This window comes from Prinia subflava, chromosome 1 (assembly GCF_021018805.1).
Source record: "Prinia subflava isolate CZ2003 ecotype Zambia chromosome 1, Cam_Psub_1.2, whole genome shotgun sequence".
NCBI classification, from domain to species: Eukaryota; Metazoa; Chordata; class Aves; order Passeriformes; family Cisticolidae; genus Prinia; species Prinia subflava.
Genome location: NC_086247.1, coordinates 101124371 through 101196459, shown reverse-complemented (window position 1 = coordinate 101196459; position 72089 = coordinate 101124371). Strand labels below are relative to the sequence as shown.

The 72089-nt window shown below is 42.2% G+C and overlaps 1 long non-coding RNA gene across 2 annotated transcripts; it reads right to left on the bottom strand.

The window, feature by feature from the left end:
* Nucleotides 1–12312: 12312 nt before the first annotated feature.
* Nucleotides 12313–22216, bottom strand: LOC134554650 (uncharacterized). 2 transcript variants are annotated; one of them, XR_010081301.1, is made up of 4 exons: nt 20587–22216; nt 20332–20457; nt 18460–18788; nt 12313–18298 (listed from the first exon to the last, which is right to left on the bottom strand). It is a non-coding gene; the product is annotated as an uncharacterized LOC134554650 (long non-coding RNA). The 2 variants fall into 2 exon arrangements; XR_010081300.1 differs by having other exon boundaries at nt 12313–18788; nt 20587–22210.
* Nucleotides 22217–72089: the final 49873 nt, after the last annotated feature.

The following is a 72089-nucleotide window of genomic DNA, read 5'->3' as shown; positions in this document are numbered from 1 at the left end:
CACTCACACTCCCATCACAACATTGTCACAGAGGCATGGACACTGCATGAGCAACACGGCATTCTTAGAAAGAAGTTCGCCCTATTTTGTCAGTTCTCACTTCAACATTGTTGAAAGTTCCTGTTTTAGCAGCTATTATCTATATAAAGGTTCAAAAAAAAAATTGTGGTTGTACTGTAGTTTGTGTTTCTGCCACTGCCTTGCTGGGTCACATTGACTGTGTCACACCATCTGGTTCTGAGGCCATGTCCTTTCCCATCCATGCTAATACAGAAAGGAATTACTCTCAACTTCACACACTTTTCTAGGTGAAGGTTTGGCTCATAAGGTGAAATCACTCGTGGATGTATTTTGATCAGAGTTTCAGTCAGTTTGGTCTCTGTTTCACAGCAAGTGCAAAGAGTGTCTCATATCAGTCACAAGATGTGAAGCAATGTTTGACACAAGGGTACTATTTATTATTTGACACTCTCTTGCATCTTGCTATTTTTGAGAAAAACATTTGCAATGACGTCCCCAGCAGAGTCAAATGCAAACCTAGGTACCCTGGAAGATTCAATGTTTTTAAATATTTAATGTAATTTAGCATTTATAATTTTTTTAGCTTGTTATGTTGCAATGATAGAGCTCTAGCTGCCTATGTAAGAAAACTTGAACTCTCACAGTTTGATGATTCAGCTGAACCTTTAACCCTTTCAAATTATTTTTGAAAACCTTGTTTTCATCTCTTGTTCTGTAAAACCATTGTATGTAATGGAATTCTTGCTTGTTTTTACTGGTATAAGGCAAGGGTAGGATTAGAAATAGGTTTGGTGATGTATTTATTTATTTTTTTTTTAGCAAGACCAAATTACAATTTGACCACTTTCATTACAGATGATCAAACAGAACTGCAAACACAATTTTCAGATTACCATCCATTACAGCATAAAGTATTCAGTGGCAGCCTTTGCCAAGAGCTGTCCAAAACCTAATTATTCATCATTAAACTGCAGCCTGAAGACACAAAACCAGACCAGAGGTCTGCTGTATAACATTGCAGCACATGCACATAATAAAACAGAGGGCTGGATCCACAGGGGACTTGGGTCGCTGTTTCTGCTTCCTGCTCTTCACGCTACACGCCCAGCAGTTAAAAAACATACTGTGTTCACAGGGAGGGGGTTTGAACCACTGCTGGATACCTGCTTCCCCTCCAGGTGTCTGCCCTGACTGCCAGGCTGCAGTCATGCTCCCTGCCTTGCCCTCCTTAGCCCCACCACTTGGGATATTGTGTAAGGGCTAACAGCTGTAGTGGGACAGATGGAAAACGTTCCTGCAGGCCCTCCTTAATGCCCGGAGAAGTGGGATTAAGATGCCCTTAAAGGGGCAAATTTAATGCCAGTCCTTTCACAGGTTTGGGACGTTACAAATTCTCTACTCTGGGATGTCATTGCTTCAGCCAGGCACTGCAGGAATTCCTTGGTGGAAACTTGAGAGCCTGAAGGTTGGATGCGGGATGTACCACTTGGAGAAGGATCTCTTTTCTGCTTTTGTAGTACCCCTCTGGTTACAAACCCCAGCAGTGGACAGCATGAAAGGCCAGGACAGACAAATAGTGGAGAGTGGAGAAAGGAGGAGCACAGAGGCAGCAAGCACCCTGCCTAGGTTTATGCAGCAGGATGAGGCAGAAGCAAACAGCTTGTGCAGGATTCCCCACCCTGCTGTGAAATCCCAAATCCCGGAAGATATTGCTCCTCTTACAGCCTGGCGTCATGTGATAATTGTATTTGGCATTTGAGATTCCACAGTACAGAAGTGAGCCACAACACTCCAAGGCTTGCTTCTGTTTTCATGTTGGAGAATACTCTGGGTGGTGGTGGAGGGAGCACATGGGCAGCTCAGGAGCTGACTCAGTGCACTGGTTTACATTTGGACATCTCTCCATGACAAAAAGTGTTCATAACTTACTATCAGTCTTCTAAATAGGTCCGAGCATCTGCAAACTCAACATGACAAAGCAGAGCTTGAAAAACTTATCTGAAAACCAGAGCCTGAAAACTAGATCCTCATCAGTTCCAGGTTTCCACATAGTATTGCAAGTAATTATGTACAAATGAATGCTTCTGCTACTTGACTTGACCAAAGACAGCTTCCCACTTCCATTTATACCCTCCACTTGCATATTTTACTGGAACTTATACCTTCTAATGAGAAACATGAAAATGTGTTGGGCTGCTTTTCCTTTTAAGGATGGTATATGATGAATTGGAAATAAACATGGAAATTAAAACACTTAATGTCTCCATAAAATCACATTCAGTAAGCCCTTAAACTAATCACAGTTTGAAACTGTAATGCCTGCAGCTAATACAATTGTGTTTAAAGCAACAAGGCAGACCCACAGTATAAACTTCTATCAAGATGTTGAGCCTGTACTTGTTTTCTGTTTGCTTTCTCTTTTCTTTCAAGCCTTAATCTTCAATAAAAGCCATGGAACAGGGCCAAGTAACTTGGAAAAGCCTATGTGCTGCTGCAACAGTGAAATCCATGGCAGAAGGAAAAATCCCCTTGACAAACTGTTCAACTGCCTGTGCTAGATGGTGATGGTTCCTGCTGTTATTATGGGGGTTGTAGGTTGCAAAATTTCATGTCTCACTTTTTTTTCCCCTCCTGGCATTAAAGACTCAAATTCAACTGTTCCTTTCTTCTCTTGTCTTTTCTTTTTGGGTAGAACAGGCAAAAAATATGAACTCTCTCTCACCTTTCTATATCCTCTGCTTTTTTTCTTTAGGGTATTGTACTGCCTTTATCAGAATTATCTCCTTTTCTTTAAATCTTAAAAGTTTGATTATTACAACCCAACAAGATTCTTCAATAAATGGACCTGGAACTGGAGACCTATATGCCCTTTCCATTTCAAAAGTGTCAATATCTTCACAATACAAAATGGCTTTCAACTTTTCTTTCTTCCTTTTTTTTTTAATCAATGAAGTGATTTCAGTAAAAGTAAGCTCCAGAAATTTCTTCCACATTCTCTTCTGCCAAATATACATAGAAAATTTATATGACTGTCAGTTTTCAACTAAATGCAGCCCCCTTGAAATGTTAGTAATTTGTTGCTTAGAAACCAAATCTGTAATAAAAATGGATTTGAAATGCTGTTTTCTGTATTTTCTGTGCTTTCACCAAAATTATTGTATGATGACAGAGGTGCTTATGCTCTGGAAATCATCATAAAAATGTAAGTGATACAGATACCTGACCTCATTCTCTTTCACCTCAAAATATATTTATGGCAGGACTGAATGCTTTATCTGCTATTCCTTCTTTTGGGTCAAGACTTCTTTTTGGAGGAAGCTACTTCAGAACTAGAAAACCATTACTGTTCAGCTGTATCTCTCCCGCCAATCATATGTTTTTCAAAAATCCCACATCTTTCTCTTTGTCCATAGAAACTTGGATTGTCTCCTCACCATCTTGTTCTGTTCTACACTAGTGGATCATGACTGGTGTCTCTTTCAGAGTTGATTTTTGGAAACCCAGCTGAAAAATACTTGTGAAGGTCTGTATTTTAAAGGGAAGGCCTTCACCCTTGCTTAAACCTCCCATGTGTTGAGTGGCTGATCTATGTCTCTCATTAGATCTAGTGATAGAACTGTCTTGTGGATCTTCCCCAGGCTAAAGATAAATTTGGCCCCACTGGGATCAAATGCTACATCCTTGAAGCACTCTTGAGTGATACGTATTTATGGGGACTGGTGGTGTAGTACTCCCTCATGATAAAACTACCATTCACTTCTTACCACTTCTTCACTCCAAGAAGGGAGTGGAGGATTAAGAACACAATTCCTGCTAGCAGCAATAAAACCCAGCAGACTGGGGAGCAAAGAGGCTCCTTTAACGCTCAAGATGAAAATCTAGGGGCTTGTTTTCTTACTGAATATTAGTTTTTGGTCTGTTTCATAAAGATTGGCTCATATTTCTGTCTCCCTCTGGATATGGTCAAGGGTAGAAGATGAAGATTCAATTCTCAAAATCATTATTTCTCTCTGGTTTAAAGGCAAGCCTTATTTTTTGTTATTAACAATGGTGTATCTACTTCCCCCCTTTTTAAACATAAACTCACCAAATTGAGGGCAAAATCAAGCTAAACAAAATAGCACACATGTTTGTTGCTTATCTGAATTGAGCATGAAATTGGTGCAATACATGGAAAGGTCTTTATTTAGGAGTGAAAACATTTTTCTGAAAGTTATTTTTCCTGCTTTCCAGTACTCTTTGAAGAATTTGAAGTTTCTTTCTCTCTCTTTTTTTTTTTTTTTTTTCTGAAAGTGAAGAGAGCTTTGGCTTAATTACATTGAGCTGATTACATTTTGAGATGAACTGGAGTAATTCCAGTGATGTTATGTGGCTTGCATCCATCAAAAAGCTTGGGTGTGGCCTGGTTAGAAACAGTTCATGCAGAGGTAATGAAATCAAGTCGGGTACATAGCAATAGCTGTAATTTTTACCTTGCATGGTAGTCTGAAATTTATCTACATGCATAAGTTGCATTGCTTTAATCACAGTGATACAAGTAGAATGATACAATAACTCCTATTTTTTCTCCTGTGCCAATATGACCATTTCAAACCAAAGTGCAATATTGCTTTATGTATTTTATCAATAGTTGTATTTCAGTGAAAAAGAACTAGTTGTGAGTGATCAGTCTTTAAACTGGCATTGTTGCATCTGGAAAAACAGTTGTACTAGGTGCCTTGTATACATTTATCTTTTTGGAGGGTATAAGGCCACAGTCAGGAGTGCCTTGGGGAGGAGAATTGGAAAAGCTAGCTGTCTACCTTTTTGCTCCTGGCTCTTCACTGCTGCCTCCCTAGCTGGCAAATGGTTACTGGCTCTGTGAGTGTTCCCAGTTTGTTTCAAAGCCATTAAACTTGGTTAGATTAGATCGCCATCATAAGAGCCTGGTAAATTAGCCCATGCTGGGCCCGGGACTTTTATATCTGGCCTGTGTCCAGGTCCACAACTGCCTTGTTAAAAGCTGAGCTTGAACGGCTCCACATTCCAGGCACTTCTGCAACTGGTGTGCACACATCCCGCATTACCAATTGGACAACACTCATTTTTGTATTTAATCACCTAGAAAGCTTTTTCTGCTAGGGTTCTTGCTGAGTACGCACTTTTCCATATCTTTCTCAGTTTTTATTTTGTTTTTTGGATTGTATGTAAAAGACTGACCTTCCACTCTCCTAAACATTCTTGCCATCAGATATAAAGCACATGTATTGGCATAAAAACTACTGTATATGGAATGAAAATTACTGGCAGTTCTTTAAACACATTCTGCACATGAAAGCCTAATTGTATGTTGGACAGTGGCGATCGTAAAAAAGTAATCTTGAATACTTGTGGTTTAAATCAATGACCTTTACTTCTGTGAGTGGCTGCATTGATACTGAGGATGTCAAGTGCTAAGCCAAGGTGAAATTATATTCTGTGAAAACAAAGACTCGTGCCAATACTCCCTGCCAACAAACAGCATGCCCTAAGCAAGGGTGAATGAGGAGACTGGTGAGGGGATTTGCAGGTTAAGGTGCAAGGCAAGGCCTTGTTCATGTGAGTAAGGAGTGATTCCCACAACCTTGGACAAAATAGTTTGCTAAGATAAATTTGATTCATCTGAAAGGCTAGAGGAACTGCCTTGATAACTAGAGTATCGGAAAATTTCTCCATCCACTGTCCATAATCTGGAAATGCTTTTAGGATGCGAATGTTAGAAACTGCACCAAATTCAGTTTCCAAGATTTTGTTGATGTAGCCATTAGTCTAAATGGAGTTTCCTTGGGGTTTTTGTAATGCTTCAATGAACAGAACTGAACCCTGAGATACTAAGTGTTAAATGAAGATCCTTTGTCTTTCCTATTTTGGGATCAGAGCCAAGTCAGAGTGGTTCACTAGAAGAGCATAAAATCACATTATCTGCCCTGTAAACATTTTCTGTCTGTCTATTCCTGGTCACATTGCATCAAGAGCAACCTGAAAGGGAGACCTAGTCAGGGTGGTGTGGGCAGTGTGGAAGCAAAGTGCATTAAATACCTGTTGTGCTCACTTTACCTCTGCAGGGAAACCTTTATGCAAATGCAGATGAGGAGTTAATTTAATCTAGTTATTTTAGATATGACCCAAGTGTGGGAAGAGGATCAGACTGGCATTGTTTTGCAGATGAGTGTTGTTTTTCCTACCTTGTGTTGTTTGTCCAGAAAACAGAGTAACCAACCTATCACCACGGGGCCTGACCAGTAAGAGTGAGACTCGAGACACATTTCTGGGTTCCGAGCAGAGCAGGGCAGGGCAGAGCAGGGCAGGAAGCCCTGACGTTTATTTTCAAAACTACTTTTATACCTTTCCTATGATGCCCATGGATTGGAGGATGGAATTCCCACCTCCCAATCCACACTGGTCAAGCAAACTGTCAATCACCTTTCTCCTCCCAACTAGACCTATGTAAACAATGAAAGACAGTTAGCAAAACATGGCCAGTGTTTACATTAACGAGCGGGAGAGACTGCACGTCTCTCCTTCAACATGAACGCTCAGCAAACTAGGAAAAACCTCATGGCAACACCAACCCAGTGCAATAAAGCCTGGCTCACTCCTGTAGTTTTTGTGTTCCCTAGTACTAATGAGAGTTTGTTTGCTGGTGTTAGTAAAAGGTATTAAGAGATAGGTGTGAAAACTGAAGCCACACGTTTGTCTCCTGCCTGAACACAGGCATCCCCAACTCATCCTATAAGCTTCAAGAAAGAAACTAGGGAGAGGAGGACATGCTACTCCCAGAGTATCTGCATGCCACTTCACTATTCATCCCTGTGCTGCAAGCAGAATCAAGCCTGGCACTTAGCAGCACCTACACTGTGGGGTTTGCACTGCTGCTCTCTGCCTCTCCAGGGCAGGACTGGCGACACCTTTTGCTTTGCACCTGAACATCACAATGACAATCACAAGGCAGCATCTTCCTCTTCCTAACAAGACACCTTGGGTGCCAGCAGCAAATCCCAGGCAAGGGAATGGAGAGCCTAGATACTTCTTGGGATGAATTTACATACAGAGAGCAATAAAGTACACACCTCATGGACAAGAAAATAGTGCTTTCTAAAGTGAGAATGAAGGGGGACCTCTGCAGGCAAACAATGTGGTTAGGCCAGATTGAGAGCTCAGGGCTCACTTGTAGTACAAAGAAAGACCTCTTCACCAATAAATCACCTGTTTTCTGTTTTCACTTGCATCAGTGTAGCCCCTGACTACTGCACATTTAAATCAGTAAGAGATGGCTCAAGGCCAAAGTCAATTTTGTTTCAAAGTTTCTTCTACCAAAATTTTGGCCCTGGAAGCTTGTACTTGGAGTTGTACAAAGTTTTGTTTTATTATGGTATGTTTCCCCCTCCATCCCCCAATTGGTGACCATTCATATGAATTTTGGCAGGAGACAAATAATCCTTCACACTCAGCCTGTAATTTACAGCTATGTTTGGTTTTACATAATGTACAATTTCAACGTTGTCTAACATTTCTTCATGTATTGTGGAAGACTTTCAGGTTTTATTAAACTGGCATATATAAATTGATTTTCCAGCTGGATGCAGTCACTTGGCAAACTCTGCATATTCTAACTACACATGAGCTAAATTACACACTCTAATAGTGTGTTTGAATTATTTTATGGCAACATATAGTTGCAGGAGCATGTGGCAGTTTCCCAGTGCTTTGCCTAACTAGGGTTTTGCTCCTAGCTAGAGGAACTGTTACAGAGACAGACATAAATATTGCAGTGAAAGAACAAGCAGGCTGTGCCTCTTGGTAGGAGAGACTATTGCCAATTTGCACTTGCTGAGAAGAGGTATTACTGTCTCCCTATGATATGAAGAAGTATTACTTAGGGCAAGTCTAAGTCTGCAAAATTACCACTTGAGTCAGAGGGCTTTATGGATATGAAGAAGAATAGAGCTAGACTGGAGCACTTTCAGTGTCAAGGGGATTTATTTCTTATACAAATAGATGATCCATGAGAGACAGAAGAATTCTGCAGCCTGTCCAGCAACTTTTTCAAGACTGTATTCTGGACAACTTGGACATATTGATTGGATTTCCTCTTTGCTAAAATGAGTCAAGACGACATGGTTCACCTCTAATATGTGCGCTTCCCAATTATGCCATCCTTGCTCTTTGAGAGTAAGTTTTCATCCCCTCATAGCCTCATGTTTGCATTACCCTTTGTGAAGGATCGGAGTGTAGACAATAATCTCAAACAAGCTACCAAAAAATGAGGACTGGAGAGGAGACTGTGCTTAACATTTTCTCACTGAAGACAAGACAGAAGACTTCAGTTCACATGAACCCCCGAGAGTGTGGCCTGTGAGTTTTGAATTTGAAAATACATTTGATGCCACTGCAAGCCAGAAGGCTTGGCCTGTAACGGGGTATAGCCACTAGAGTTTGGGATATTTTTTATGATGTTTACATTTACCAGAAATCTTCAAACATCTCTGTCCAGAAGGTTATCCTGCTCCAGTGTCCAACTCAGTAACAGCCACCTCTGTCTCATTAAGGCAGCAGTCCTGCTCATGGGGTGCTGCATGGAGAGGAGATGCAGATGGACGCACCTGACTCTGCTGGAGTCAGCTCCTTGGGCCATGCTGGCTGACACCAGAATCACGCGTCTGTGGTGGCATTGGGAGCTGTTTTGTGATGAAAAATGTTTCCCTCTGCATCAGGAACAATGTCTCATTCTCATTCAGCCTCATTGTAAAGTGGAATTTCTAGGTTTGAGCCTCTTCTGTGTAGAGATGCTGCAAGAGTTTTATGTCAGGCTGCAAACCCTGTAATGCATGTCCTGCTGTCCTGGTAGGGGAAAGATGGAGGAAAGGAGAGTGGAATATTGTCATCAATAATCTTTTAATTCACCAGATATTTAAATATTACTGGAGAGTAATGTTTCCTCATTTCCTGAGGGATGGAATTAGCAATAAATTCTGCCACTACCTGGCAGAGTTCTGATTTTGTAGCCATTGCTCCTCTTACAGTGCTTCAAATGTCAATTGTGCTATCTATTTACCACATGGATAAACACATAGCTAGAATTATATCACTTTATTAGGCCACTAGTATCTGAGAGCTTTGTCTTATGACATGGTATGAACAATAAATCATATGCTCATTGCAGTTATTCTTTATGTCAAATCTTATTTCTACATCCCAGGCAGAATAAAGTGTTTGGTACAGCTTTCTTGTTATGTCTTTCCTCCTCCTCTGTTGTTATTAGCAGACGGTGTGCCTGATTATTCTGCCAGAGAAGGCAATGTGGGATACATTGTGGGCTCAGATGAGGGAATTGGAAAATGTCTCAGTTCTTACATGGTACTCATGGCTGTGATTTTATTTGGGAGAGCTGGGTGCACTGAGGTCCAGATAGGTGAAGTTCAGACAAAACTACAAAACTGTTTAGCCTAATATACCCTATTGAAAAGGGCACTCTAGATGCCAGGGAGTCGAGGCTGTATGTAGCATTTAGGACATGTAAATACAGTCCAAAGTATCACACTGGTAAGAGGTCTTCATCAGATTCGTTGTGTGAGATGACCTGTTGAGAAATTTCTTAAGCTAACAGCATTCCATACAATTCCACACTATGAATTTCTGAGAAAATCATTAGGAAAAACAACAGGTTTGCATTTTAATGAAGACATGTATTAATTTTGTCACAAAAGAAAGAAGTATTTTATGTCATCACAACCACAGCCATCTGCTGTGCAGCATCTATGGTTGCTGTCAACCAGAGCTTTCACCTTTGGTGTCCTGGTGCCAGGCAAGACAATGGAGATTTCTTAGCTGCAGCACATTTTTTGTTGGCATCAGTTTTAATCTTTTAGGAGAAGTAGCAAGGGGGCCTTACTTTCCCTTTCTTCTCTCCCACTGGATTAGAAGCAGGGGAGGTGTGGGGCAGAAGAGAAACACAGAGAGAAACACATCTGCTGTGGGGTTCTAGAATGCCTTCAGCCTGTCCTTTCACCTACAGCAGGTTTAATCCAGGCTGTGGAGAGAGCAGTTCTTGCCTGCCCTAGCTGTCCAGGGCTTTCTGCATGACATTCTTGAAGAGTCACTTCAGCCAAGTGTTACAACAAAAGCAGCATTGACTTTGTCAGACATTTCATTGAGATAAAGTCCCCCAGACAGAGATTTCTTACCATAGTCATGATCAAGCATACAAAACTTTCATAAACAAGATTCACTGAAAGCCTTGAATGCCTGACCTTTCAGTTCTGGAGACTCTGCTGGGGAGCAACCATACCACATTGCATATTTCCCAAGACCTTTCTTGATTGCTATCACTTCTCTCAGCTGATTTTCCAATGGGTAGCTTTAACCACAGAGGATTATAGCTATTTCTGTGGATCTGAAGGAATGTTTCATAACAGCAAGTGGATACCAGGGATCCTAGAATCTTTCCTGACAGAGATTGACTCAACTTTGCAGCTCTTTCAGGAGGCAATCAACTTACCTTGTCCAAAGCCACAGCATCCTACAAAAAAACTTGACCAAAACAACCAACCAAACGTAGTATAATCTGAATATCACAGACCATTAATCTATGTCAAAGTGTCTTCCTTGACATATACTTTTCCTGCTCAAGTCCCTTGTTCGTCATCTTTTGCTATAAGATAGTTCAGTAATTGAACTGTTTCTAGTATGATTATGTAAATAAATGCATGAACTGAGCTACCTGGTTGGTAGTAAAATTATTCTGACTAATCATAACCTCATCTCTCTCTAATCTTTACATGGTTCTGAAATGAAAAAATGGAAATGGAAAAGGGCTCTGTTACTGTCTTGAACTAACCTGAGGCTGCTCACAAGACAAGGTTTGGCCTACTATGCATCAAGACTGTAAGAGGTAAAAGTTTGGGAGAGTCTTCATGTTGCCTTTTCTTATGCCTGTGTGGAACAGGGAGAAGGAAGAGAAAGGCTACTCTTCAGAGTAACATCTCCTGCCTGGGTCTAAATCTAGGATTACCTATCCAGACTTGCAACTTCAAGGAAAACAAATGCCACAGTATCTAGCATATAGATCTTCTTAGGGCATTAGCATATTCGTTCCCTAATTCAGGCCTCTCTTCTTTTTGCGAATCACTCAGAAAGACATCCTGTTTTCCACAGGGTTTTGCCAGACCATTTGGGGGAATTCAGTTTCAACCTCTGCTTTGTTAGCAGGCTACTCACTCCATCTGTTAGTTGTTTGGTGTTTGTGAGGAGTGGTTTGTGGCCTAAATTGCATAAAGTCTTGTTCTTAGTGGAAATCAATCACACAGCTATACTCTTTTGCTCTTTAAAAAAAATCTGGCAGAGTGTTTTTCTTGCAATCCAGTTGATTGGTTGCCTGAAATTTTTGGAGAAGAAAATAATAACCAATGAATAGCGAAAAGCCATTAGCATATAAATGCAGTTGTTTTCTAACTAAAATCATCATTCAAACAGTTTTTACCATGAGGAGGAGGGAGCGTGTAGTAGGGGTAACTAATGTCCATAAACACATCAGGATGACTTACATTTCCTTTAGTCAGTAGCATGTTTGGTATTCATTTCCATAAGGTAATTGCTTTATCCCACTTCTTTTGTGTTACTTAGAAACTGTGGACTCAACATCCCAAAGAGCTGTGGTGGGGGTTTTAGGCAAAGGAAAAGCTCTTGAGTGAGGATCCCTGTAAATAAGAGGAGAAGTTTGTTTGTGGCTACAAGCATGTGAGTAATTTGGGGGTGTGGCACAGCAGGTTTAAGGGTGGCAGTCTGCTCACTGGAAGAAGAGAATAAAAAGAGAGTTTAAAGGCGATGCCAGTGTGCTAACATGTGTTCATTGGAAGGTGGCTTAAGCCATTGTCATCTTCCATAAATAAAGACATACTACGTGCTGTGGGAGTGATAGGCCAAGAATAAGCACGAGGTGTCGTTGAGGGCCACATCTGTCCAGTTTTGCATTTGCTCCTAATCCAAGCACTGATTCCCCCTCTTCCCTTCATTGCCCTTCATCAAGGTGCCTTGTGCCTCCCACATGCTGCAGGGAGATGCTGACAATGTGGTATAGATCAGACAACGCATCGGGAAGGGAAAAATTCGACATTGACTAATGCCCGATTAAATCATATGTTTGGGATCTCTTGGGTCACGAACTGTGAGAACTTTCCACGAAAATTATGAGCCATAACTCAGGCAGGCAGCTCTGGGACAGCTGCGCAGCTGCACCACGAGGCATGCGAGCTACCCTTCTGCACTCCAGGTTGATTTTTTTTTTTTTTTTTTTTTTAACTTTTATTTTTCTTTTTTTTCGCGGTCACTCGGGCTGCGAGCCGCAGGTGAGGCCGGAGCCGCGGCGCCGCGGGCGGCCCCGAGGGGGCGCTGTGGGCACGGCCCGCGCGGCTGGGCCGATCCCGGCCCCGCTGCCCGGCCTTCTCCCGCCGGGAAGGAGCGCCAGCGTCGCGCCTCCCGGGCACCGGCAGCGCCTCCGCTCCCTGCTGCCGTCAGGGCACACGGTGGTGGCCCGGGGAGACGGTGGGGACGCCTCCCTTCCTGCGGTGGACGGAGGTCAGTGGCAAACTTGGCGTAGGGCGACAAGTTTTTTTTCCGTGCACCCCTTGTCCGGCTCCCTGCTTGGAGAGAAGTGCCCCACTGCGTGTACCTGTGCCCAGGACTGTAAATTGTACTTCCCGGGAGGAGAGAGCTGGAGGAGCAGTGGGGTGCTCTGCTGGCACCCTGTGACGCTGTTGTGCTTGCTCCGTGTTGCAAAGGGATGCAAGACGTATGGAGCTGCAAAAGAACGGGCTTAAATAGTTTATTTATCAGGGGGACTTAGGCTGCAACAATATGTGATTTCAAGAATCTCAGAGGTTTTCTCAGCAAGACTTTCTGGGGTAAAATTTTAAAAAAGAAAATACTATCAGGGATCAAACAAGACACTCTCTGTGTCTCACTTCTCCCACACTGTGTTTGAAGGGAAAGAGAAGCATGAGAAACAGGCAAACACAGATTAATCCCTTCCTGCCAAAATTTCCGTTAGAAAACACCTCCGTCTCCTACTTTTACCATTAGACTCCTTGGCTGCTTTGCGGGATGGATTTGATACATTGATTCTATTATGGCAGAGCTTGCGAAGAGTGAAAGAACATGAAATATAGTCCCCCAAAGAGCAGATTTCTTGGGCTAGGAAGATTCTTACAGACTAGCAGGAGAAGGAGAGCACTAGCAAGTATGCTAAATAAAAGCAGATACCAATCATAAGCAATTACATATGTGCTTAAAAATTCCCCTCCTGACATCTTTACATTTGCTGGTGGAAGTCACCTTATGAATATCAGCAGATGAATTATTCTATATGGGTAAAGAGTTGAAAAAGCAAAGGACATCTCACTTTTTCCTTTAACCTTGGGGAATAGAAAAGATCTGGCTCTTGCATCTTTTTTGAGAATACAGTGACTGTAAGGGAAAAACTCATATGCATTGGAAGGCTTCTGAATACATCTAAATAACAGGCATATCAATGAAATGCCAGACTTTGGCTGAACGATAACCTGTATATAAATCATACGCTGCTCTGTTTACCTTGAATATATGCTGAACTGCAAATCTAGCTCTGCTGAGAATTTTGCATAGGTGGATGAAAACAGACTGGTGAAGAAGTACATCTGCCTTGTCCATTTTTTGTACAAGCAGAGTTAAACTGATGGTTTGAAACCTGCAATGGAAACTGGGAATCTGTTTATATTGTCTAGAAGAGCATCTCTGTCTATTTGTTTGTAGTTAGAACTAATATCTTTTGGTCATCCAAGTATTAATTCTAAATAATATTTGCCGTGAATGTAATTGCCTGTCTGAGTAACACACACTGTCTTGCAATCAGTCTAGCTTTTTGAGAAGGTGTTAATTATTCTCACTCCTTAGCTGAACAGTTTCAGAGCATAACTTTCAGCCTGCGGTTTGATTGCAAACTTTCTCCTTTGAATATTCGTTATGCATCTCAGATGTCTAAACATACAGCGTGGTATTGTTTCTGGCTGCTGAGCGTGTGATTCAGATTTTTAAGCAGTAGATGGATAATTGGCAAGTAACAAACTTTCAATACAAATTAATCATTCTGGCATCATGGAAAATGCAGGATTCTCAAGGATTTCCAGAAATACCTACTGGCTATATGAATATTCTGAAATAATGAATAGCATTACTCACAGCCAACTGAAGTTGGCTGTCAGCTTGGCAGTCATGCCTGCAAAATATTTTTGAATAAGGTTTATGCCTGTTTGTTTTTTTCTGTTCAGCTAAAACAAGTGCTATCACTTCCTAACTCGTGATGAACTCAGTGTTGCCAAATCCTGTGATTTTTATCGCAGGTCTCGTGATACTTGATGGGTTTTTTTTCCCTGTAACTTCTTGGAGACATTTAATTAGGGGAGAATCTCAGTTTTCATTTTTATAGAAATCAGTTTCTACTCCTCAGACTGTGAAGAAGTTTGAAAGTATGACCCGGGGGCATTCTAAAGACAGCCACAAACCCCAGAAAAAATAAAAATGTTTCCAATTTTTTTTTTCTCATGGCAATTCCTCAAACATCTGATTCCTGATTCATGACTTCTGAATATTTAAGGATGGGACTATCCTTAATGAATTTTTCCCTTTCCCTCCCTCAGTTTGAAACACCGATACATTTTCTTCAAAGGGGAGGACTCACTGTTGTGGAGACACAGTGAGGCCACGTGGACAAGGTTCAAAGCACCCCCTCGCCACCTGTACTCTCAACTCAGCCCCACTGTGATCTGAATGCATTTTTTGCTTCATGTTATTTCTCTCAAAGGTCAAATTCTTTGGTTCCCAAGTGCAATGAAAGGTATTACACACCGTGCTCTTACAAGGTGACCCTCCCTAAGGCCTGAAACAGGAGAACCATTGCCTTCTCAGGATAACCTGCCATGAACATTAAAGAGTGAAGCTGTGCATGACCAACCTCGTATGGTGTGGGGGAATGCAGGCGTTCACAAGAAAATCTTTCAGTTATGGGAACAGGAGATCACCAGGCTGTTCACAGATGAATATTCCTTGGATGTTACACTCATCATCAAGTACTTCCCTCTCATCCCACTTTTTACTTAATAATGCATGAAACATTCCCAGTTTCTGTGACTGTACACGCTGTTTGTAAATGTTTCCAAAAGGGAAAGCATGTATTGCTGCGAGGGTAACTAATATACAGCTGATGGGTTTTTCAAACTGTTTGCTTAGGTATTTTCAGAGCTTGCTGAAAAGCAATATTTACAGTTTATGATGAGTCTTTTTCATTTTTTTAGAAATTTGACTTTGTTCCAATTGGCCTGAAAACTACTTTTTTTTTAATATATATTTCCTATGAACTGGAAAAATGTCCTCCAGAGACATTGGCAAGGGATGTCTCATGCACCAGTCAAACTGAAGAGAAAGTCTGTCTGACTTTTCAGCCTCTTCTCCACCCTTCCAAATATTTTGCTGCTCTCTTTCCCTGCTGCCAAGCTGTAGTGCCACCATCCCTGTAACATGGCCCAACCTCTCTCTGGCCTGGACATTCCTGGCCTTCCTCTTCTTTCTGCCCCTTAACCATCCTCCTCACTACTGCATCTATCTGCAGAGTATGAGAGGAAGTATTTAGAAACAGAAAATTCACTTTGGGCCTCCTCCAAAACTGGTGGATATCCAGGAACAAGGGCAGAACCTAGGAGAGGGAGACAGCTCTTTCCCTGGCTTGCAAGAAAACATTTTTAGCAGGGATGAGGCTTTTCCTTCCTCCCCTATGGGCCCTTTCTAAGAAAATTGATGATTAAATGAATGATTGCTACTGATCCTGCTGTTTATGCCTAATCTGAAAGAAAGGCTCTGATTTATTAAAAGGGGTAATTAAGAAAATAAAATTATTTTGTCACAGAATGCAAGGCTGAAAAGGTATCTGGCTAAACTAAACCCGAAGGACAAACACATTTACTGCCCTGGCCTGCATCTCTTCTTTGAGCTAAATGACATCTTTTGCCTGCAGACTTTCCCTTAACTTGTGAGAAGTTTTGATCCTGATCTGGCCATTGCAGCTGAAATGAGAAGGGGAAAAAATTGCCAGTAAGGGAAAGGCTCTATAAAATAGACTATAGTGGAAGGAAATTAAAGATAAGGAGAGCTATGAGAGACTCACTGTTGAAATGCACATTTTACTGACAGGGCCTTCACAACAAAGAATGATAAAAAGGAGCGGGGGAATATCCTGCATACATGGGAAGTCAGAGAGCTTTCTTCTAAGTGCAGGAAAAGGCACTGTGTGTGACAGAAGGCCTGGAGCCCCTTCTCCCTCTAAGTGACCCACAGTGTGGATGGGTACCATTTCAAGTGGATTTGTCTGAAATCTCTTCCCCACCAGCTGACTGGCCTGCATGGTGAGGCTGTGGGGTGATGGAGGGGTGCCCATTCCCGCTTACCACGGTGTCAGATTCTGTGGCAGCCACCTGTGGGCTGGCATGCAGATGCCTGTGTTCTCGCTTGATGAGTCAGGAAATCCTGCCTTGTCCTCTGAGCATAAGTTAAAAAATGCTGATTTAATGTTTTTGAGGGATTTGACTGGAGTATTTGGGGAGGTTTCTTTCCAGTCAAAACAAAACAAAACAAAAACCCCAAACGACATTGCCAGATGCTACACTGCTGGTGTATTATAAAACAAAGAAATCTGTAATTTTGTCACAGATACATCTGGGACGGGGCTGATGGAATCAGGCTGAGGAATCAGAGCCTTCAAAGAGACCACGAAACAGGCTGTGCAATAAGCCTATTTTTTTAATATATGATTAGAGATAGTTAAGCATGTGAATTTGTATCACAAAATAAGCTTCGGGGTTCTTTTCCTGATGAAGCACAAAAAGCAATATTTAGATGGGAAATGTTGGAAGTTGCTGGCCTGATCCTTGTGTCCCATGTGCCTACCACAGTGACTCATGGAAGCTGTGGTTCTCGTGATCTGCTTTCCTCCAGGGCTGGCGCCCCCCATTCAGATGACTCTTTCCATCGTGAGCTGCGGGAGTCCAAATAAAAAGAATACTGTGGTGCACTGTGGAAAATGTGTTCAAGCCTAAGAGCCAAAGAGGAAGGAGAAGGGGGGCTCACAGCACTTGAATTACTGCTCCCATGAGACAATAGGACTAAGAAGATGACTGGGAAATGAGGCTGAAAAGAGACACTAAGATTTCTCTTATGACCGCTTTTTGTGAGTTGTGTTAGCAAATCCTGGAGCTAAAAATCTTAATTTTTGTGATGGGAAATCAGAAACTTCTGAGAAAATCAAAATTTTCCCATGGAAGGCGCATTTGGCAGAACTCAAGTTTTCCTTTAGCAAAAGCGGTGACTCTTCAATGAGCTTTCTGATCCGTTCTGCTTCCCATATTTAGCCCTGTTTCAAGTGGGACTGAGTGTGGGGTGTAGTTACTGCTGCCACAACTATGCTTATGCAGATGCCTCATTAACCAGTTTGATCAGCTGTCTCTGGGCTTCTCTCTGCAGATGTGCTTGCAATTCTTTTCTGAAAATGCTGCTTTAAAAGTTCTGGCTCCCCAGCGGCTGAACAGTAAGACTAGCACAGCATTATGAGTGATGACAGGTGGTGTCCCTTCTCTTCCCTCTAGCTGAAGTTCTGAGCCCATGTACTTGGCAGGGTGATGCAGCAAACCAGAAGAAGTCTAGTAGAACCTATTTACTACAATTTCAGGCTTTTCTGTGTAAGCTTCCGTGCTGAAATATAGAACTCGAGTGTTCAGTAGTCACAACAAAGCTTATTCTGGGGCTACATCGCTTCTAGAGTGAAACATGAGCGTAGTCTGTGAAAATGGATCCCTTTATGAGTTCCTGGTCTAGTGGACTTGTAAAAATAATTAACAGGGTGTCCACCAAGCCATACCTCTGTGAGACATGCTGATGCTTTCATTTTTGTCAAGCTGGGATTGAGGAATTTTTCATAAACCCCAGATCACAAACTTTGTCTGAGTCTTTAATGTCATTTTGAAGGAAAATCCCACACCTGATCCCTACAGAGATGTCCTTGATGGTGACTCAGTTGAATTTGAAGATTCAAAGTATTTGAAGCATCTTCCTACCCCTTCCATATGGGCAATAGGAGAGAGGGTGAGGTGGTGCAAAATCTGCTGACTTCAGCATCCTGTGAACTTTCCTCTTTGTAAGTGACACTCCTCTTTTAAGTGGCTCCTTCTATCTCAAGTGGCACCTGTTTAGTCAGATAGGAGAATGATGTGCTGTGAGAAATGGAGTTCTACCAGAGGGCTGAGCGTTTTTAAGGGGAAAATACTACCTCTTAGGTACTCTGCTTAGCCCCAGAAAGCAATGCATGATTCTGCCTTTGCTAACACTATGGTGGAAGTCACTCACCTGCCATCATGCTGGCCCTGTGAAATTTATTTTATGGGTGTTGCACAGTATCTTCTCTTCCCTGGGCAACAGCATTTTAAATATAATTGGCACTGGAGAGCAGAACGTCACTGAATAGAGAGAATATCATGTTGTTCTTCTGAAAGCAGGAGATATATGTATGCTGCACTGTAGATTTCCAATGCACAGAGGATGTGCCACCAGAGCTCATGGAAGTTACAGATCCTTATAGTTGCTCTGCTGTCCTCCAAACCTAACATTACGTTTTCGTGTTTGACTTGGTCCAAGAGCTTCTTCAAGAGCTTTATAAAATTCCAAGGAGAAAGTGCCTGCAGTGTAAAATTAGAAACAGGAAATGACCAATTCAATCATTTGGCCTTTGACCAAGAGCCACCTCCACTAGGGGTAACACTCACTTTCCCAGTGACCAGACAATGTCAGGAAAAAGGAAGGTGAGGGAAAAGGGGGTAACACTCACTTTCCCAGTGACTAGGAAGATCAGAGAAGACAGGGCAAAGCAGATAATTGGCTTTGATGAACTACTTCAAGTGACCAGGAACAGGGGCTAAAATGGTAGTTTGGTCATTTTATAGATACATGGATTATTTAATTGGAGTAAATTAATAGTAGCACCTTAATAATTTTTCTCTCCTGAGTAACTAAGTAACAGAGAAGAGTAATAGAGAACAGAAACCTATAGATGACAGGCATAACAAAAGAAGTTTGCAAATAAGGAGGAGAGATTTGGACTGGCTTATAAGAGGCAGTGGGCTTCTTCCTCTAAAGAAAACAAGAGTGGCTTTTAGAATGATGAGCTTGGCAGTTCATTTTCTGTTCTTTGCACTGAAACTGTGAGTCTTATTTGGACCATGAAACTCCTAAGGAAACATGAAATGCTACCACAAGAATAAATGTAATAAAATCTGAAAGGCAGTAGGGGAAAGGACATATTTTGTAGACTTTGTTCCATATAAATGAGTGACTAAAACTTGGAAAAGATAAGTAGCTTAGCATTTCCATCTCTTCAGTTCACAATGAAAATTCTCAAGCTCTCCATAACTCTTTTAGATAAATTAGGACATATCCAAGTTAAACATGCAGATATTTATAACATGGAAAAATATCGAGTTCAGTGCAAGTAAGAGGAATCAGGAAGCTGAACTGGGAAGATACCCAGGTTTGCAGATCTGGAAACAGGGTAGGGGAGAGGAAAACAGCTTGAAAGGAGATGTGTGAGACCACAAACACTTTGCATGCTTGATCCAGTCAGGGAAGGGAGCTGTTTCTTATCCCTTTTTTTTGTAAGGTAACTTGATTTCTGCAGGTGGAAAAGCTTCTCTGCGAATGAAAGCAGTCTTTGGGTATCACTTGGGTAGGCCAAGAATAATGAACAGTGTCCATGTATTTTTCCTGTTTGGGAGTGATTTCATTTTGGTTTTTTTCTTAATTTTAAAGTACTTTTTCTGCGGTTACCTTTACTGTTTTATCCTGGGAGAGATACAATATATCACTGGGGAAGGGAAATTACAAAAAAAAAAGTAACAGCCTATTAAAAAATGGCTCAGTTTCATCAGGCCTTTCTTTTAGAACTGGACATTTGAGGAGGTGTGCATGTGCCAGTTCTTAAAGGGATAAAGAAACTCCATAATTTGGTGGCAAATGGTAAAGGCTAGGGCCCTGTGCTTGGGTATTATGGGGTGGTCTGTTGCCTTTATGTGCATAATTGCAAACATCAGGAAGAGAACAGAGCATGACTCAATCTGCAGAATGAACTACGTGACCAGCAGCAAAACTCACCGAGTTCCCCCTGCCCTCCCCTTTTATAGGAGTTTCCATGTTTTGGGGAGGAAAGGAAAAAGAATAGCTAATTACCTTGAATGGTGCATTCTGCAGCAGAGAATGGAAATTAGGTCTGCATGAGAGATTGGCACTGGGAGAACAGAGGATGCAGAGCCAGCTGAGAAGCAGTTCTGGAGTTCGGTTTATTTTGATTCAAACCTGTGAGAAGAGGATGCTGTAATTTGTCATTATTTTTATTGTTTACAGGGGAAAATAAGCTAGGCCCAGAGAGCTCTCTGAGTTGTCCTACACAGAGAGCCTGGGGAGTCCCACAGGAACAGGGCTTACCCTTGCTACTTTCTCTCCGCCACCCGCAGCTGCTCTTTCACACCGCTCAGCTTCCACTGCTCCCCTTTTTTGGAGGAAAAGGGAAACTGCTGAAGACTCCTCAAGGGACACTGGACCTTCTTTCCTTGTGCTTGGAGAACAGGGGAAAAATACTGGACCACTTTTTCTGTGCCAAAGAGCGAGAGGCAGATGAAGGTCTTCACCCTTCTGTCCTTCAGGGTAAGGTGGAAGCTGGGAGCAGAGCCTGTGCCTCTGCTTGCTGGTGAGCACAGCACACTGTGCTTAGAGGAGGTTTCCCTTGTTATCCCTGCAGAGAGTGCTGGGGGCAAAGGAAACACAGCTACCTGTCCCAGTGGGTGATGGTCCTGGCTCCAGTGCCAGCTGAGAACCAGCGGAGTAGTGCTGCACAGGAACCAGTCAGCATGAGGCCAGGTAGGGATGCAGGGAACCCAGCCACCAACTTAACTGCTGTTCAGGCACTTCAATTCACATATTCAACAGTCCTGAGAAGTACAGAAGCAGCCTCAGTTCCAAGCTGTCCCTTTTTTGTGTCAGGTAATTTAATTTCTTCCTGGAGGGACCAACGTTCAGATGATGAAAAGCCTTTGTCTTTGCATGGGGCTGTGTGAGATGGCAGCAGATGAAATCTCCCAGAATCAAAGAAAACATGACCACCAGCTAGGTCCAAGTTACCATCCTTTGGATTTCTGTGCAGACTGCAGCTGTCCTGCTGGTGCCCTTTCCAAAATCAAAGCCCTCTACTCTGACAGCCAGTTAGCGGGACTACAGCTGCCTCTTGGAGAGGAGTGAAACAAGCTGGCATGAGTTATCTTGTGTTCTCTCAATGGAAAGTTACGTTTTCCTTCTATGACAGCATCCACTTGGGATACTAAAATAACTTTTCAGTGCCTAATTAAGCTTCCACATCCTTATTGGGAAAAGATGGTGGTATAGAAGGACTGAGATCTGCCCAATACAAAATAAAGGTAGTCAGGGGATACAGACCGAGAATCCTGACTCAAGGGCCCCACAAGCTAATACCAGGCAACCCAAATTTGCCTGGATGTAGGAAGAGACACCTGCAGTGAAGCGACTTTCATTCAGGGATTTTGGCCTCAGCCTAAAGAAAGATAATTGAAATGCTTTTTTGGTTTGGGGTTTTTTTTAGCATTGGTAACCATTCTAAATTAAAAAAAACAAAAACACCAAAGCTCATCGTAATTGTTTCTATAATTTCTCTCCCAGAGGTTTTAATTTTTTTTAATCAAAGAAGTAATTTATTTTTTTTTTTCTTTTTGATGCAGTCATCTGTCCTGGGAATAGGAGAGGGTCAGGGAAAGTCTGACAGTATAACGGAAAAAGAATTCCTTTCCAGATACTGTGGAAAAAAAAATCTGCTAAGTCTATAGCAATTATTTTCTATATTGCTAGTCAATATACAGGGACAACAAAGTTTAACCATATATTCTGAACTTACACTTCTATTCTGATGAGTCAAGTGGTTTAAACTACTCTTTCTCTCCTCCTTCCCTCCTTACTTCCATACTTTGCTGTCTTTTTTTTGCCATATTCCAAAACTGTGTAATGGCTTTAATTGATCAGAAAAATCATTGTCTGCAACAGAATTTGTAATGGAGAACTTTCCTCTGGTCTTGTCTATGAATAGATTGAAAAGACAACAAATAAATTATCTGGAATTTTGTGTTGATCACTGTAAACTTGATGTTCTTGTTCATAATGCATGCAGTGTTTACATTCATAATATTTATATGTATATGTGTAGTACTCCAAGTGTAATCACCAAAAAGTTAAATTTACAGGCATACTTATGTATCTGTAGAAAAGGTTTTATGTATAACACTTGTGGATACTTGGGGTTTACAGAACTGTTCCTTCTCTGAAGTTGATGGAGTTAGTCTTGACACATACCAGGGTGTTAGGATTCCCTAGTTTAAGTAGTCCAGGAATACTGGTTTTTATCAAGGTGGCAAGGTGACTCCACAGTTGCATCAAAGCTGCAAGAAACTTTTTAAATTGTAAGTGTCATGAGATTCTCGAATTGAACCTTGAAGGAAGGTGTATTTTACATGTGTGGAATTGCTTTTATTTGTGGGTAGAAAAGATAAGCATGGGGATAGATGACTTTGCAAGGTTAACTAAGCATTTAAGTTGAATAAAATCACTCAAATGAGGTTTTCCTGCTCAAGGAATTTGTTTTTACCTCTTAAAAATAGTAAAATTCAGGCTCTGTTACTAGAGGCCATGACTAGAAGTACACTGCAGACTGTTAATTCATCAGATTAGTTTTTTTGGGACTATTCTTTTTGTTTTGGTTTGGTTGATCTTTAGGTTTTTTCATTTGAAAGCTTGTCTCTCCTTTGTACCAAGTGTATTAAATAAAAATAAGTACAGGCTGTGGTATCTGTTCTGGCTGCTAATGAAATTATTCTGTGCTTGAGTCTAATTTCTTATTGACCTTAGAAACTCAACTGTCAAAAGCTAAGAAATTTGTGTACTTTTCTAAAGATGAGTGGTGTATCAATTACCATGTAATTGCGTTACAAAGGAAATATGGGTCTTATTTGTAGGGTTTCATTTTATTGCCACCTAAATTCATGAAGTTAATTTAAAGATACTTGTGATTTTCACAGGCCTTGGAGCAGTTTTTGTAAATAACTGCAAAAACACTCCAGAATCCTTCCATCAGAGTATGCTATAGTTATGGTGAGTACCTAAAATATTTGTTCTGATTAAAAAAAAAAAAACAATCTAAATTTTGGTGGTGTCTTGGGTTGAAAAATGTAACCAAAAATGTGTATTCTATTTTCATCTGTTGAAGCCGGTTGGGAGATATTGTTCTTTGTCTCTTGCAACTCTAGGGATAGAAAGAGGGTAGATGCCTTCTGTTAATGAGACACCTGATAACACCAGATAAGGCAGTGCCTCCTTATCTCTTCCTCCACCCACCCTGCTCCGAGGAATATCACCAGTGAATGGGCCATTCAAGGCCTCTCACATGACTGATAACATTACCTCATTCCACTGTGAGATGCTCCACCCAGTAGGAGGAGCCAAAGCCTTTCCACTGAGATAAAACCAGCAATCCCAAACACCAAGGTAGCCTGTTTGCACTGGATTCCCAGAGGAAGACTGGACTTCTTGAGGATCATCTCTACTTCAATGGAGCCACAACTATCACTCGGGGAGAACTTACTTCAGACTGCTTCCACCACCCTGACCAACAGGGTGTCAAGTTTGCATTCTGACTCTGTCAGTGGTCCTTTGTACTATTGCATTTATATTATTTTATTTTTATCTTTCTTGTTGTTTGTTCTCTCTCTATTAAATTGTATTTCTGACTTGGAGTCTCACTGGTTTTGCTTTCAAACCAGTACAGGTGGGTAGCTTATTTTATTATTCATAAGATAATATTTGCATGTGCTTAATTGAAGTAGCATAAGAAACTGGGAAACACAGTGACAATTCTCATCTGCTTTCGGAGCTGTGCTGACTATAGCACGCACCAAACACGTGCCTATCTGCGTGGACTCCAGGGGTGCTCTTATAGAAGCAGTCACTTTCTTTAGAATAGTACCTGGCTGCTTCTGCTCCTTAGTGAAGCCAGTGCCATGCCAGAATCCGGGACGGTGGCACTCTGGTGCCAGCTCTGTCATGGGGTTGCTGAGGGTTCTCAGTGCTGTCACTTCTCCTTGCCTTTCCAACCCTCTGGGAAATGAAATTTTATTTCGGTTTTTTGTTTGTTTGTTTTTTGCTTGTTTTGTTTATTGGTTTTTTTTTTGAAGTGCTTTCCCAGAGTTCTCCATAAGAGAAAGAGGTTTGCTTTGCAAGAGAAGAAGGTCTCCCAGTCCAGAAGCTGCAGGAAGCCTTGGGGTATGTTAGAAATATGGCCCAAGCTAGCCCTGGTCCAGCAGAGCACAGGAGTGTAGGCACAGCCCTGACTCCTGAATGTATCATGGATTCAGTGCACAGAGGAGACCTGTCCTTACCTCTGGCCTCAAACAGCTGGAATCAGAGCAGGCTCTCATCAAAAAGAGGGAGAGAGCAGCTTTTGACCAGTGGGATCTGTTGTGAGGTGTTTTACAAACACATGCAAAGATAGGGTCTGTGGCCTGGGGAGCTCAAAGGGAGGCATAGTTGGAGGGTGAAATAAAGTTAGTTTGGAAGGAAGTTCAGGGAAATGTAGGACTTATGACAGTAAACAGGGTTCATTTGCTTTTAGCTGCTTTCATGGGGTATACTTAAACTTTCTTTACAACTTTTGTGTGTGTTACTGCAGAGGCTGAATGGAAACTGTTTGGGGCAATAATGACTGGGCAGGAAAGGGTTACCTCAGGTTGAAAAAAAATTAAATATTTCTTCTTATTGTATTCTACTGTATCAAAAATATCTTTGAATACTTCTGGTTTCTCATTGTCTGTTTGGATCACACACAGCACCCATTGTACATTCTAACCAGTCTTAATTCTTTGCAAATGTTCAGCCCTAAAGCTGCCTGTGTTTCCAGTCCCACTGTCATAAAAGTAATTGACTTCATAGGGTTATTATGCATTTGCCTAATTATTGATATTTCTCTCCACCTTATGATGCTAATTTAACTTTTACTTTTTCCATCTTGGATTTATTTCTGATTTTCTTGTATACTTTTTTTTTTTTTTTTTTTTGTCCTGGCAGAACCCTGGCCTGGGTTCCAAGTATCAAATTTAAGTGTGACAGAGTCTCTATTCAATTCCAAAGTTATTTTCCATTCTTTATTTTCCTCAGTATTGACATGGGACACAGTTCCAATAAACAGTTCGTATAAGCCTAGTACCTCTGATGACATATGCATTTCTGCAAGCTGGGGTTTTGCTGGGTTTTTTTTTCCATATCTCCATGTATCCCCATATGTGGAAATTGTATTTGTGGGATTTTTAGTAATATTTCTTCCATAAACTAAATTTTGCCCAAGTTTATTGCTCACTGGTTACACAGTTGTTCTTTATTAAAATAACCCTCCTTCCAGTTTTTAAAATAACATTCAATGCACCTCACCTTCAGCTAGTTTTACTATGTGACCTTGCATAATGAAACTGCTCCAGTACCTCAGATAAAGAGCAATGTGCAACTGCTCAGCTTCCAGAAGGGTGTTGGGAGATTTAATGCACTAGTTTTGGGATATGCAAACAGCCCTGCTTAGCTCAAAGATAAGATGGCCCAAATAATTCAAAGATAAGGAAACACAAATGGGAGGTTCTTACCAGCAACAGAGGGTTGTGAATTAAACAGTGGTTCCTGGGTTTTGACTTTAAATTTGCTACATAGAAAATTATGCTTGGATGAAATTCCTGGGGTTTTTTTTTGTCTGTTTGCAAAAATATATGTGAATATTATAGCCATCTGATTAATTTGTGCTTCACATTTGGTAGCCATTGCTAAGGTTAACACTGCCTCTGAAATGAATGTATTCAGGAGCTTGTGAATGCTGGGTCTGGTCTCACAGAGGTAAAATTGAGTATTGTGCATTTAAATTGTGTATTTGGAAAGTGTATGCAGGACTAATGCAAGAGTCCTGTACTGGACCTTTGCATAGGGACTGAGTAGAAAATAGAAAGTATCTGAAGCTGGAGCTAAGAATGTCTTCTGAATGATGTCACCTTCTCAGTGAATATAATCACTTATGTCATCTCCTTGCTGCTTTTAAGCAAAAAGGAAAATCCCTAGTAAAAATATAAGTCTGTTCATGAACAATTCATAAATAGAGAAGGAAGGTAGTGCCTTATTAAATTAGTGACACCAAATAATTTGCTCCATCCAGATTTTTCCAGTAGCATGTGTACCTCAGTCAAATTGCATTTCCTGACATTTAATGAGTAATTTCTGGTATATACATTTAACCAGGAAAAACAGGAAATTCACCTCCATGGAGAAAGCCAATTGAAAACCTTTGTGTTGTGACAAAGTTAAAACTGAAGTAGAAACTTTAACATATTCATTTCCTGGTGTCTTGCTATATTAATTATGCATCCTTTGCCTGCCATTAATTGAAGCCCAAGGCTTTCACAACAGGGGTGTCAAGTTAGGCTTATGGCCTTGTCAGACAGACACTCAATTAAATAGTTTGATTTGTCAGAAATACTGGATATACTTCATCTCCCTCTTGCTGAAAATCTGCACTTTCAAAAATCACATCATAGGTATTGAATTTAATTTCCTGAATGGCAGCTGGCTTTAAACACTGGAACTGGGGAAGGGGGGAGGAAGTAGTAGTTGAAGCTGGTTTTTGCTAACAGATTGTGCTGCTTTCCTTCAGTTTATAGTGCATCTATGGTCAGCCTGGTAGCAGAGCTTGTCTTTGTGCTACTTTTGCATGTTTTGAAGAGGGGGACAACAATAAAGGCAATGAGCTTTTTGAATCTAACTGCTCTCAAGAAAGGATTAGTGTACACTGTTAGCATCCAGGCTACAGCCTCTGAAAAATGAGAGTTGCTTATTGATTTTGATTTTAGTACACAACATGTGAAAAGAGTTTTCATGCCGTGGTCCCTCGGCTTTATGGCAATGATCTACATCTGGGATATCAGATGGGTCATCACCAAATCCCCATGAAGTACCTCCCACATAGTTTTCTCAGGGTGTTCCCTGTGTGTAGAGGCTTTGTGGGCTGTAAAAATCAGTGGTCTACAATAAGGAAGAATGATTTGTGATTTTTGCTCTACAACTACAAAGGACTTTTGTTTATATGATGGGCTGGTGCTACCTGTTAGTGTTGCCACATGCTTCTAGCATCAAAGGCCAGAATATTACCAAGCAGACAATTAGGACCTTGTACCCATAAATGTCTCTGTGAAATAGAGAGAAGAGGTCAAAACATGCATCCTCAGCCCTCAACAGCTAAAAAAGTTCTCTGATTTGCTGATAGTGCTCATGAGGCAGATACTGAACAGTCCTTGGTGCTGGCTGCGACACAGTTTGCATATTAAGGTGTGATGGATTTAGTGCTCTTTTAAATACCACAGGCTTTAAGCAAAACAAAAGCTATAACAAACAAAATTATTAAACTAAGTTGTACAAGTTCAAATGAGTCTTTGCAGTTTGTGCCTCACTGTGGAACTGTGGAAATTTTTAAGCACAGGAAGAGTGAAGTCCTTTGCCCTCTTGATGGGTCAAGGAAGCAAAGTTGTCTTTCCACCAGTGTTCATAATTTTGGGATAGGAATTATTTACTAGAGTAGTCCTGGATTTTTTGGGGGGGAAGGGTGGTGTCTGTGTGTGTTTGTGTTGCTGTCCCTGAAAGGAGGCTGAAATGAAAATTAGGTGCTTCCTTCTTGTTAAGATGTCAAATTGCATTGATATTGGAAGGGTTGCCTTGGCTGGTCTTACCAGAGGTGAAAAGATGTGCTTCTTTCCATAAAGCATAACTTATGAAGCCTCTTTGCTTTCCTGTGAGGAACTGTCAAAGATTATAGTTGGGAAGAGCAAATGTGTCCCAGTGATACTGGGAAACCTCTCAGGTTCCTGATTGCACCACTCACTCATTGAGCAGAGATTATCAGCTTGGCAACTGCAGGGCCAAGTCAGATGAAGAGGAGTTGCTGAGGTGTTTTGATCTTCCTTTTTAGTACAGGACACTGTTTCCTGTGTTTGTCCAGGCACTCCAGCTCCACAGATCCCCTGTTTCTGCAGGGAGCCAGCACATGACCAGCTGTGCCCTGTAGGTGTTGGAAGCATCTGTGTGGATAACTGTGCACATTAAAAGGAGAATTCTGAATTCTTTTGAGTAGTTACATGGTTGCTTGTGAATTTAGGAGACTAAATGTGGTGATCCACACAATATCTGCCTATCACATACATGTCTCTAAATTAGAAGAGCATTCATACCTGTCCAATGAGCCAAGGAATATTGTGAAGGCTTTCTTTGAGTAACTATTAAAAAAACCTCACCACTGTTTCTCTTTTGAAAAAAGTTAAGCCACCTCTATTTGAAAATGGAACATGAAAGTAAATTAAAGCATTGAATAATATTTTTAAAGTTAGAGAGAAGATACACTAGAATTAATACAATGATATTCAGTAGAAGAAAATGTTAAGTGGTTTGTAACTATAGAAAAAAAACCCCAGACATTCCCTCTGTATAAGATTAGTAAATTATGTATCTGGAATGAAAACAGTGAGTATCTTTACACAAACTAATGTGGTAGATTTGAGTCATCCACACAAGATGTGATCAAACTAATTAGAATTTCCCCAAAGAACCATAATTCCATACATTGAGTTTTATAAATGGGAATAACACTTGTGCTGCAATCTTCTGTTGTCCCTGGCTACAAAAAAGACTTATTAATTCTGGAGTTCTCTTAAGAGAATATATGGCTGACAAAAACAGTTGAGCATGAACTACTCAAATGACAAATTTGAATGTAAGAAGTAGGAAAGTGATTAAAACCAGGCCTGGCTCAGTGTGGACAACAGAAGCCTGAGAAGAGACATGCCAACAGGCACGAGTGTGTCAGGGGAATTAGGGCTCAGTTGTTTGTTCCCCTCAGGTAATGAGGGTAGAAGAAGTTCATGGGCACTCGGTCGGGGTGCTGTGGCTGTAACAAGCTGAATTCACACACTTCCGCGGCTTCAGCAGAGCTGTGCCCACTGTGCTTACTTGTGAGTTTGGTGCCGTGATCAGGGAAAGGGTAGAGTGCTGCAGAGGAGCTGTGGATTTCCTGTAGTGCTGAGCAGGCAGATTTGCATATGCTAAATCAGTAAAGTTTTAAATGCTCTTCCTAAATTCACCACTAGTCTCTTCTGTCCCAGGTGACCCCTCTGTTGAGACATGCTGTCTCTTCTAATACCTATAAAAAGGTCTCCTAAAACATCAGGATGGAGAGGCACAGAGACAAAGTCTGTGCTGCAAACAGTCCAAGGCAGGGTTATCATTGCATTTTTAGCATTAAGCCTTGTGGACCCAAGTAAAATCTTCTGACTGGATATGCCACAACTGGGAAAAGATGCTGTCTTTTCTTCTTCTTTTCCTTTGTTCTCCTTCTCTTCTTTGTTTCAATAAAAGCTACTGCAGCATACGCATATCAAAAACCTGAAAGTTGTCTGGCACTTCAGATCAAGGAATGGATTCAAATTCACTGCCTCAGGATATGTGTCAAGTCACTGTGCTTATCTGGCTCTTATATTACTGACTTTCTAGTTTTTACTGGGGATAGTTTTCTCTTCTTATTGGTGTTCAAACCACGAGCAAGAGGAGTCAGTGGAGCACTACACCTCCATGCTGAAATTGGGCAGGGTTCCCTCTTTTCTTTGCTCTGCAAGGAGAGGAAAGAAGGAGATTGGGAGCCCTGGGAGGTAGGAGTGAAATTGGCCTGATGTCTGCCTGGTAGCTGTAGTCCATTATTACTAGAATTGTTATTATTTCTGTTTGCAATTATAAATGAGGGGTACTGTAGACTCCTTTAAATGACTAGTGAAACCAGCAATAATACGAAAAGCACAGGTGGGGGGGTGTGCTGATGCTGTTGTTTTCCCAAGAGTTAATTTTTCAGCCTAAAATTAAATGCATTATGTGACTTCTAGTATTTTTTCCTGCAATTTACAGAATTATATTTTAGCCTCTTTCTCTGGAGTTACATTGATATGTTTTCTAGGCCCCTTTGAAGAATCTAACAAACCAGAAAAATGTAGGATACATCTAAATCCAACAGGCCTTTAGAAACAAAAATTAATGCTCTGGGAAACCTTCTACCAACCCAGCAATTCATGTTGGTTGACAAAATATTTAATCAGACCTACTGCATACAGAAGGAATATGCCTGTCTGTGTTTACACTGTAGTTCAGGTCTGGTTAGAGGCAGTGGGTATGCAGCTGTTTTTGACACAGTCTGTATGGTTATATATATATATACATATGTGTGTATGTCTCTGTGTATATAGACTTTGGAAGTTTTAACCTGTATCCACTCAAAAGTCTAAAAAACTTTTAACGTGTTTATATGCTTACATGCATAAATTAGCAGGAAGTATTAGAAAAAACATTACAAGGAATCAAGGTTTCATGAGATGTTAAAATACTGTTCTGACTATAAAAGGCCAGGTTCTGAATTTGGGACTAAATTGACCCAGCACTAGACCCCAGGCTCCAAAAGTAATTTTGAATGCTGCAGGAGTCCTCACCTGATTGGATTTGCCAGAACTAAGCAGATAAGCACTGGCTTTGGCGAGAGAAGCAGCAGGCTGAGGCACCTGTGCCCGATGCAGGGAGCCCACTGATGTCTCTGTGTGGCTGTGCTGTGCTGCCTTGGTGAACCAGCTCATTGGAGGTGGTTTAAAAGTCTGTGTGCAGCCCTTCTGGGTGCAGGGTAGTGCTGAGCACTGCAGCTCCTGTGGAACCGACACTGTGGCAGTATCAGTGCCAGCTTTAGGGTCCTTGTGAGTCTGCCTAGGAAGCAAGGAGCCAACTTCTCCTCTACCCATGCAATGTGCAGTGCATGCCCACACAATTCAGCTTTTCAGTATGCTGAATGAAGATACAGGGGGTTCTGATGTAGACCAGTTGGTAATTTGGGGTATAAAAGAAACACATAAAACATAGTACATTCTAGAAAATGAGCAAAGAGTTAAGTCTGGAATTAGAAGTCAGGAGACTTCTGACCCTGCCGTGATCTCTCTGTGAGACCTCGCACAACTCCTGTTACCTTTCTGCCTCTGTTTCTCCATTTATAAATAATTTCCTGCTCTGTGTCATATGAACCAATTCATCCTTGAGCAGTTTTCAGCACTAAGCACTCTTAAAGAGGCTAAGTAGTATTATATAATAATACTTATTCCCTGGTGTGATGAAGCCTGTGTCTGTTCTCTGGCTTGATGGCAGGAAGGAAGGCTCACTCTGAGCAGTGAGGTACATGAGGGATTGATTAGGGAAAAGGAGTGGGTGAAGGAGGAAGGAGAAAGGCACTTGCTGGGGAGAGGCAAGGAGCTGATAAATGTCAATTAATTGACATGACTTAACACAGTGGAGGCTGAATCTCACCTTAAATAATGTAACATGAGGCTTATATTCTGCAGGAAATCCTAAAAGCAGTTTATTTCAGGAGATATCCTGAGGCTTGGGTAACAGAGAAGCAACAGGAGGAAGCAGATCCCAGTACACTGCAGTTCATCACCCACTGACCTAACTAGATATTACTATAAAAATGGACCATCACCTCTGTGTGGAAGATACTCTTCAAAGCAAATGTGAACCTCCCTTGGCAAGTCAAGCAGTTCTTAGTTTTACCAGATCTCACAGCTGAACAACAAATAGGTGCACAAGCAGTCACTTGTATGTGCAGGCTGGCTCTCTAGGAACTCTGTCAGACTCTAACATGCTAAGGCTCTGTGCCATGCATCTTTCTCAGAAAATATTGTCCTGTCAGAAAAAGGGTAATTTTCTCTCTGGCGTACTTCAGAAGAAAATGTGATCTGCGTTAACATAGCAATTGAAAAAATCATTTAAGTATAATAAATAAAAAGGAATAATGAGGCATATTTTCATCCTTTCGGTTTGAAAGTGTGGCAAGATCTGTTCAGATATATGTGATCAAGACTAGCAGTGTAAGCTGTGTATATCTAGGATTGGAGAGACACGCACAAACACACATGCATGCTTTTTGTACATGAAAATCAGGATGGTTTAAGATCCATAATTGAAAATGGAAGGAATTAAAGGACAACAGCAACTGAGTGTAGGTAACTGGGAGACCTGTTACCTACACTTTGAAGATCAAGACTGAAAGATTGAAGATGATGCCATGAAAAAAAAAAGGCAGTCAGTGAGGGTGTCAGAAGAGTGATTGTATTTAGGCAAATACAAGCAAAGAAGATAGTTTCCAGTTCTGATTTACATGGACGTCACCCAGGTAATAGAGAAGAAAGTTGTGCCTGTCAGGACAGAAATTGTTGAAGGTCTAGATAGGTGAATGGACGTCAAGAAACCAGATTTTAGTATTACAGAAAGAGTATCAGGAAGATGCAATATGCAGTAGACATGCTCATGTTACAGGCCATATGCAGGTGAAAAAGAGAAGAGCTGTGAACTTTACACATATATAAGTGAAAAAATATTGCTAAATTTTTAGTTGATAGTGAAATGTCAAAGACAGGAAAGAATGATGGTTCTGCAAGATAAGGAAACTTACTTGGACAGTTTATGATTGTTGAAACAGATGAAACTTGAGATTACATGAAGTAGCCACTGGTTTGCTATGTCTTCCTTCAGGAAATTACATACAAGAGGAAATAGCCAAGTCTAAGTAAATATAGCAAATAAAAGCATGAGGAAAAATATGGAACTTCAGGTCTAAATGTAATGTGTGAGAAGCTATTTTGGAGGAAGAAAGTTTAATCTGACCCTAACCCAAACCATCTGTTCCTTTTACTTTCACTGCTCTTATCTCTGATCAGAGAGTACTATCACAACACTAAAGTTTGGGCTCTGAATCAAAAGTTCAATTAATGCTGACTTCACATTCCATACAATCACTGAAATTCCAGGGTTTTTATCTTCACCTGTGTATACATCCTACCCTCCCCCTCTGCAAACCCAAGCTGTCTGTGCATACCTGGCAGATTTCCATCCACAGGCTTCAAATAAATTTTGGCTTGTTTTGCTTTCCTTGCTGTTAGTAGACACCAGTGAGGCAGAGTTTCCTAAAGGTTAGCCCTTGCTTTTTTCTGCCTTCAAGAAAGAGGAGGAAGTTCTGTTCTTTCAGCTCAGGCTCAATTGTGACAGCGGTGGCCTAGGCTGGGCACTGACCACACTGCACTGGCAGATCAGTTGCCAAAGCAATGAGCAACAAATTGTTTTTCTACTTTCAGGCAAAATTTTGTAGTTACAAACTTGTAATGGGTTGGCAGGGTTTCCCTGAGTTGATACCACCAGCCTGTTATTAAAAGCTGATCATATGGGGGATCTGACACACTCTGGAGCTTATGTTACTGCAAAGAGACTATTTCTAGCTCTGACTCTGTATGGCACATCTCACTATGGCAAAAGAGCTTCTCCAGGCTTATTTTGTCCACTTTGGACCAGGGACTCGGAGCTCCTGAGTACCCCAGCCACCACTATCAGAGGCCATCTGAAGTTATGGATGTACAGAACTCCTTGCTTAATGAGAGAGATACTTTATTGCAGGAGTCCTGCCATAGCCAAATACACTCTTAACCAGAACCATTCCACTCTTAATGTATTGAAGTGCCTCTGGAATGCCCATGGATGCAGAAAGCTCCTAGTTCCATCTTTCTCCCGGGTGCGTCTGAAATTTATGAAGGCAGTGGGGCTACTATGTTCTTACTGTCTCCTGCTTGTCTCCCTTGCTTGGGAATACTGCAAGCAGCAAAACATGCTGGAGTAGTCTCTGCCAAGTGCTGCTTTCACAAGTGTTGGCCTCCTCCCTGTTCATACTGGCATTTCCTCTATGGAAAACCATTTCCCTACAGGATTCAGGAGTGTAATTGTTCAAAGTTGATAGCTACACACTGCTGCCTCAATAGGTTCTCAGTTGCAGCTCTTCATTGGAATGTCAAGCAACATTTCTGGGCAGATTTGTTCTTTGACACATAATTCAGTATGTTTATGCTTCTGTTATGTTTGGACATGTGCTCTATAGAACATGAGACGGATTTGCCAGTTTAAGACAGACATAGCTTGTCCTGTCACACCACCTTCTGAGGGCACATCAACAGGGGCTGCAGACAGAAGTGAATGGGATCTTGAGTTGCTTTTTATTCCCAGTTCTTGCTGCTGACTGTAATTTGTGACTCTATAAAATCATTTTGGTTTTCTTTGCCATTCTATACAGTCTTCTCCCTCACCCATTGTGCCTACCATTCCTATGTAATGTTTACAACATAGAATCATGGAACAGTTTGGGTTGGAAGGGACTGTAAGGATCATCTAGTTCTAGACCCCTGCTATGGGCAGAGATGTCACCCACTAGACCAGATTGTTCAGGACCCTATCCAACCTGGTTTTGAACACTTCCAGTGAGCATCCACAGCTTCTTTGGACAATTTCTTCCAGTGTCTCACAACTCATAGTTAAGGTCTTTTTCCTAACATCTGATCCAAATCTCTCCTCTTTTAGTTTAAAACTGCTTCCCCTTTTCCTATCATTATCTGCCCTCCCTGTTTTTATAAGCCCCTTGAAGTACTGGGGCTTTTGGCCCTTTGAAGTATTGGAAGGGTGCAGTCTCTTCAGAGCCTTCTCATCTCTGGGCTGAATAACTCCAGCTCTCTTAGCCTGTTTTCATAGGAGAGCTGCTTCATTCTCTTATCATCTTTGTGGCCTCCTCTGGACCTGCTCCTACAGGTCCATATCCTTCTTCTGCTGAGAGCTCCAGACCTGGATGCAGCACTCCAGGTGGGGACTCTGAGGGCAGAGTAGAGGGGGACAATCACCTCCTTTGATTTGCTGGGCACCCTTGTTTTGATGCAGCCCAAGATACCACCAGCCTTCTGGCTGGTAAGCACACACCAGTGCCTCGTGTTCAGCTTTGGTTCACCAGCACGCCAAAATCCGTTTCTCCAGGGCTGTTCTCAGTGAGTTCTGCCAGTCTAGACTCATATCTGGGATTGCATTGATGCAGATGCAGAACATTGCACTTGACCTTGTGGAACTTAATGAAGTTCTCACGGGCCCACTTCTTGAGCTTGTCCAGGTCCCTCTGCATGGCATCCCATTCTTCTATTGTACCAAATGTACTGCTCAGCTTTGTGTTATCAGTAAACTTGCTGAGGACACACTCAATCTCACTGTGTCAATGGCAAAGATATTACAGAATCACAGAGTAGCTTAGGTTGGAAAGGACCTCCAAGACTGTCATGTCCAACCTCTGACTTACCCCCTTGTCAACTAGATCTCAGCACTAAGGAACACATCCAGTCATTTCTTGAGCATCTCCAGGGATGGTGAATCCACTGCCTCCTTGGGCAGCCCATTCCAATGCTTGACAACTCTTCCTGTGAAGAAATTGTTCCTGATGTCCAGCCTGTCCTTCCCTTGGCACAGCATGAGACTATACCCTTTTTTCATTAAAGAGCACCAGTCCCACGACAGAGCCCTGAGGAGCACCACTCATCACTGTCCTCCACCTGAGCACAGGGACATTAGGAGCTGGCATTGCAACTGATCCTGGTGCTTTGGCTGGGATCTCAAAGTCCCAGTACTGCAAATAACAGTCCTCTCTGTCACCAGTCTTTGCAATTGTTAACAGGCTGAGTCTGAGCACATGTGAGAGAAGATTGTTGTGCCCTTGGGTGCACAGCCTCTCCCATACCTTATCCCCAAGGTTTGTATGTGAGGCTACTTATGTGTCCTTCACATCCACATTTTCTGTTAGTGCTATCATTGTCTATATATTTAAGAGTAAATACAGGCTATGGGATGTTTGTAAACATATTTTTTACTTAAAGAGAACTTAGAGGACGAAATAAGAGAGAAACATATAAAGTCCTAGTTTTTTTATGTGAAATGAAGAAAATGTAGGTTCAACCTGAAAGCCATCCTCTCTTGCCTACACTACCTTCCTTGTTATCACCTGCTCCCAAAACATCCACTCCCCTCACAATTCATGAGCCTTTCCTGTCACATACCCTTGTGACTGCCTCATTTAAATCTGCCCCTTGAAACTTGACAGAAGAAAAGCTGTAACTCTGAAATGTCTGGCTTTTGCTTACTGCACCTTCCTTTCTGAAAAGTGCAGAGCATTCTTAAATTGTGATGTGTTTTCTGTATCTGATTTTGAAGGATAATCCTCTCTTACTGTGATTTGCTTCAATAAAGAGTACTTTTGCCTTACTCACTTCTCTGTGCTTGCCTACTTCAGCCAAAATACAGCACACTTGATTTTGGTACGCTGAACAACACGTTTGCAAACAACTTGCAGATAGTGAGATTTCCCTCAAGGGCCTTCATGATTGAGGCATGATTAATATGACATCATCTCATCTTACAGCCTTGTTTGTCTTCCTTTTCTTGGTAAGAGAGTGAAGGACTTCAATGTTTATGAACAATGTCTCTTAACTTCAGAGACATTACCCAACCATGGTCCTGGAAGAGGCCTTTGTGTAAGAATGAACTCTCAGCCTTACACAAGGGGCAATAGTTTGAGATGAAAAGCTCCAACTAGCCATCATTGCACCATTCTCCAGCTGTACTTAGTGAGCATCAGGGCACAAATTTCTAGCACAGACAGCGTAGTATATTTTGCACATTTTGTCAAGCCTAACCTTTCTCTTCTCTTCCTGCTTCTGTTTTCTGGGTGTGTTGGTGGGGTTTAACCAAGCACTTTTTGATGCATCTTGTCAGCCCTTCAGAATGAGGTCCAGCACTGGCAAGCTTTTGGTGTTGAAACAGTGCAGCAGCTACACATGGAGACCAGGAAAGGTTTTTAAAACAGTTTGTTTGATTCCAAATCCAAGGAAATATATTGGAACATTTAACTGACGTTTATTCAGGGGATCTGACAATGCACTCTCTTTTCACCATCACTTCCCTTTCTGTCAGTTCTGTCTGGAACACAAGGTTTGTCCCAGGCTCCGCATAACATCAACTGCAATAAATAAGTGGAGAAACTTCACACTTCACATGTCAGAATGTGCCCTCATTTTACAGCCCATCTATCAAATATAAACATACTCCAGCTCAGGTATGGATGCAGACCAGGAGAATTTATGATCCCAACTCCCTGAACACAGTTTTAATAAGTGCTACTACAAATATTGCAATAATATAATACATTTTAATGTGTTGGAATGCACTCCTTGGGAGTCTGTGGGCATTTAAAAAAACCCAGCCCAAATAACTAAAGCCAATGTTTTAATAAAGCAGCTGAAACCGCTTGGACTGAGAACATCTAATAGTGCTGAACACAGTGTTCATGCAGGAATGGCCTGTTGATTTTAGGGTTCTAGATGAGCTAGTTACAGGTGGAAAGATTTGTACAAGGCCTGAAACTGTTTCAGCCACGTACAAGGTGAAGGGCCATGACAGTTTTGGCAGAAGTAATGTGGGTTTCCTTTTTCATTTACTGTGTTTGGGTGTAAAGTTCTGTTGAGTAAAGCAGTTACAAGTAGATTGAGAGGGCCTTTGCTATAAAGAGATGCAGTTTGTTTTTTTTATTAAAAATGAACTATTGAAGCAGAGAACACAGGTGCTGAGTGATCTTCCTGTCCTTATCTCAACCCATGAAACTTTAATTGTATTTCTTCCCCTGTTCTGTTGCAGAGTGCAAGTGACAGGGTGGCGTGGTAGGCACCTGAAAGCCAGCCAAGGTCAGTGCACCCTAATGCACTTCACAGTTCATTTATGACTTTAACATATCTGAGAGTTATTTGCCTACCTCGCTTTGTGGGAAGATATTCAGATCTTATCTTAAACCCTAGCAAATATCTTGTTCCTTTAGTATTTGGTATTTTGGTACTTAAAGAGCAAGGAAGGTATTATTGCTGTCATTTTATACATCTATGCCAAAATTTGTATGTACATTCAGACTGTGTAAATAAGGGAATTGATGCCATATACATTCATTTCATTGTGACAGGGTCAGAGGCAAAAGAAAGGGGTTTGATTCACTCAGCATGATCTTTGCAGAGATGTAGAGAGCATGCAGGATTTCCTCAACTGTGCACCAAGTGACATTTGCTAGTACACTGTTTATGGTGAGGTCTTCCTGAGAAAAACTGGAGGAATGAGAAATGTCCATTGTGGTACAGGTGAGCTCTCACCAGGGCTTTATACAATGGTTTCCTTTCTTGCCTGCAGTCCAGCTCCACGCAGTCACAACCAGATCCAGCCTGTGCTGGCTGGCTGAGCCATGGACGAGGTGTGTGGGTGGGCTCTGAACATGGGGCTGGTGGTGTCAGTCCAGCTGCTTTCAGGATTGGTGTCTGCCTCTTAAAAGAGGAAATATCCATGGCTGGCATGATGGCAGCTGAGCTTCCATTGGGAAGTTTCATGGGAGAAAGTGCCCAATCAGTCCAGGCACTACAACAGACCAAACCTTGGTGGGTCATTGTGATGCAGGTTCATGTCCCGGCTGTCTGTGGGGATACACTTTACTCTCCAGGAGCAGGAATAAAGCTTGCTGATGAACTTTTAAATGAAATCTGCAGCCGTGTAGTGAAGAGGAAGGTTGTTGCTGGTAATGCTGACATGGATAAGGATAGGTGGGCATCAACAGTGAAAAGCAGCTGCCTCTATTTAGAAGCCCTGTGTGCTTGGAGGATACTGACCAGAAGGACTGAAGAGTTTGCTTCTTATGTGCCCAGTTGAAATCATCTGTGAATGTCAGTGTGATTAAATGACTGATGATCACAAGAGTCCAGAGAAGCTCTGATAAGGTGCTATGCTTTGTGCCCCAGGGACAAGAAGCAATCCCTGGGGTTCACCATTGGAGCCACTCTGGGAATCCTGAAATTTTCCTCCCCCCAGATGAGGGGCACAAGGACCACCTCTGTAGAGCATGAGCAGCTGGCACCTGGCCAAAATGACCCAAAGGGGCCCTGACAGGTGGTTGTGCTTTGTGCTGCAGCAAAAGGTAAAACAACTCCCAACATCTCTGCATCCCATTTCTAGGGGAGGCTGCCCCTGGCTCTTCAGGAGAGTGACATTCTCTTCATTCATGAAAATTACAAACTCTGCTTTGCTCCTCCAGAAGGCATTCCCTTGGTCTGGCTGCCGTTACCCAGCTAAAAAGGCCTGACAGCCTCAGGCACCTACAGTGGCTGATGTTTTTCATGTCCTGAGGGGCTTGCATCTATTTGCTGAAGGTTGAAGCAGGATATACATCCATCAGATGGACTTTGAATATGGCACCACTGGGAGCTGTTTTTGCAGCAGAGAACCTCTAGCAGCCTCATCCATTCCCAGATCTTCCTCCCTCAGCCCAAGTAATTCCCATTGGCTCCTTGGGGACTTCCTCTCAGATGTCCTCAGGCTGCCCTCAGGCCAGATTTGTCGGTGGGGGGACATGGGAGAATTCTCCTTTAATCCTGCCTTGGGACTCTGTCATTGCTGCATTGTCGGGTGGTGGTGATGTGCCATGGGGATGATGAGGGCCCCAGGTGCAACCCTGCCCACCACAGCCCCCACAGCACCCCCAGTGCTCCTCTAGCCAACATCTTTCTGAGGAATGCCTTTGGTGGTTGATGAGCTGTAGTTGAGTGCTTTAAAATGAGTGACAGGGCTGTAAACTGTCAAATCCCAGCTTTCCCTCTGAGGTCTCCCTCACCTCAGGAAACATTTTGCTGTCACAAAAGAGGAGATGATGAAACTTGTTTCCTGTTGGGAAGACTAAGCCATTTTAAAGCACTTTTACAGGACTTTGAAGAAATCAGTTAATGTTATTCTGCCCCTTACTTGAAAGCACGAATACATAAAAGTTGGTCAAGCTGACGGTAACCTCTGTTCATGTGTCAGGGAACACCAAAGGGCTATAAATTGTGCTGTGTGGAAAATGCAATTCTACCAGAAATTACATGGGTATATCCAGCTACACGAGTGAGATTGGACACTGACCAAAATATTAGAAAAACAAGTGACCACAAACCACAGAGAATTCTCAGACCCACAGCACACCAAAAAGTGCTCCAAAGCAGATTTTATTAAAGCCAAACACTCTTGGTTATGGATAAAATACTGAACAGTTATGAAGGGCTATCAGTACATTTAGCATTTTACAGAGGATCAGGCCAAACAAGCCCACATTTGGCTTGCCCAGACATATCCCGATGATGTAGATTCTTTTCTCCCTGCAGTGTCGCTAAATGTTTTAGCAAAGACACCAACTGAACAGAGCAGAGAGGCCCCACAGGAGTCAGTAAGATCTTGAGAAGCAGGAGAGGTGATAAGTAGGAAAGTATGCTCTGGTGCTACCCTTATTTTTCCTTCCTTCTTAAAGGCCTGATTCTGTGACTAGCCCTGTGTTGTCTCTGTGTTATTGGAGGTATTTGTGCAAATCCTTTGCACTGCTGCCTTTCTGCACAAATATCACTTTCCTGTCCAGAAGACAATTTGATAAGAACAACCCTCTGCCATGGCTTCTTCTCATTTCTCCTCTTGATGAAAATTAGGTTGTTTTCATTTTATTTTTACTCATTGCATGCCCACCTGCCTTGGAAAGCCCTCCCAGCGCCATATGATGTGTTGCACTGAAGGCTGATTGCTGCAGCAGGGCTCCAACCACGCTGTTGTCATGGCTCTGCGTACAGGATCTGAACCTCTTGCTTGCTCTCCCCCTGGGGTGTTTTCAGTTGCTGTGGTCTAAAGTAGCAGCTGCAGCTTCCAAACTCGGAGTGAGGATATTGGAATCATGTGCGTGTGCCTGCCTGGAGTGAGAAGCTTTTCTTTGTGCGCTGCTGAACACAGTGCTCTTGGGCTGGGAGCTTTCCTTCCCTTGGAAAGGTGCCTCACAGAGAGCGAGCAGTGGTAAAGGTTTCTACAATTAACAAACTAGATGTGCATATTCCAAATGGGGCTGGAGCAGTGCCAAATATGGTCCAGCTTATGTGAAACACAAAGTGCCTGTTTACAGAGGGAGGGTTAGGGTTGCAGTACTGGAAAACTTCTTTTGATGTATGCTGCTCTGGGGCTGGGGGAAGGGAAGACTCTTTTTTAAAGGTATTGTTGGGAGTTCTTTCAAAAGAGGCCTCCAATCTGTTTGTGTAATAGGGTTGGGAGTATGGCCTTGCCTGTATCAGCCCATTAACCCCTTAAAAAATCCAGCTCAGCATGAAGTGAGTGTGTGATAGAGGCAATCACTGATTCCGTGGCTTATATTCAGTGGGTCATTTCAGCTCAATGACAACAACACGCTTTACTGTCCTATAAGTGTTATTCTGAAACTATGCCTCATAGCCACAGTTTAGCTAAGGATTGTCAGCACTAAATCATGGGCTATGCCATTGCCATGCTCTTAGTGTTGCTACACCACATCCTCACTGCCATTGCTCCAGCTGTGTCAGTGTTTCAATCAGACTAACCATGTTCAGTGTTTAATATGGCTGGAGATCAATTAGCTCTGGAAATAATCGTGGCAGCCAAAACTGGGGGAATAAACCTCTACTTTTTCTTATTATTTTGGTAACACATTTAAAAGATTCATCTGCAGCCTTGTAGTTGAGCAAGGATTTCTCTGCTAACCCCAGTTTTTTGCTCTGGGTGGTGTCTGCAGAAGAAGGATGATTAAGTGATAGAAACTGGGAAAGGAGTTTCTTAGTTTGGGTGTGATGAAAAAGTTCTTCCAAGTATAGGCACTGGGCCAAGCGATATTGCATGAGTCTTGATTTCAAGGCTCTGTGTCTGCCCAGGATAAGTGAAAGGCATGTCTTAAGCACTTCTAAATAAATAAGTGTCATTTAGGTATGCAGTTGCCACCCTCAGAAACTTTCCAGTGCTTCTCTTTGCAATTAGATGTTATCTAAACTTCCCTGCACTTAATACAGAGAATGCTGAAGCAACCTGTGAATAATGAAGTATCATTATTTAGTTACCTCGGGCAGTTGAAAAGATTTTAGAGGTGGTTGCTGTAGCACAATGGCTGCTGTATCTTAATGAAGTAACTTGTCAGTATTACAAGACGTTTCTGAGGTCAAGGAGCAGATACTTTCATTCCTGAGCATATAATGTCAGGAATTTCAAAAATTAATTACAAGACTGATTGTAAAATAGTAAGATATTTAAGAGCATGTAATTTAATTTCTTTGCATTTAATATTATGTTTGGAGTCCTTAAATACTACATTTTGAGGACTTTTCTGCATCTGCCAGGGCTAGAAATCTTTCCTTTTGGAATGGAATCTGAGCTGCACGTGTAACCAGATGACTTCAGGAATCAGAGCTTTCAGGAAAATCTGAACCATGTCAGTAATTGCTCAGTGATCATCACCTATGGTCAGTAGTATTCAGGACCCCAACACCCTGTAAGTCCATGAAAAGTATTTCAGCAGGCCTGTGTTGGGGGTAAGTCCATCAGCCACATGTAGGGCCTGATGGCATGAGATGAGGATGCTCAGGAGTGATCAAAAGGCTTTATTCTCTTTTCCTGCTCCATAGGATGCTTTGCTAAGAGACGGACATGAGCTTGCAGCAGCACCTCTCACCTCACATTGGCACACAAGTTACACCATGACTGTGTTTATCATGAAGGGATTAAGAAGATTCTGGGCATGGAGGGAGGCAGCAAGTACTCCCCACGAGTCAGCAGAGATGCAGGCTTTGAGGGTTTATCAAAAGCTCAGTCTCTGTCGCTTATACTGGACTGCATCCTCCCTTGCATGTTCTGGTTTGTAAAATCACATCAGACTTCCCCTCACCATAGTAACTGATAGTGGAAACCACTGATTTCTCATCATTACAACAGTCTGATTGTCAAAGGCTGCAATAGTTCATCTTCCTAAACCTCCATCATCTGTAAAATTGTCGGAGTTCTTACAGGCTACCATCTAACCTGACAAAATGCTTGCAGAAAAGGTTCTGTTGAGTGATATAAGCCTGATTTTGTATATGTGAAATAAAAGAGGGCATATATATTGTGAAAAAAAATATTAGCAATGACAAACAGATTCCTGAGCACAGTCATCTCACATCACAGTTACGTGGTAGGTGACTGACAATGGGTGCAGTACTAGGTAATTTCCCTTTTGACTCCACTCTTGTCTGATGTGTAGGAGGGGTTTCATCAATGTGTCCCATAGCTTGCTTCTCTGGCACGCTTTTTGCCATCCTGAGCATCACCAGAAGAGAGCTGACTGATCTGTCTGGGTGTGTCTGCATTGTGGGTGCCCAACAAAAGTTGCCTTAAAACCTGTTGGCAAAATGTGCTGCACCTTGTAATTTGTCAAGGGGGTGGTATCTCCACTTCCTCCCTGAAGGTCTACGCAGGACATCTGTAGGCAGAACCCTTGTGCTGCTGCCTCACTGTCCGACCCACCCCAACCCCCCCCCCAAAAAAAGAAAAAAAGAAAAAAAAAAAAAAAAAAAAAAAAAAAAGAAAAAAAAAAAAAAAAAAAAAGGAAGACAAGGTGTTTCCCAGAAAGCAGGAGTAGAGATTATTAGAAGCATGGATTTTCCTTCAGTGCCTATAGTTTGGATGACCTTTTAGAGCTCTCCATCAAAAAGCACAGAGATATGTTGAGGTAAGTTTCATGGGGAATATATCAGTGAAACACTGAGCTTTCAGAACTTTGAAAAATGAATGAAGGGCTTATAAATTACATAGAATGAATTATAGTATGCTGGAAATGTCAGGAAGCCACACGGCTTTCATTACATTTTTATTGTAGGATCCTCAAGTTTTCCCAACGAACAGAACCATTTTAGTACCTACATACAAATTCTGGATTGTTTTTTTGTAATTCAGATCTGGAAACTACTTACAATATGTAAAAGAAAAATTTGTTGAAAAAACAGATTTTTTTAAAAATAATATTCAATACTTGTTTCTAGACTGTCCTATGTACACTTGAATTTAGGATTTCTGTCTCAACACAGTTGAGGTGGGGCTGCTGCAAATTTGAACCACGGTAGAGCCATGACAGCCAAATTACAAGGGCAAGTTGAGGCACCATCAGATTTTTGGAATCCACAGCCCAAACTCAACCTATGGGGCTCCCTTAAAGATAAGTCAGAAAAGTTTGAGAACAGGGTTTGGTTTGAATTCAATTTTCTAACACCTACTCAGCCTGAGATACTTGAAACCACACAACTTTGGGGTATTTCATACTCTTCTTGTGCTCAAACACTTGACAACACACAAAACTTGCCAGGAGAGAGCTCCAACACTGATATTTTTGTTCCCAAGTCCAACATCTCGGATAGAACTGTAGAGATCTCTCATGGGGAAGTTGCATCAAGGTGATGGATTGAGACGCAGAGATTAGGCAAAACAGGATGCTTGAAACTTAGCCGAGTAAAGGCCAGACAGGATTTGAACTTTAAACAAATGGTTCTCATTTTCTCTTAGTAACTTAAATTTACACATAATCTGGAGAGAGTCAAGAAAGATCTTCTTAAAATAGTCTTCCTTTTGGCAGGCTGCTTTTTTCTGAACCTTGTTTTCTCCTTTGCATCTTCAGAAACATGACCGGGGAGGGATGACTTGTAACCAAAATTCCCCACTGCTGGTACTAAAAACAAAAAGGCCGACGTGTAGCCTCTCCAACTCCCACCCACCTCTGACAGAATCAGGCCCTGACACAGTTTAGAGACAGATGTCCTAGGAAGTCTCAGGTTGCTCCATATCATTTGTTCACACATCCCAGCTGATGTTAAATCTTGTTAGAGAGGTGTTAAAAGTCTGAAGATGACAGAGGCACTATCCATTCCCAGAATGAGTCACTGGGCTGGGAGAGATGAGTCCAGCTATTACCCGCCAGCACTTCTGAAACTTCCCCAAATTACTCCCCTTTTTTCATTTTAATGGAGATATTAATTCCATTCCCATGAATTGGAATTTGGACACCATCCGTGATTTTCTCATGACATATTAATAGCAAAATTGGAAAGGCACAGGATTTAAAAAAAAATCCAAAAACCTGATGTATGGTCATAAATGTATAATAAGAACAAAAATCTCAGCTTTGCTTAAGTGGAAGGAGACATTCTGCTTCTAATTAAAAACTCTTCTGAAAATATATGAGAGCTCCTTTTCTGCAAAAAAATGGTTCTGCGAGGGGAGCTCAAAACACTTCCTCTATACACCTTTCCTGAGAAAGGGGGTCCAAATTTCACAGATGGGGAAACAGAAGCATAGACAATGAAGAGACTTGTCTGTTGTCAGCTGTGGTCAGGCATCAATCCAAGCAGTCCTGATTTCCAGGCTTTGCTTTAACCCGTCCAGAAGACTCTGCTTTTTCCTCCTCCTCCTGGGCAATGGCCTCAGCGGTTTTGCCTCTCCCCTCCATACAACCTCTTCCTAAGGTTTCAAATGAGGCCAAATGTCTGTCCAGAGCTATGCATAAGGGAGCATCACACCATGCACTTTCCCAGTATAGAAAGTAAACACAAAAATGCCGTTGTCCCAGACCTCAGCCTCATGCACACATGGTGCACAGCCCCGCTGAAACACATTTAATGTGTCTAATATGCATCATCCATGACTTATAGGTTGGATGCAGGAAAAGAAAAACAAAACATCACTGTAAAACAAACTATGATTTCAGAGAGTTGCTGAAAACGAAAAGCAGGAACAGGCACCAGGGATCTTTCAACAAATGTAATTTAAAGAACTCACTTTCAGCTCTCTGGGCACTTTGACAAGCATTTAGTGGGATTCGAGCAACTACTGAGCAGTAACGGGCAGCTGTCTGTGCAGCCTGGCTGTGATGGGGCGGGAGGGAGGGGAATGCACATGAGGGAGCAGTAGGGATAACAGGAGGGAGTAGGGCTGAATGACCTGTGCTGGGGTCCCGTGTGAACCCCAGCCCAGAGCACACAGGGCTGCCTGTTGTGACTTTCATGGGGCAGAGAGTGAACACCCTCCTCAGTAACCAGTCTAATAGCAAAACTGCCCTCTCTGAGCCAAATACCATGTGGTTTCCAAGGCTGAGGAGGACCCCAAAGGGACGGCTGCAGCTCCAGGTGGCTGAAGCATAGGGGAAAGTGGGGAGGCGGGAGACAGGACTGGGCTGATGGGAGGGAGCACCTTGGCAACAGTTGAGGTTCACTCAGAGCTGCAAAATTTCTCTCAGCTGCTCATTTCTTGCAGGAAAACTGCTCCTTTCCTCCTGGCAGAAGGAATTTCTTCTTGACAGCCAGCACTGGGCTGCAACAGCCCCCCAGTCAGCCATTTGCAGCCTCACTAGAATAACTTACATGCACTGGGGAAACCTTTGTGTGGACTGTGCTAGCCCACATCTTTATTTGCCAGCTCTGCAGAACCAGTGGTTATTGCTGGACCAGGCTTCCTTCACCTTTTTATCTTTCCTGCTACCACACAGCAGAAACAGGGGAGATCTTCCCTTTCTTTGCTAAGCTCTGCATGGCTTCTGTTTCCACACCTCCCCACACAGTCCTTAAAATCAGGCATTGAACACAAGTCCAGTTTACTTTGATGTCTCTTTCACAGAATCAAAGAGGTCAGAAGGTGCCTCTGGAGGATTGGCCTAGACCAATCCCTCTGCTCAAAGCAGGGTCATTACAGCGAGTGGTCCAAGGCTGGTTTCAGTTTTGACTATCTCCAGAGAGTCAAGTGGAGACTCCACAAGTTCCCTTGGAAATCTGGAGTAGTGTTCAACCACCTCTTGTTTCTCAGGTGCTCCCAGGTATTTCTCTGTTTGCTCATGAGCTGTGCAGATGCTCTTGTAGATTTTCCTGGGACTTGGTATTTCAATGGCATAGAGGCCCTTCTTTATTTCTTGGTGATTGATATCATCTTTGTCCCCATCTACTCTCCACCAAATTTAGCTTGTGCATTTTGGGCCCACTTGAATATTACTGAATATTACTGAATATTACTACAGTACATGAGTTAGGCATCTGTGATTGTGATACATGTGTGTGATATATGTATGATTTTTGATTTATTTTTGTCTTCCTATAGAGATTTTACTTGACACACTCAGACATCAGTGGCTTTTTGTCTGGTTATACTCTGCTTTCCCACCTGCTGTTTATTTTTCTGTATCATAAACAAGCTTGGATTGTTTTGTAAAAGTTTATTCATGAATCATAATGGTTGAAACATTAGGAGAAAACTGGTCTCCTTCATTATCTAGGTAAAATAGAATCAGATGGTGTTTGATTAGGTGATAATCATGTTCCTGAGCAGGTAAACTTTGAAAACAGGGACCAAATGGGTTTTGGCACTGGCTGAACTAGTCTGGTTCCTGGTAAACTGGAGCACTCCTTCCTGTTTCTGCTGCACTTGGAAGCGGGCTTAGCAATATGAATCTTGCTGTGGAGTTAAACTAGCTGGTGGCTGCCTCCATCTGGCACAAACACCAGCACACCCCTCCAGCCACTGCTCTGGAGCAGCTTCCCTTTATATCTCTCCAAGGCAGGAAATACCCCCACGCACAGGCTTTGCTCCCTGAGTTATTTCCTGGGACAGGGATCCTTCCCACCCTTCAGGAGAAGATACGACTTTTAGGAATGGGCTGAGAGTGCCAAAACCCACCCACTCAGCCAGCCAGCAGGAGAACTCAGTTACTTGCCTTGTTGCCTCCAAGCCCTGTTTGGGTTTGTTCCCTCTGAGGTCGGGGCAATGGGGGGCAGCCGGGTGGTTTTAACTTTTTGTGCCAGCACAGCAGTCTGATGATGACATATGGTCTCCCGGGGTACTGGCCAGCTGAGGTCACTGCCTTAAAAAAATACCAAGCAGCCCTGCATTTTGAGCAAGATTTCTGGAAGTTCTGCTGATTTTGTACTCCTTTCTGCCAGGCAGAGGCCCAACTATAGTGTGCATTAAAATAAACACCCGGGGATGATGAAAATAAAAACGTGAGACACCAAGGATGCCAGGCAGGAGAGACTTTCCTGGGCTCATGTCTCCAGTAGAGATGCAGGTGAAAGTTGGTCTCAGCCAAAGGTAGGATCTGTGCTTGTGTCCAAGAGATGACCCTTCTAGTTAAAAGGAGCCAGGTTCTTTTGAGAACGTGCTGAGTAGATGAGTAGTGTTAAACAACATGGAAAAAGAGAGGAGAGTGGCCCAAGGACTGTGTTCAAAACCTGGTGTGAACTTGAGTCAGGCCAGCATTACAGTGCAGCAGCCTTGAGGCAATCATGCAGCCAACATGCTGCGTGTTTTGTGGGGAAGAGAGCCAAAATCAAAACATTTTGAGGGGCATTATGAGTCAAAGCATGGGTTACATGCAGAGGATCATTTGGTATCTAAGCTGAAGACACTTGGATTGATGGACCAAACTTAGGGAACTGCACTAACTGAACTCCCTGCTTGTGAAAATAGGTTCCGACCAGTTCCAAGTTCCGAGCGGTTCCGAGCGGTTCCGAGCGGTTCCAAGCGGTTCCAAGCGGTTCCGAGCGGTTCCGAGTTCCGACTGGTTCCGAGCAGTTCTGAGTTCTGAGCGGTTCCGAGCGGTTCCGAGCGGTTCCGAGTGGTTCCGAGAGGTTCCGCGTTCCGAGCGGTTCCGAGCGGTTCCGAGCGGTTCCGAGAGGTTCCGAGTTCCGAGTGGTTCCGAGTTCTGAGCGGTTCTGAGCGGTTCCAAGTTCCGAGTGGTTCCGAGTGGTTCCGAGCGGTTCTGAGCGGTTCCGAGCGGTTCCAAGTGGTTCCGAGAGGTTCCGAGTTCCGAGCGGTTCCGAGCAGTTCCGAGTTCCGAGCGGTTCTGAGCGGTTCCAAGTTCCGAGTGGTTCCGAGTGGTTCCGAGCGGTTCTGAGCGGTTCCGAGCGGTTCCGAGTTCCGAGCGGTTCCGAGCAGTTCTGAGCGGTTCCAAGCGGTTCCGAGCGGTTCCGAGTTCCGAGCGGTTCCGAGCGGTTCCGAGCGGTTCCGAGTTCCGAGCGGTTCCGAGCAGTTCCGAGTTCCGAGTGGTTCCGAGTTGCGAGCGGTTCCGAGCGGTTCCGATCGGTCCTCCTGGGTATGTAAATTAATTCGGTGGGAGAGGACATGCCATGGGGATTTGTATGTGCATACACCGAGAGATTTAAAGACACGATAGATTTTCAACATGTGCCACATACTGCATGTCAACTATCATTAAAATGTCATCTCTGGAAAATAATGCTTGTGTGGGGCATTCTCAAAATGCATTAATCATGTTTATAGCTATATATTAGGTTGAGTATGTTATATATTTTTCCAGCTTAGGACATGATGTAATTGACACCAGATTTGCAAATTTTCCATTGAGTCAATTAAATAATCATCAGAATATATTTATTTTATATGTACAACATTTGCAGCAACATTTCTTTTGTTGGCTAAGAAATAAGCTCTGTGATTATTCTTTGAATTAGAAATTCAAGAATATATTAGCTAGTTTATACACAAAATCAGGGAATTAAATTCAATTTAGTTTAATAAATGAAACACGTAGAATCACTCCCTTTCAATCTGTAAGCCAAAGTCTCTTCATATATGGGATTTTAATGGTGGAAAACTTCAGATAATGAATGCATCTTTTGTTTTTAAATTATAAAGTGGGGGGAGGGGGAAAAGGAAAGAGAAAAAAAAAGTATTGACTATGAATTGCTGTTTTACTGCTCTACCTGCATTATCACACTCAGTTATGTTACCTTTGGTATTAAGCTGCTCACTGTGGCTTTATATCAAGTAATGTTTAAACCAAGCCATCAAGTGGAGGATGCATGTACTTTGAGGAAGTATCTTTCATTTACTGTAAAACAGTAAATCAGCTCTGAAATTATTTCTGTTCATTGCTCAGTTGGCTTTGGTTTCAGCTTTAAGGAGGAAGGAGACCAATTAGTGATAGCCCAAAGAAGAAAAATCATGAATATTCAGAGGCCTAGAAAGCATGACCTCCTGAGGAAAGACTGAAAGATTTGCGTTTGTTTAGTCTAAAGAGGGGAAGACTTAGAGACAAAGACTATTGCAGCCTTCGAGTACATTAAAAGTTGCTCCAGAAGAGGATGAGAATACACAGCTCTCTGTGCCCTCTCTGGGTACAGCAAGAGGTGACAGGCTGATGCTGAGGCAAGGACAATTTGGTTGCCACTTGGTAGGAGGTGCTATCACTGGTCTCTGGGAGGGATACAGTGGAATTATATGTTTTAGGAACAGGTTAGAAAATCTCAGGTAGATATTTCTTGTTCCTGCTTTATTAGTATTCCTTCTGGTTGGAATAGGTGATCTCATAAAATCCTGCTCTCAAAAAATATTCCCTTCTTTTTTTCTAAGATCCTGCTTCTTTGTAATGAAGTTGGATGCAAATGTAGCCATATAAATTTTTTACCTGTATGTTGTACAGTATTATTCTGTCAAGTCATGTATTTTAAGAGTTTTGGCCATGAACATACTGTGAACACAAACAGAAAAACTATAAATTTGAACTCTAAGACTATGTTAATCAAAGACATTCAGGTATTGTAAAGTATTAAATGCAGCAGGTTAAAATGGAGACAGCACACAGAACAGAGTTGGAATGGGCAGAAGTCTGTTCTGGAAGAAAGTTTCAAAAGAGGGAAATGGTGCTAGTTTCGAGGGTTTTTGCATGGAGGGGAGGGGTGAAGGGACATGCTAGGCAAGATTATTCTTCTGCAGAATGCAGGGTAACAGGGAGAGCAAAAGACAGGCAGACAGGAAGGGCAGGGTGGAAAGTGTTACATTAGGGTGAGTGAGAGAGAGCAGAGACACAAACCAGGCTGTCAGTAAGGCTGGAGAAAAGGGGTCCATTTTCAGTACATTAACTGGAAAAGACCAGAGTGGAGCAAGGAACTAAAGAAGAAAGGAGGAATCCAAACTAACACAGTGACTGAAAGCAGACTGAAGGAGAGATTAACATAAATTCTCATGGAAAGGGAGGAGATAGAAATAGAGAGGAACTAGAAGAACAAAGGAGATGTTTTGTATTTGTGGTGTTTATGGAAGAGCTGAGATTTACAAGCACGTCAGTAACTACAGCCTTGGTAGCATGAGAGACTTTACAAGACAATGCACACTAAGATAAGGTCAGTTGTTCTAACTAAAACATTGAGAAATGCTTTTCAGTAGCTAATTTTAATCAAAAATCTGGTTGTGCCTTAATTTGATGTCTTGTAGCACATGCTCAGATGCTAGCTGTGAAAGACCAAGCAAGCAGACTGTACTGTCTCTTAATTAATCCTTTTTTTTTCCTACATGCATTGATAGATTTCAGAAGACTTATAATGTACCTTTTCCTTGTGGCCTGAAGATTGCTAAGGAAACATAGGAATCCACAGAGTTGTGGAATCCGCAGCCTAACCCCAACAAAGCATTTGTTTATAAATAGGAAGAGAATATCGTAATAACAGGAGGCAGATGTTAAACATCTTGATTCATTTCAAATCTACTCAGCCTAGCTCAATGAACCCAAAGTCAGGCAACAGTGGACAAACAGAGCTTTCTTTTTATCCTATTGGGTCACATTAAAATATATGTCATGTTTTCTGCAGTTTGTGAGCTTATTATGAAACAGTCTGAAAAAATTTTGGAGAGAACCTTTCTGGACAGATTGTTAAAATTATTAATCATATCCTGATTTTGCTATTATTGTTTGTTTAATATTTTAAACATTCTGCATATTAAAATCCTCAGGAGAACCCTAGGGTTTGTTAGCTTGTTGATTATATTACACATAGTTTCTCCAACACCATCCCTATTAAAGCCAGTGTTACAACATCATAAATAGTTGAATTTTTATGTTGTTAGTGGTTTTGGTGACGGCAATTTAAAAATATTCCTAAGTGTTCTTTTTCTGCTTGGCCATGTGTACTTTTTCAGTGCCGTTCATACACAAATAAACAATTGGGATAATGCTGTAAAGTTATTTTTGAACTGCTGCCTAGGCTTGAAAAATCTCAATGCACAAAACTTACTGAGGTGAATGGAAACATTCCAACATATTTCAGTGAGCTCTGGATCAGTCTCCTGAGCACAGTGCTGTTTCAAAGCTTTTTTTTTTTTTTTTTAACATATTGTCATAGACAATGTTTACTGAACTTATCTGAGGTTTCCAGTTATTAATATACATTAGCTCCAACGTGTTTTGACTAGCTGATGATTTGGTATCACCAGGCAATTTCTTAGTTTTTTTTTTTTTTTTATTCTGCCCTTCTCAGGCATTACACAACACTGCTCCAGCTGTCCCAATGTCCAGATGTTGGCTGTAAAGCTCTCTAAATTTAATATTGTATGCAATTCCACCCTCCCCACCCCCATTTTATTATTTTTTTCCCCAAAATGGTTTGAAGCTGCAATGTCTGTGTTAGCTGTTTTCTTACAAGGACTGTTTTAAGGCAGCTTTTACTCCGGTGTGGTTCAAAGGGAGTTCAGAATTCATCAGAACCTGTGCACAATCACTTTGTTTGTTTGAAGCTTTCACATTCAAAGTGGAAGAGCCTACTGGATGTGCTGGACACATTCTACTCTTGTAGGTGAAGAGCCTTACATGTTCATTTTTAGTCCTGCATCCTTGCCATGTCCCTAGTTAATTTAGGATTACTAAACAAACACCCCCCACCCAGCTGCCTGGGTCCCTACACAGAAAAGGCACCGTCTTTGTTTTAACAATTCCTGTCACGTTGGGGTGAAGGATTTCTCCCACTCGGGTATTTTGCAGCTTGTTGTACATATGTGCTTTCCCCGATGTTTTGCATGCCTGGAATGCCTGCCGGCTGAACATCTCCGGGGCCATTATAGGTGCTAATCAATCTTCACAACTGCTCTGTGAAACAGGTAGGTCTCCTCATTCCCCTTTGGCCTGGGTTCGAAAGCTGAAGAATGGATAGGTGTGCACCCATGAAACCCCTATTTTTTTTCCTTTCTGCTAGTGTCTCTTGAATGTTGTTTGCAGAAAAACATATCTGTTTGGAAGGAAAGCAGTTAATAGTCCCCAGATATCTGACAATGTTTTTTTGGTGTTGGTAACAGGCACGTAATTTCAGTTGCTGTATACCACTTATTGCTTTGCAGGTCTCTTGAGAGCTCAAAGAGGGTTGAAAAATGTTACTAATTCCTCTAATCTTTCAGCATAGAGTTGAGATGGGGCATGAAGTATGTCATTCAAAGGATACTTGAGCAATATGATTGGTTAATGGGGCGTCCTAGCAGCAGGTACAACATTTTAAATATGCACTACCAGAACACAGGCTTTTAAAAAGCATTTCTCGTGGCCCTCACCTCAAGGTTTGAGACGCTGTAGATAGCTTTTCTAATTGTAATAAGTCACAACAGGGCATGCCTTGTTGGGCCATAATCACACTTCTCAGGCTGCTGATAGCACTCCTCCTTCGGGGTTCGTGGCTGGCGTACACCCGAGGAGTGCAATTATGGCACAACAATGATTGCCCTGTTGTGCCTTATTATTCAAGCAAGGCACTGAAGCAAGTGTTTGTGTGTGTGCACATGCAGAGACAAAGTACATCTGAGCAGGTCCTTAACAGATAATTAAAAAACTTGTATTAACCCTATCCCAACATTTCTTTAATTTGAATGTTCCTTTCATAGCTGCCATTTTATCCTATTTGGCAGGTAGCTCCCAGAAAACCCACCAAAGACTCTCTCTTCCTTTACTTTTTGCCGTTTTTGGGTTTTGTGGGGTTTTTTGTTTTATTTTTTAATTTTAGCATGAATTCAAGCCCTGACAAGGGTGGCATTCTTCCAGCCTTGGAGGAGGAAGATGCCTGTTCATCTGTAGGCCACGTAAATTTTAACTGGTGGTTATAGGAGGTCCCTTCATATCAGGTGGAAGACTTAAGGTGAGCTTTTGTACCCTAATGGCCCTTTTGCCCAGATCACCTGGAAGTGTGTCTTAATAGTGCTAATAACCAGGATAGGTCTTAAAAAGAGCCCACAGCTCTTTGTAGGCCAAGAACAGAAAAGCCAAGATCTCATTTCACAGAAATCCCACTTCTTTTTGGTGGATGCACCTAAACCCACAACAGGGAAATGAAAGTACAGTTACTTTACCAAGCCCTTGAGTTATCCAGTTCCCTTTAAAAGATTTTTATGTTATTTTTAGCTTGAGGTACATTTAACTATGCAGAATATGAAGTGTATTCATGACATATAGAAGTGTGACATACAACAAGCAACACCTTTCTCCTGCAGTAACATCTGTAACAGTAGAGTGCTGCACAGGGCTGAAGGACATCCTAAGGACAACACAACCATCATTTGTCACTGAAATTTGGAACTGAGGAGGCTGCTTAAACAACAGACAGGGACTTCTCTCATTTTTCTAGGCTTATGCTGTCAGATTTTTAAGTCATAAGAACGGAATGAGTTCTATGATCCACATGTTTATTTGGAAGGTCTCTTCCAACTCTGAGCATTTTTAATTGCAGATGTTGTTAAGATGTCATTTTTAATGGCCTTATGAAAAAGCTCTGCCATTTCCACATTCTTGAGCTTTGAGCAGTGTGCGTTCTTCAGCTGCTCAACAACAACAGCCTGTCTCCCTTGGTCTCAAGGATGCTGAGAATGGGAACACTCTATCTTTGCAGACCAGCTAGTGTTTGTCATTGCACTGTGGCACATTCCCAGTTCAGGGACTGTAAATTTTCCTTGAGATGTGCAGCTTTGTGAGAGTTGGTCTCAAGTGAGATTCTGTGAAACCTAATGCAACGCTTCCTGAGATTACAAATTGCTAAGCTGGGGTCAGTGTTAGGACCACAAACATAAGGTGTTTGAGATAAAAATATTTTACAGCATCTGCCAAACTGGTGAAATTTTCCGTATTTGCTGCTGTGTTTAGTTCTTCAAACAGTTACAGAGAATCTTAGCTCCCCCTTTATCCTCCCTCGATAGCAAAAGTTAATCACTCGCATATGGACTCACTTGAAAAAAGTATGTAGTATTTACTTGTTTTCCTCTCTCGTGTTAAATTTCTTTTCCTCTGTTTCTACCACTTCTCTGTGATGTGAACCTATTGTTCATTGGTGTATGACACACAGAGGTGCTTTTGCCTGAACAAAAAAGCGATGCTATTCATTTCTTGTAGAAAGGCTGCTCTGCCCATCTGAAGGTGGGATGTGTGCCCTGATCCCTGAAGCACTCTTGGATTCTCTCAGTTTCGGTCAAGGAGATTAGAATTTGAAGAGAGCAAAAATAATAGTGTGAAGCTGATGGATTTTACACTTGGAAGACATTTCTGCAGAGAGGTACAGGACTAGGGGCTGGGATGCCAGATCCACTAAACACAACTTTTGCATTAATGGGAAACAAGCTAACGATCTACTTGGACTCCTCGGATTTGTGTTCAGCTGCAGAAAACTACTAGAAAGGAGTCTGGTCAGAGGGAGACTGGGACCATTCTGACCTGATTGTTGTTGATCCTGGCTGCAGGATGGCAACCTAAGGGAAAGAGGTGTGGTATCCCTGTGCCTCCGTGAGTCCCAAAGGAGCCCTTCTGATCCTCAGAAGCACAGTTTGAGTCAAACTTCTTTTCCTCTGTGTGCAGTTGGCAGGGTAAGATTCCCCATCTCCCCTGTAATTTCCTAAAGTGCTTTTTCAAGGTGTTTTGGCTCTTCCTAATTGTATTTGTTATGAGCTATCACTTCAGTTCTTCAAGGGTAGTAGCTCGGATGCACGTTTTCCATGCCCAGTATATAAGATTCCAGGGCTCAATCTAGCCTATATCATTCAGGATGGTCCCATAAATGAGATCTCTGTCTATCACATATACATCCTCATCAAATTAGTCTCCCTTCCCCTCTGGATCTGCATGCCGACCCTGCTGCTTTGATGTTACAGCACCGAGGAATTTATAAGACATGGTATTTTTTCCCAGCAAGAAAACATGAGCAAACCATCTAATATGATAATTACTGAAACCGATTTATATCTTATGAAAAGATTAGGCAGTGACTGCTTCTGCTGCCTTGGAAATGTCCCATAATGATCAAACTTCAGGCCTAAGGAGAAGTACAAAAAGGCAGCTTGAAAACCTCTGGATGTATATCTTCTGATAAGTCTCCATGGATTTGCTGATAAGACTGCCCCTGGAAAGATTCTTCCTTCTGGTTCATTCACCAGGCCAAGGGATTTTCCCCTCCTTGCAATTGTGCTTCCAACAAGCATTTGAATATGGGTGGATTTTAAAGAATGAAAACCAGAGAAAAATTAGATTCAGACACAACTAATGTTTCAACTGGTTTTACAGTATTAGTCAGCAAGTTACACTGAGAGCTCTTCCACAAAGGAATCTGGAAAATGTGTTTTCAGAGACAAGTCTGTTCACTATATATAACATCCTTTTCCCTCCAGCCTTTGGAACCTCCTCTTGCAGACATATTTGCACAAATAAGTAACTTCTCATCAATAACTTTGTATGGCTGTGTAAATCCTTGAAGCATCTTGAGCCTCTTAAGTAGATATTAAGGGGAATTCCATGTCTGTCTCCAGATTGGGCATAAGGAGAGCTCAGGTACATAGTTTGCTTCTTCCTTCTCTGTTTAGACACCTCTCAAGTAAGATACATGCAGAATTGGGTGAATTAGGCATAGTATTTAGGACCTATGCACTAATTCTTACTGTTGTCAGCCTTCTGAGGTTTCATAAGAAAATGATTTTTACTTTGAAAATAACTGAATTTCAGACTTGAAAGGATGAGCATCTTTTGAAAAGTATGTTTTTGCTAACTAAGCTAAATTTATACAGTCTAAAGGAAAATCAATAGCAGGTGGTTGAGTTGGGGCTGTTACTAGATAGGGAAGACAAGCATATCAAGAGATTATAAAAAGCTCCATGATGAAGTATATTTAGGCCTTTTTTATATTTGAATAGCTTTAAAAAAATGTGAGCAGAAGGCATTCAATGAAATTGAAGGGCCTTTCAACATCTTAGCATATGAAACTCTCAGTCATAGAATGCTGGGGTTCACTCCAGTGACAGGAGTCTAGCAGGGTTCAAACAGTGATATCTAAATTTATCTGGGCTGTGGTAGGATCACCACACTGCAATACCACACATTAAGTGAGCTCACTACTTTGCCTCCCACCTTTGTCATTTCCTCCGATTAACAAAAACAGATTTTGTATGGAAAAGTACTTTGCCATGGGCACATGTCACTGTCTGGATTAGGGAGTGGTGCAGTGCAGAGCTCAGATGTTTGAATGTTAATGTAAGCACTGCTGGGATTTTCATTCAGTCTTTTAAGCTATGGAATCCTGTCAGGTTGTGCAGACTGAGGAAGATAGGCATCAGCTTTTCAAGTTACTATGAGTGATGAGAGGTAGATTTTAGGATACTTAGGATCACTTTACTGTGGGGGAAATGTGCAAAAGGTATTTAGTAATTTTATACACCACTAAACTGAGGGCAGTGGAACACACAAACTATATATTCTGTAGTCAAAAAGAGGTAAACTTATCATATCTTACTACATGTGCATTTTACTATGCATTGTTTTATACCAGTGCTGTAGCCCATATAATTTGTCCACTGCTTTTATAATGGTTAAAGGTAGGACTATGAACAAGGATACCTTTCATAACATATCTAATTCAACATGCTTAAAATGCTTTAAACACCACATATGTATTTTTGGGCAAGAAAAATAAATCTGAAACAAAAACTTTGGCCAAAGGCAGCACTTTGGCTGAAGGCAGTGGTTAGTGCCAAAATGCATCAGAGACTGCTTTTCAGAGGGTGTCCCAGCTACTGGCATCCCTAGATACCTTATCCTGCTTTGTGCAGCTATGTTTATTGTCATATCTTAAAATGAAGGCTATTCTTCGTGTTTAGATATTGCATCAACAGATCCCTGCAAGGTCCACTCAGCACAAAGAGGAAAGGTTGCTTCATGTGGTGATGACCACATACTGCTGGGACACCAGAACAGAAAGTCTCTTCCAAAGCCCCAGTTTCCCTAGGTGTTTCTAGTCCCACAGAGGCTCATGGAGCTGCAGCAGCACTGCAAAGCTCAGTCTAATGTAAATTATCAGAATTACTTGACTTGTTTGCTTAGGAACTCACTGGCACCAGGTTTTCCCTGATGGCTGCTAAGATCCGTGTGGAAAAGCCCTACAGGATGTAATAGGAATCTTTGCAGAAACATTAAAAGGCCCTATTTAAACTGCTCTGAAAGCTATAGAGTTTAATAGAGAGTAATATCCTTTCTATTGTTGTTTTTAACTATCCTATATAATTCTATATTAAATTCTTGAGAAAGGCTGTAATTTTCTATTAAATTCTTTCAGGCTTTTCCACAAGGGTTCAGTAACATTTTTCATCTTTCCCAGAAGTCAATCACTTCAAGCCGCTAGCCATATGTACCCATTATGTATAAATATATATATATATTTATTTATATTTTTATATAGTTATAGATATATATACACATGTGTGTAGGTATGTTACTCCTCTGGAGTCCCTTACTCAAAGCAAGGCTCAGTTCCTTGAGAAGTGATTGGTGTCAAGAGCTTCACCCTCTTTGCCTGTGAGCCCTCAGCCCCAAGGAGAATACTGCACATTAATTGTCTCAATTGGAGTCACCCTTGCTGAGCAGGTCTCCTTTCTCTGTTTGAGAGAATAGACCCTCTGTGTCTGCCTCCATTTTGGATCCCAGTAAAACTTTTGATACTGACCCTCACAGGATCCTTCTAGTCAAAACGTCCAGCCCACAGCTGGATAAGCACATCATGTGATGGGTGAGCAGCTGGCTCATGGGTCAGGCACAAAGGGATTCAGTCAATGGGGTGCCAGCAGACTGGTGAGCTGTCACTAATGGGGTTACACAGGACCCCATCTGTGGCTCTGCCCTCTGCTCTTCAACATCTTCATAAATGACTTGGGCACAGGATTGGACGAGATACTAAGCGAATTCACAGATGACACAAAATTGGGAGGAGCTGTTGACTTCCTTGAGGGCAGGGAGGCCCTGCAGAGAGATCTGGATGAATCAGAGGACTGGGCAAGCACCAACCATATGAAGCTTAACAAGGTCAAGTGCCAGATTCTGCATCTGGGATGGGGCAGCTCTGGATGTATGGACAGACTCAAAAATGAGACACTGAAGAGCAGCACTGTGGAAAGAGCCCTGGGGGTCCTGGTTGGTGGCAAGTTGAATGTGAATCAGCAGTGCCCTGACAGCCAAGAGGGCCACCCGTGTCCTGGAGGGCACCAGGCACATCATGGCCAGCTGGGCAAGGGAGGGGATTGTCCCCTCTACTCTGAGCTAGGGCAGCCTCACCTTGAATATTGTGTGCAGTTTTGGGTGCCACAGTATAAGAAAGATACAAAGCTATTAGAGAATGTCCAAAGGAGAGCAATGAAGATGGTGAAGAGCCTTGAAGGGAAACCTTATGAGGAGTGGCTGAGGTCACTTGGTCTGAGTCTTCCCCCAGAGGGTGGTCGGGCACTGAAACAGGCTCACCAGGGAAGTGGTCACAGCACCAAGCCTGACAGAGTCCAAGAAGTTTTTGGACAGTGCTCTCAGGCACGTGATGTGACTCTTGGGGATGGTGCTGTGCAGGGCCAGGAGTTGGACTTGATGATCATTGTGGGTGCCTTCCAACTCAGCAGATTCTGTGATTCTGTAGTCAGCCATGGTGCAAAGGTTGGCAGGTCATTGCCCAGCACCCGCACCGCAGGCGTGCCCATAGTGGACACTTGCCCTCCCACCAGGGAAGGTCTTTTGCTGGGGAGGGAAAAGCATGCCCTCAGGAAGCATGCAGCTGAAGCCAGCAGCCAAGCAGCAGTTCCAGCTGAGCTGCATGGCTCACATGAATTAATCTACCCCTTTTAAAACATTCACACTCTGATCTGATTTTGACTGCTCCCTGCACCCAGGCAGCTTTACAGCTTGGTATGGTTTAAAGGGAAATTCCAATGACACTTTCTCTGCAGATTCAGTTTACTCCAGTGCTGGCACTCAGAACACCTGATGTGCACGTTATGTTTGTTTATTTTGCTGATACCCTGAGAAGGTCGTTGGCAGTCTGTTTCCTGCTCTTTGGATACATATGCTGCTGCAATCACTCTCCTCAATGTACAGTGTGCAAGAAATTTAAAGTTCAGTAAACAAACCAAACACGCACTATTTGTGCATTGGAGAAGATTTTGTTCTTCCTTCTGCATTTTGACTCCTGTGCAGCAGGTGCAAAAGGGCCATCAAGCCTCGCTGTGAGATGCCTAGCCTGACCTGACAGCAGTGCCCGCAGCAGCAATCTCTCCCACCTGTAGGTCGGACACTGAGCCCTGTGCTGAGTTTCTGTCAGAGTTTGATGGCAATGAGGTCCCGACCAGAGCCCCAGCTATGGAATCACTCCTCCAGTTTGGCTTTGCAAGCTTGGCCTGAGGGTGTCTGTTGACTTCATTGCAGTGTAAGCTATCAAAATACCAGCCACGCTCACAGTGATCTGCTTTTTGGGTTTTGTGCTCCTGCACACAGACCTGAGGAAAGTAAATGTGAAAATTGTGCATGAAGTGTTCATCCCTGGGAACCCTCAGCTTGGCAGCTTATTTCATGCTTTAAAGTAAAGCACAAAAAAAGTGCCTTTATAAAGTCTAACCAAGTAGATGTTTTTATCTTGGGTATGGGGACTATTCTGTTGTGGTGCTATGGCAACCTCACTTCTGGGGCACATAGGAAACCCTGGGCTCAAGCTTGCAGCCTACCTTTGCAGCACCCATGCATGCTCAGGAGATGAGAAGGGTATGAGCCTCCTCTGTGTAGCCATGGCCCAAGTGGTGCTTTTGAGGCATTTGAGAGAAAGCATGTCTCATGGTAAGAGGCTGGATTCAGGGAGCTTTTGTCAGTAAAATGAATATTTTAGCTGGAGGAATTAGCTTTCTTTAGTAATTTTGTGGGTGATTAGGTCTGGGATGAGTACCTAGACTGTTTTGCTGCAAAGAGAAGACATTTGGCTTGCTACTGCTGTTCTCATCTCAGCTTCATTATGTGATTAATCTGCTATGGTGCCTAGGCCTTGGATTAGAAACTCATTTTAAGGTCTGGATGTCCAAACCAAGTGTGTAAACAATCAGGAGTAAACAAAAATGTATCAGTATTTGTATTTTCATAAATAAATAGAGCATTTAAGATGAACCTGTGTATTGAGCTGTCCATGCATGGCCATCTGCTGGGATTGTGTCTGCCAGCATTGGAGAGTGAAGTATGTGAGAAATGGAGCAGCTGGGAATATTCACCCTAAGAGAGACATATTGAAGACCCTGACAGCTATTCCAGAGAATTTCCCAGATCTGTGGAGTGTGAATATCTTGAAATTTGGGGACAACAGGGATAGCATGCCAAAGTTTGCCTATCAGAAGGTGCTGCTCCATCTGGTGACAGACTGTGGTGACTCCAGTAAAATTAATGGAGTTGCAGTAATGCAAAACTTTTGTGACATCGGCATCAAGCACTTTGCTTTTCTAGGAGTTATTAACCAAAGTTCTGACCTTTTCCCTGGCAAGTTTTATTTCTTTTTAACTCTGTCTATGAGGTTACCAGATGTGCTGTGTTACTGGGATTCTTTTAGCCATGCAAGGCATTCTTAGGGTCTCAGCTGATTTGCTGAAACCAGGATCTGTCCTGGTTTCAACAAAACACAGGGATTTCCCAAGGGCTTTCCCAACTGTCATCTCCATTCTAGCAGCATGTCTAAGTGGCCGAGCACATCCTCTCCTTCTTCAGGAAACTCAAACCCCAGCTGCCGGTCACCAGAAAACGTGGCACAGACAATCATTTTGTTGCCTTTACATGGAAAGGTGTGTGCTGCAACAGCAGGAGGTCAGCAACAGTAAGCCTGACACGTAGGGGGAAATGTCTTAATCTTTGCTTGCAGGTAATCACAGCAGAGCTGTGAAAGGGGCAGACTAAGTATACTCACTGTGGAAGGGACAATAAAAGAGAAGAACCAGAAAACCCAGCAGAAGCAAAGTTAGTAGGACAGAAAATGAAGCAGGACTGGGAAATGAAGGGCGAAAGGAATTACAGATTACATTTTTGGGGTTTTATCTCTGCACAGACATGGTGAGGTTTGAAACAGATAAAAATCGTTTATATAAATGATCTGAACTGGCAACACAGGTTTAAAAACTAAGTCCAGGATCTTCTGACGCACTGAGGGAGCTGATCTTTAATCTTGATATGAGACGCAAGCCAGGAATGTTTGGCATGACTTCGCATTTCCTAATAAAAGCCCACAGTGCTTCACATAGCATCCTACTCTTGTTAAAACAGCAGTAGAATTTTTAATGAGCGAGTGTTCAAGAAATTGCTTTAATGTTCTCCTCAAAAAACATCCCCTCATATCACAGCACTCTTTAACACCATACACAGGATTGTAACTTTACAGCCTCCCTGGAGCAATTCACAGTGCTTAGCTGTCCCAGACCTGTGCACGCAGTAAACTGCAACTTGGTCACAGACCCTGTACACCTCCCATGGGGTCTAGCAGAGAGTGAGCACCTCTCATCCCTCTAAGTGGCGTAAGCTTTTGCACCTCAATTTGCATTCTGGCTGAGATGGAGACTACTTCAAGCTCAGAATAGTGAGCAGGCTTGAAACCCTTTACATGTGAGATGCCCCACATGCAGGCAGTGCTCTGGATCAAATCAGACAGACTGATTTCCATGGGCTCCCCATGAGCTCCTCCAGGTAACAACTCCTGTCCCTCTGTCCCATATACACACAGGTTTGCATATAATATGAAAATTAGGCTTGGTAGAGAACTTTCTTAATCACCTTCTCTAGCCTCTGGAGCCTTGTTTCTTCCAGGTGTGTTGGGGTTTTTTACGTAGCTGTTGGCTGTTGGGATAAAGAAGCATTGCGGCCTGTGCCACCATGGTTGATAGGTGTTCAGGAAGCTGAAGCAGCTTCGTATCAGGGCTGCTGGCAGGGAAATTGTTCCCCTTATGTTGCCAGCTTGACTCTAGAGTCATAACTTGCCAGTCTGAAATGTTGTGAAATAAAACTATTTTTCTGATCTACTGGTGTAGGGCGAGGCTTATCCCATGTCTCCTGGCCAGGTTTTGTATGTTCTAGATGTCTCTTATGTGTGCTGAATGCATTCTATGTGCAGTCTTGACATCCTGGATCTGTAGCTACCCCAAATAATGAGCATTCCAGTGCAGCTTGAACAATGCCTTTTGTCCTTATTCTATGTATCTATTTGACAGCAAGGTAAAAATCCATGTGCACTGTGATCTCAGGTCTTTTGATTCTTTTGTGACAAGCAGGCTTTTGCTCTGTTCCCTGCATACTTTGCACTTCTCCTTCTCTGGGCTCTTCATGAGAAGTTATCATGTCTCCCTGTCCCTTCAGTCAATGCTGAGTAACTAGCTGGTCCTCACGACAATGTCTCATGTTGGCATGTGATGGTCCATGCTGTGTGATAAGCAGCATACTTCTATCTTCTGTGTCTTTGACATCAGTCTCTGTCTGTCTCTACTGCTGATGGTACTTTTTCAGGCATTCAAGGGAAGATGCATTGCACATGGATTCCCTTTGGCACTGACTCGCATGCAGGGCACAGTGAGTGGTTGACTGGGCAAAGGGTGTTAGGTTATGACCCTTTACAGAACACAACACCAAGTCCCTAAGCATGCCTCTTCCCCTCATGTTCCTTAGAAAACCATCCTGTCAGAGCAGTGGTATGCTGTGATCATACAGTCCCTCTTACTGACAGTGTAAAGCCACCCTAGGCTGAGGTTTCGGTCTTCTGAAGCTGTAGAATCTGAAAATGAGAAACTATGTCTTCATACTAAAAATTCTGTTTTTATGAACATCATAGTGCAATCTTTTTTTTGGATCAACTCATGGGAGTCCAGCTCCAGGTGTGAAGCACGTACCAGTCTCGTGAGATAATTCCCAATCTGCTGGGATGACTGCCAGTCACCCTGAAGCAGTATTACTTTTCCCATTCAGCTGGAAGCATGGGGTTACCTTTTGTAAGAGTTGCTTCATGATCAGCCTGATTACCTGATCAGCCATGGGATTTGCCTCCCTTGTGTTCTCCAGTCTTGTAGGAAAGGTGTTGCTGCCCCTTCATGCCATGGCCCACAGCAGCTTTGACCCCCAAGGGAGAAATGCTGTTCTCAGAAAGGTTGTGGGGGGGGGGGAGAATCAGTGACAAGATGGGTGTTTCTAGGGCATATGTGTGTCTTAGATGCTAAAGCTGGATTCTCAGCCACATGTGTTTTGGACACATGCATAGCTCCTAAGTCTCAGCCTGAAACCCCATGCAGTAGTTTTCCATGTGTGACTTCAGGCCAGTGTCTGCTCACTACTTCTCATATGTTTCCAATAGGACTGGTTCTGCACCTTCTCTGACTACACAGGCACTTCATGGTTCTCAGTCTTCTGTCTATTGTGCATCTTTCTTCCTGAAAGATGGCTACCCTTTTCAATGTCCCAGAATTTCTTTCACAGCCCCTGCTCTGGTGATTTCCTTAATGCTTTCTGTTTTCTCAGAATGTTTTGATGTCATAATCCTGAATTGCCTCTCTGTTGTCAGCTCCTTCTGTCAATAGTTGCAGCCTTGGTGGCTGGGAGTTGCTCTAATGAATGGTTCAGTTTACCCATCAGGCTGGGCTGATGCTAGAGGTATTTGTGACCAGCCAGAGGTACTTGTGTAATTGCCAAAAGGTACAGCAGAAGTTGTCAGGAGAGCTCTTCCATCACAGCACGTCTGGGTTCACTTTTGGCATTACAGGCAGGAGCAATTTGCCCCAAAAGCCCTATGGAGTCCATTTATAATGACACCAGTTCTCCAACTGTGTAGAGGTGCAAGTCTGGTATACCTGAACACTTCCTTGTTGCTGTTAGGCTGAAAGTTATAGTGGGAAAAAAGATGTAACTCTGCCAGCTCTTCCCTTAGAGACTCCATCATGGGTAATGGAGCTCCACATTTCAGCAGACTCAGGTTGCCAACAGGGATCTGTTTTTAACCTTAGTTATTCAATGTGTCTGCCCTTGACGTACATCTGTATATTCAGCAGGAAAGCTGCACAGGGAACTGTGTTTCCTTTTCTTTATTGCTGAGAACACCAGATATGAAACTACAGCCTACCTGAGGCTTGCCCTGTTCTTCCTACATCTCTTTCTATAAACTTCAATTTATAACATCCCCTGTTGGGTGTGTTTCTCACAAAAGCCAGAATTTGCCCACTGGTCTTGAAGTGTTTTCCCTTTAAGAGTTTTCCCTGTACATGGCAAAGGTATGGTTACGTGTCTTGTATCAGTTATTGCTGTTTAGCCATGTTCATTGGATTGCATTACAGCTGATTCCACTTTCCAGGTGGAAGAAAATTGGTTTAACAGCACACTTTTAAATGTGGAAAATTAAATGCTTAGCTATCCCCTTCTGCAGTATGTGTGTGTACTGATCATCTGTAACATCTGCTAAGATCTTGTTGCAATCATAAGAACAGCTCCTAACAACATACCTATTTAGAAAATGAGTGGATGACTGTGTAAAGACTGCATGAGAAGACACAAAATTCAGCGTAAGTGAATGCAAGGTGTGTAGACACAAAATTCAGTGTAAGTGAATGCAAGGTGTGTAGTGGCTTCTTCAGCCCTTTGGAGGTCTGTGCTGTGTGTGTTGGTATGGCTAGCAAAATCAGAGCTGGCATGAAGCCATGTGTTGCTGTATACAAGCTACAGTGACATTGCTTTTTTTTGTTGTACAGATGTCTATACTTGCTATATAATTCTCACAGATACATAGTAAGCATCTCTTACTGCTTTTTTTTCCCTTCATTTTTTTTTCTTTTTCCCATTTTAGCATTTTGCCCTTATGTCCTTGGGTGGGTTGGTTATTTCTCATCTCCTTCATCTATCCTTGCTAGCTTGAAGTGTTTATCTGGATTAGACCCTTGCTCCTCAGTAGCCTCCATGGAATATTAGAATCTCATGTTTTACACAAAACTACAATCTTTGTGAAGGAATCCAGGTTTGTGGGTAGATTCTATTACTCTCAGCCTGCAGTACCAGTATCTATTCAGTCCCTGTGGTCCTGAGGAATAGGAAGAGGGCTGGTAGAAGGGGGATGAGAGAGGACCACTGTCTTTGCATGGTTTCATTCCTCTAGGATGAGAGTCTGCTGATGCCTTTCCCAGTTGCTGCAGGACTCTCAGGATTACTCAGCAGCTTCTCTCTCACATCTTGTCTTTTTTCAGGAAGGAGATATTTTTCTTCCTCTTTCTTACCTTCCATGATTCACCCTGCTTACAGAACCAGGTTACTCTTCTTCAGGGCTTGTACAGTGATATCTGGTTAGAAATTAATCTTTCTGGTGATCTCTCCCTCCAATGTTAGCTTCTTGCCTCCTTTTTATATACTGTATCCTTTACCTTGCATTTACATGTTTTTATTCATTATTGGACTCACTGAAATAACTGCTGCCACAATGTTCACTGCATTTATGCTGGGAAGCTAGAGTAAATTAGAAACATTCAGAAGAAAAGCAATTGGAATTTGCAGAAGCCTGTGGCCTTCATAGCACTTTTCTTTGACAAAACCATCTATAATATGTAAAATAAACTAGGCTTTTATGAAAACAATTGATCAGTGCTAGGTGTGAACAGACACAGACTGGTTTCCAAGCGCTTCCTCTGACCCCTTCCCAGCCTCACTCCACATGCATTCCTCTGGCTTCCAGGAGGGCTGTGACTGGCTTGCTGAATCACCAGCTGTCTACAGCCCTGGTGGGATGGAACAAGACTGCTCTCTCTACACTGTCCAGGGGAAGGAGAGAGCTGCTGCTTCTCCCTGCTGCTTTGCTCGGGAGCGCCAAGGGAAGAGCCCTGGCAGACTGGAGTGAGGCAGAGCAATAGAAGCAAAACAGAGCTCTTGAAGAGGTGCAAGTGGCAGAGGGAGCTTGAGGACTTCTCTGTCCCACTTTCTCCCTTAGGCATGGAGATATAAAGAAGCTGAATGTTTAGCATTATAATGCAGTGCAATATAATATAATGCAAAACATATTCAGTTTTGATACGTGCTCCTGATACTAAGAGACATGTAAACCCCACAAATCTTTTCTGTTTTAGCTGTGTATCACAATAACTCCTCTGTAAGCTTTCTGTAGAACTGACCAGTGAAACACTAAGTCCCCTGAAGTCAGCTGGAAAGCTCTTGTTTTCTTGGATGGTGCAGGGCAAGACCACTAGCAAGGATTTTTTATCCTTGTGTATGTTGCGACACTGAAAATAGATTAATTTTTACTCTGTGTTCAGGTCCTTCCAATATGTTATTGTTAAATACCGAGTATCTGGCTATCATGACTGCATGGTCACTGCAAGTAGAATAGCATTAACTTCTCTGAGCAAGAAGTAATTCAGTAGATAATTACACAGGAGAGAAATGAACAAACCATGGGTTAGCTAAACATTTCTGCTAAAAAAGAAGGTATTTTGGATGGATTTAGGTATAAGATTTTGCTTATTTGGCACAACAATGCATCATGCTGCCCTTGTTATGGGCATTATAAGAGCATAGCTGGCTGGGGGATAATGACCCTCCAAATAAATGATTTCCACTTTGATTACACTTTATATTGATATTTGGAATTTAGGGTCTTGGATCAATTTTCTGGGTGAATATTAAGAAAGCAGACCTTATCTGTAGAAAGGCCCTCCTTTATACAGACACTTGAATAAAGACCCACCTAGAAAATCACTTTATTGTTCTAGCATTTCTTCTCTGATCTTGCATCTGGGATGCAAACATCCCTCATAGTTTACATGATAACAATAAGTGATCCATGTAGAATGAAACTGAGCAAATAGATATGAGTACAGATTTGGGACATGACCTTCGCTTGTGTGAATCAAAGATTTTTCTGGAAAGGGAAAATTGTTGTTAATGCTGTAGTTCTTCAGCGATCAAAATATGTAACACATGGTCACTTTCTCAAGCTGTCTCAAAATGAATACAAATATCAGGTTTCTGGTTTAGAAAGTTTCAGTCACCTTGAAATTTGCATCAGTTTTCACACCTGAAAACAGAAAATTGTTACCATAACCACTGCATTTGTGCAGATAGATCAGAGCAGATATGGTCTCTACACGTTGATAGTGTCTCCTAATTTCTGCAGATTATAATTTTTTGACAGATTTTGGAGGTCTTTAAGTTACACACCCAAGTTGGAAAAAGGCCCAAATCCAAGTAAACAACCTTGAATGGGAATATTTTCAAGGCTTACAAAGTTAACATCTGGCTATAAACTCTGGGCAGTGCTCCGGCCCCTTGCTGTGAAGCTGAGGACAGGCTCCAGGCTTGTTTTGGGGTTTCTGTTTGCGAGAGGGCTGGATGATTCAAGGCCACATGCATTTCACCAAGGTTTCCAGAGCTGCGTCCTCGGGGAAGGGTGGTGGATGTGACGGCAGACCACGTGTCGCCCCTGCCTCTCCCCTCTGAGCTCCTTGCACTGTCCTCGCCCCCATCACTGTCAGAGGCCTCAAGTCAGCTTTCACTGCCTGCAGCCCGCTGGGGCCGGGGAGCTCTTTGCATTTACTCAAGTATTGGGTCAGTCTTGTTTGTTTCACTGTTTTAATGGGATCCTGCAGAGCCATCCAGGTCATTGGTTTTTTACACCATCCACTCTGACCTATCCAGCCGGACAGAAAAACCTTTGATTGACACGTTGTCAGAGCAGCCCTTGGACCAAATCCACTCGTGTAATGATTTTCATACTGGTGTGAAAATTGACTTCCTTGGAGCTACTCTGGAGTAGCAGCAGTGTAATTCAAAGTGGAATCAGGCATCAGAGTATCCATTATTTCCCTGGCTGAGGAGAACTGAGTTATCAGTGTGAGCATTTGAATGTGAATGAAGCCAGAGAAATGGAATTCTGTAGCCAAAGGCTTCAGTGAAACGCCTTCACCAGTGTTTAACACAGGCTGGTGATCGTCTTTTATTCATAAATTCAATACTAAGGAGGAGTACACCCCATCACTTAGTGTATAAAATCACAATTAACGTACTATAATGGACTTTAAAGGGCAAACCCTGTAGAAATGATTTATGTCTCATAAAATATTACATTAAACCCTCTCTTTCTCCTGATATTTTTTTGTCATATTTCCCCTTTCTACCTGTGTTTTAAATGCAACTTTATTTCTTGTTTTATACTTGTGCAAAGCTCTGGGACAGGTAGAACAGTGGAGAAAATGTAGGAAAATAAGGATTTAGGCAAAATAGCCATTTTTCAACAACCAAATCCTGTTGATATAGCACATACTTTTCTATTTGCCACTAGCCTTTAAAGAACAATAATACAGTGAAGGAAGGGAGATAAAAGATAAAGCAGTAAGTTAGGATTTCTCTGTCTTCTGCTTGCTCCTTCCTTCTTTTCTTGGCATTTGTAGAAGCAAAATCTTAGTGTCACAAACTCTAGCAATAGCTGTCAGAAGCTGTCTGTTTGGTTAGACCTGTGAAATCCCAGACCATGTGGCAGCCAAGCAATGTGCTATGATAAGTCAAAAGGGCCAGCTGGGTTAAAAGGGATGCAAAAAGTAGTAGTTGATAATTCACCTACCTCAGCATCACCTGTGAAGGTCCACAAAGGAGCCTGGCAATTTGGTGCAAAGCAAATATATCTCTGAGTTGAATTTACCTTGGTTGTAAGGAGAATTTCTTTATTATTCGCTGGTGATTTGTGATAGCAACCTGAAATTTTTACCTGCACCTTTGACAGAGTTAAGTGGTTGAAGCTTTTGCATTCAGGAGCACAGGAGAATCCGTCAACCAAGGACAGTCTGTTTCTAATAAGCCCACTTCTATTAAATGTAAGTATGGCCCCAAGTTGTGCATGCACATAGTTCAGTTGGAAGATGCTTGGAAAAAATGGACACAGCTTCTCAGTGAAGTAAACAGGCACAATTCTACTGACTTAGTATGAAGCTACCCCAGTTCAAACTACATAGGGGTTTAGCCTGTGGTGAAATGCTCTTCCTGCCCCCACCCCACCCCCCCCCCCCGCCCCGTGCCCCATATACTCCATATACTAGACTTCCTGGTTCTACAACAGCTATTTAATATCTGGTAAACTAAACTAAACATACAAAAGTGAAGGGCTGCATCAGTGATTAATGTGTAAGGACCCCTGGCTTGTACCACGCACAACACAATGAAGATGGAAAGTCAGGAAACCACTGGTGAAAATTTTTATGCTTTCTTATGTGGTCATACCAAAACATGTCTGCTCTCAGTGTTTTAGGGATGCTCTAGAACCTGATTATTCCTGTCTGCTCTGCATTTATCACCTATGAATAGATAAATACAGCTTATTTGCTGCTAAATCTCTTATTGGGTAAGAACTGTAGGCAGAATGAATTGAGATTTGAGACTGTTGCTTTGTTGTAAAGAGGGATAGCTGCAATTAGGGGCAGGAGCTGCGTGTCAAAGAGTGGGAGCTCTGATGACTATGTTATTAAATGAAAGTAATTTTAACTCTATTGTTCAACTTCAAAGGACATAACAATTTAAATGGAATTTTGATCTAAATAATTGGGAATCCCACCTAAGAGGGTTAAACAAATTCCTCTCCATCTTTTCCTAGATCCTAGACAGGATCAAGAGTACCTTCCAGTATCCTGATTCTTGAGACAAGAAAATTCATAGCTCTTGCTGATCTTCTGCTGTGTATGTGTGTAAGAGCATATATGTTTTGACATTACAAACAGAAAAGGGGAAAGAGAACAATATAGCTTGATGTGAAATCCAGGGTTGAGAAGAGGAAGGGAGAGCAAGGTTCAGGAAGTTTTTTTTCTCCTCCAGCAGTCAGTATATCATGGCTGAAATCAAAACCCTATAGCAAGCTCCCTGAAGGAAGCGGCATAATAAATAGGTCTTTAAGGTCCTTTCTGAATGACATGGAATGAATGCCTCTCTCTTTCCTCCTCTCTTCTCCCAAGGTAGAATTAGAAAATGATTCTCCACGTAGAGATGTGTGATCTGTGCTAATGGCAGCAAATGAGAATGCCAGCTGCTGTTTCACCCTCTCTTGGACCCCTGCCCCCCTCCCACCTCCCCACAGTCACACTGGCAGTAGTTTCATGCTTTATTTCAGACTTACTGTTTGAATAATGATAATAATGTCTTGCACTCCTGTAGTGTCTTTCATCTGAGGACTACAAAGCTGTTTTACAAACCTTAGCTCTACAAGGGTTCATTCAGCAATGCACTAAAGATGATCACAGAATGAACATACAGTCCTATAATCATGCAGTTGATTATTTACTCCTTGTAAATTTATGTCATCTACATCTATATCCATCCCACAGTAAAAAAATTATGTCTATCATTACAAGATACAAGGAATATATGCAAGTTTAATACATAGAAAAAATCTTAAGGATTTTTTTTTTTAAGGAAAATCTTTTAAGGAAATCTTACTGCAGTCTTCCCAGGAGGAGGGATACTATTTATTCACTCCCCACTACAGAATGAAAAATGGAAAATGCTGAGGTATTTGTGCGTCATTATCTAAGACAGGTTTGTGTCTGTTCCAACAGGAAGTTGTGTTCTCTCTACAATCTGGATTAAAATTTCTGTGTCCTTGCTGCAAAGTACCAGGTCCAAATAACCCTGGATTTCATGACCTGGGAGAGGTTGAACGCACACCCTTGAAGCAAGGTCCTCTGTATTCTTAGAAAGTTTGGGATTCCTTGAACTGAGCTATGCAACTTGCAGTTCCCATCTAATCTAAACATCATGGGTTGTGTTTTGTTGTGTTTTCTGTTATTTTCATGCAGGGTAAGGACAAATTCTGCCCTTTTTGCTGTTGATAAGCACATTTCACTACTTGCAGTTCCTATAAAATGCATGTCTGCTTGTTACCTTTCCCTCCCAAAGCTTCAAATTTTTGCTAGGAAATTCCATAATTGGGCTTTTTCTAATCAATTTTACATCAGCATAAATGGGATCT